At 45.5% G+C, this 72,089-nt stretch overlaps 1 protein-coding gene across 1 annotated transcript; it reads right to left on the bottom strand.

Annotated features, from left to right (window-relative positions):
• Positions 1-50,257: 50,257 nt before the first annotated feature.
• Positions 50,258-58,251, bottom strand: fgf5 (fibroblast growth factor 5). Its single transcript, XM_078550695.1, has 3 exons — positions 57,303-58,251; positions 55,990-56,093; positions 50,258-52,000 (listed from the first exon to the last, which is right to left on the bottom strand). Exons 1-3 carry the CDS (start codon positions 57,574-57,576, stop codon positions 51,659-51,661), a joined length of 720 nt encoding a protein of 239 aa, XP_078406821.1. The 5' UTR covers positions 57,577-58,251; the 3' UTR covers positions 50,258-51,658.
• Positions 58,252-72,089: the final 13,838 nt, after the last annotated feature.

Genomic DNA, 72,089 nt, shown 5'->3' with positions numbered 1-72,089 from the left:
CAGTTATCCCACCTCCTTTTCCTTTCCTCCTTTCCTTCTCAAATGCCAAATACCTTTGAATATTCAAGTCGCAGCCTTGGTGACTTTGCAACCACATTTCCTTAATGGCTATCATATCATACTTATTTATTTCTATTTGTGCTATCAACTCATCCATTTTGTTACAGATGCTGCATGTATTCAGATAAAGAGCCTTTAATTCTGTCCTTTTACCATTTTTGCCAACTGTGACCTTATTTGCTGGTGCACACTAACTAATGTTTGTATGCTCTGTCCCTTCCCGTCACACTCTGATTATCATTCCATTGCATTCTTTAAGACATGTTACCAATTTCTTAGACACACACCGCTTACCAGTTAGCATGTTACAATTCTCCCTGGCTTCCAACGATGCATTACTGGGGAAGGCAGAAAAGGAGCATAAATTAAAGGGGTCATAGTAAGACTCTTTCAATTGAAAGTTTAATACATAAAAAGCTGACATGGTCAATTGTGAATAATCTATGCTAAACAATCTGAATTCGTCTAGCTAGATGCTACAAAATTATCTCTGAATGCCTCTGTGAAATCAAAATAATGGCTGTGATCAGGAAGTTAGTCACAAATAAGAATATTTCTTCATCAGTTATAAAAGTGTAAAGAATATATTTTGGAGTGGCAGGAGAATCAGGGCTAGAAGTCAACAAATGGCAATTCAATGATAAATGTTATCTTGTGGCAATAAGCACAAAACATATTGATTAGCTACAGAAGGAGTGGGACATTCAGTTTGCAGTTACAAATGTAAGAGATTAGTTCTGTAAATGGATATAGATTTTTGTGGGGCTCATTCTGTCTTAATTATTGCCAATCATCTGCATCAGAGCATCAGATCTCCTTCTGAGAAAAGATGCAAGACAGCATTTGTTCTGTGCCTATCTTTTACTTAGATTTGTAACCGAACTTTAAGCAAATGGAGCCAGATATTTGAAGACAACAGTCCAGTTGTTTAACCCACAGCACATACCAGTGTTGTGAATTATATCTTCCTATCGGTAGTAAGTCAAGAACCTCCCTAATTTTAAAATTATATAATTTAATAATTCTGAGTTGACATCCCTATTCAATCCATAAAACAACACTTCCCTCTTTTAAGCGACCAGTTAAAAAACCTGTGTACTTTGGAAAAAGAATTAATCTGTCCCTGCCTGAACTATTTAAAGCAAAATGTCATTCATATAATTTGTAAGTGTTGATTTATCTCAAGAGCTGCAGCTTCTCTTATCTTTAGGATGCAGGATCAGCACAATAGAGATGAATATTTGACTCTGTTTTGTCATTTTCTGATAATTCTACAGCATTTGCTCTTTATTGAATTATGTTAATAAATCTATTACATCGTTTATATATAAGGGTAAACAAGCAAGGATAAAATAATCCAAATGAAAATCCCAAAGGACTAAGAAAGTGCTCTGCTCCTATAGTTTACACATTATCTCTTTTTGCCAGATTCAATGTATGTATTAAAAATGAAAGGGCCAATTTTAACCTGCCTGGTCCATCAGGAAACCAGACCCAAATTTTCCTTTCCGTTCCTGCTTGCTGCCATTTTAACAGCTGGATTTTTGATAGAGTCGGGGTGCATGCTGCAGGTCACTGGGAGGCCCTCACCAATATTTAAATGTTGGGGTCTGATTACACATTCAGGACTCCAGCATAATCTTGTTTGTAGCAGTCAGTGAACGCTGGTTGTAAGCAGGAGCTGTACAAGAGAGGCTCAAGAACATTAATATCTCACATTTTTCTTGGTTTCCTTATATGCCAGGAGAGGTCACTACCATGAGATTTGGTCCCCTGCATCCGACTGATCAACTGCAGACACCCTACTCCAACCCAGCACTTTTTTTTAATTCATTCACGGGATGTGGGCTTCGCTGGCTGGGCCAGCATTTATTGCCCATCCCTAGTTGCCCTTGAGAAGGTGGTGGTAAGCTGCCTTCTTGAACTGCTGCAGTCTATGTGATGTAGGCACACCCACAGTGATGTTAGGGAGGAAGTTCCAGGAATTTGACCCAGCGACAGTGAAAGAATATCGATATTTTTCCAAGTCAGGATGGTGACTGGCTTGGAGAGGATTTTCCAGGTGCTGGTGCTCCCATGTGTCTGCTGCCCTTTTCCATCTAGATGACATTGGTCGTGGGTTTGGAAGGTGCTATTGAATGAGGCTTGGCGAACTCCAACAGTGCATTTTGTAGATGGTACACACTGCTGCCACTGTGCAATGGTGGTGGAGAGAGTGAATGTTTGTGGAAGGGGCGCCAATCAAGCGGACTACTTTGTCCTGGATGGTGTCAAGCTTCTTGAGTGTTGTTGGAGCTGCACTCATCCAAGCAAATGCAGAGTATTCCATCACACTCCTAACTTGTGCTTTGTAGGTGGTAGACAGGCTTTGGCGAGTCAGGAGGTGAGATCCTCACCACAGGATTCGTGGCCTCTGACCTGCTCTTGTAGCCACAGTATTTATATGGCTAGTTCAGTTCAGTTTCTGGTCAATGGTAACCCCCCAGGATGTTGATATTGGGGGATTCAGCGATACTAATGCTGTTGAATGTCAAGGGGAGGGGTTAGATGCTCTCTTGTTGGAGATGGTCAGCGCCTGCACTTGTGTGGCGTGAATGTTACTTGCTACTTGTCAGCACAAGCTTGGATATTGTCCAGGTCCTGCTGCATTTGGATATGGACTGCTTCAGAAAGGTGTTGAACATTGTGCAATGATCAGTGAACATCCCCACTCCTGATCTTATGAAGGAAGGAAGGTCACTGATGAAGCAGCTGAAGATGGTTGGGCCTAGGACACTACTCCTAGGAACTCCTGCAGTGATAGCCTGGTGATTGACCTCCAACAACCACAACCATCTTTCTTTGTGCTAGGCATGACTCCAACCACAGAGAGTTTCCCCCCAGATTCCCATTGACTCCAGTTTTGCTTGGACTCCTTGATGCCACTCTCGGTCAAATGCTGCCTTGATGTCAAGGGCAGTCACTCTTACCTCACCTCTGGTGTTCAGCTCTTTGGTCCATGTTTGAATGAAGGATGTGATGAGGTCAGGAGCTGAGTGGCCATGGTAGAACCCAAACTGAGCGTCAGTGAGCAGGTTATTGCTAAGCAAGTGCCGCTTGACAGCACTGTTGTTGACCCCTCCCATCACTTTACTGATGATTAAGAGTAATCTGAAGGGGTGGTAATTATCCGGGTTGGGTTTGTCCTGCTTTTTGTGCACAGGACATACCTGTGCAATTTTCCACATAGCCGGGTAGATGCCAGTGTTGTAGCTGTACTGGAACAGCTTGACTGGGGACGCGGCAAGTCCTGGAGCACAAGTCTTCAGTACTATTGCTGGAATATTGTCAAGGCCAAGGCCTAAAGCCTTTGCAGTATCCAGTGCCTTCAGCCATTTCTTGACATCACGTGGAGTGAATCTAATTGGCTGAAGACTGGCGATGCCGAGGACCTCCAGAGGAGCCTGGGATGGATCATCCACTCGGCACTTCTGGCTGAAGATTGTTGCAAATGCTTCAGCCTTATCTTTTGCAGTGATATGCTTGCCCTGCACCTCCATCATTGAGGATGAGGATATTTGTGGAGCCTCCTTCTCCATTGAGTTGTTTAATTGTCCACCACCATTCATGACTGGATATGGTGGGACTGCAAATCTTAGGTCTGATCCGTTGGTTGTGGAATGACTTAGCTCTATCTATCACTTGCTGCTTATACTGTTTGGCATGCAGGTAATCCTGTGATGTAGCTTCACCATGTTGAAAGCTCATTTTTAGGTATGCCTGACGCTGCTCCTGACATGCCCTTCTATACTCTTCATTGAACCAGGGTTGATCCCCTAACTTGGTGGTAATGGTGTGTTGAGGGTATGCCGGGCCATGAGGTTACAGATTGTGGTTGAGTACAATTCTGCTGCTGCTGATAGCTCACAGTGCCTCACATTTGCTCAGAATTGAGTTGCTAGACCTATTCAAAATCTATCCCATTTAGCACGGTGGTGCTGCCACACAACATGATGGAGGGTATCCTCAATATGAAGATGGGACTTCATCTCCACAAGGGTTGTGTGGTGGTCACTGCTACCAATAGAGTCATGGACAGATGCATCTGCGGCAGGCAAGTTGGTGAGGATGAGGTCAAGTATGTTTTCCCCTTTTGTTGGTTCCATCATCATTTGCCGCGGACCCAGTCTAGCTGCTATGTCCTTTAGGACTCAGGCCAGTTCGGTCTGTAATGGTGCTACTGAGCCACTCTTGGTAATGGAAATTGAAGTCCCCCACCCAGAGTACATTCTGTGCCCCTGCCACCCTCAGTGCATCCTCCAAGTGGTGTTCAACATGGAGGAGTACTGATTCATCAGCTGAGGGAGGGTGGTACATGGTAATCAGCAGGAGGTTTCCTTGCCCATGTTTGACCTGATACCATGAGATTTCATGGGGTCTGGAGTCGATGTTAAGGACTCTCAGGGCAACACCCTCTCAACTGTATACCACTGTGCCACTACCTCTGCTGTATGATGGTGATGGTGGTCTCTGGGACATTATCTGTAAGGCATGATTCCGTGAGGATGACTTTGTCAGGCTATTGCTTGACTAGCCTGTGAGTCAGCTCTCCCAATTTTGGCACAAGCCCCCAGATGTTAGTAAGGAGGATTTTGCAGGTCAACAGGGCTGAGTTTGCCATTGTCGTTTCTGGTGCCTAGGTCGAGTCATTCCTTTTTTGTGACTTTGCAGCAGTTTGATACAACAGAGTGGCTTGCTAGGTCATTTCAGAGAGCATTTTAGGTGTCAACCACTTTGCTGTCTATTGTGTTGATACCACAAACGTAATAATGCAAAAGTGATCGTAAAAGATTGGGAAATCAATTGATCGATTTTATTTACTTCCTTATTGACCTACCTTATCTGGAACAAACAGATCATTTCTACTGTTTATGCCAGATTCTGTATCTGGTCAGAATTTGGATTTAATACAGCAATGGACTAATTAATTCACAAACAGAAATACTGAAATATTTTCAACAATTATTATAAGGGAATCCAGAATGAGTATAATATCTCTTATTTTGCTAGTGACAATTAGTTGTTTTTAATAAATGAAGATGAAGTGTCCAGATGCATTGGGTAGAACAAAGTTCGAAAGAATAAATGAAAAAGGTAAGACAAATCATGAAATAATGACTAGGTAATGTCAGACTTGACTTTTAAAAACAGGAACTAAAGAAAAGAAAGGAAAAAACTTACATGGCACCTTCCATATCTTTAAGACATCCCATAGCACTTCACAACTACAAAAGGAAGTGTTGGAAGAGAGAATGACTGAGAAATTCCCTAGCTTTGATGTCCTATTAAAGAATAATAGAGCTAGAGATTGTGCAATGAAGCTTGAGTCAGGATGCAGGCAAGAGAAACTGCACATAGAATTGTGTTTTTGCAGCATAACACAAAATGTTACAGTAGTATAGTATGGTGGAAGGTCTTGTGGTGCAGTGGTGTGCCCCTACCTCTGAGCCAGAAGGTTCTGGGTTCAAGTCCCACTTTGGGACTTGATGGCCACGGACGGTGCATTCATAATGTGGCCAAACAGTTGGTTATCGACCTGCAAGTCCTTCCAATATGCCTATGGCATGTGGTAGGAGAGGGAGAGCCTCCTGGTCAGCCAGAACCTGCAGAAAGCAATGACAAGAAACTGCAGTACTTGAGTCAAAGAATCTTAACAGGATGGGAAAGGAGTGTGTATCTATTCAGCAACCTGAGGAAATGAAAACTGTCTTAAACATAAGCATGGAAGAATAGCAGAAGAAACCCAAGGAGACTCTGCTGAATGACAGATTCAAGAAGCAAGTGAGCTCTGCAAAGAAAAGGAAAGCCTGTTGAAAGACCTTCATATACTACAAGGATCCTTCAGGGCAAAGTTTGCACCTCTGGAAAATTACAAAGAGAAGCAGAAAGAATTTAACATTGCTCTGAACAAACTGAAGAACCAGTTGGCAGAGAAGACGCAGCAATGTTCAAGGCTCCAGGAGGAAGTCAACAGATACAAAAAGGCGACAGAAGAGCTGAAGAATCAGCCGAGTGAAAAATGAGGCATTAGAAGGAAAAGTCATGGAACTTTCCAAAATGCAAGTGGGCAATGAAGCCATTGGTAGCTCAACCCCTGAACGGAACCAAGTTGAGATTTTGCCTGAGAGAAGTCTGGCCGACTGTGAAATCAAAATGAAGGACGAGGCTAAACTCTATGGTAGGCAGAGGAAGACAAGATGGAAGATGGTTCAGAAAAGACAATAAACTACCACCCACACTGCTACAGGTTCAACACCTTCAGAGATACTTATGAAGCGATGCCCTTGAACGAGATTAAGCCTGGTACTTCCCAATTTGGAAGGGAAGTTAAAGAGAATTCAAGAGAACCAAAATGCAACTCAAGATTTGTACAGTTGAGAGTGAGAATTTACTGTCGGTGAAGCAGTGTACGTATGAAAATTCGGTGGTGGATCGAGCTGGTTACATGGTGTAATAGTTTCTGTGACTGGACGCTTGTCATACCACGGAGGAGTGGAGGGCTGGATCACCTGCGAACACGTGGATCATTTGAGGAGAAGGGAGAAACCCCAACAAAATGATGTTCCATCTGCAACCATTGTAGAACCCATTGTCCCTGTTGAAATTGTTCAACCAAGTATAGACATACCAGGTGTCTCTGTCGGAGTAGATAACACTGAACTGCCTATGCCTAAAAAGGTACCTGATGTTGCTGCAGTTCCTGATAATGTGAATCTTGTAAGAGATTCGAATGTCGTGGAGCCATGATGTTCCACCCAGATCAGGAAACCACCTGAGAGACTGAACTTATAATTGTATGACCCGTGTATATATTTGTAATGTCATGAAGGTAGATGTTCTTGTAAATGAGAACTGTACAAAAAATTTAAAGGGGAAGGAATGTAGTAATTGTAGCTTTAAGGAATATAGTGACTATCTTTAAGGCTTATTGTTTTATACAGTATCATGTGACAATGTGAACAAATAAGTTCTAAGCAGGGGGAACCTTAGAATGGGAGTTCTTCTTCTAGTTGTGGTGCTTGGTGGAAGTATATAACTGCTGTTGCAACCTGTAAATAAAGTTTGATATTTCTAATGAGAAACCTGTCTGGAAAATGAAGTCCATAACATCTACTCACCAAGAGCTGCCGGCCAATCAGAGGCCAGCAGCTCCCCACTGCTGACAGTACCACCAGAAGCTGCTGCTGGTTGTGCTCAAGGTACTTCATCAGAGATCGTTGTTGGATCCCTGGACTCAGGCACGTGAGGGTGGGATGGGGTCACAGGGAAGGAGGTGGTGGGAGAGGGGAGGCAGTAGGGTTGAATGCAAGGCCATTTTGGCCCTGAATTCCTATGCCTCAGGCTTTCAGCACCACCTCCCACTACACCCTTCCCGATGCCAGGTCCCTCAATTGGCACAAAGTGCCTGATAATGAGGGACCCCTCCCCCACATCCACTCCAGTAGGCTGCTGGCAAATCTGACCAGGCAGCCTCTGGGAGGCATGGGATAGCTGTGGGACTCCAATTTAATCCTGAAGCCACCACTAAATTCTGACGGGTTTAGGGGTGATTGGAGATCTTCTCAACCTCTTAGTAATAATTTGAAATTGAATGCTCCCTAGTAACTGACACACCAGGAAAAGGAAATGGTGGCCGGGATTTTACCTTGAAAAATCACTTGGAGGCAGAGGCAGAGGATGCAGGGCATAAAATCACATGAGATGGCATTGGTTTGGGCCCCTGATGTCGTCAGGTCGAAGTTCAGTTTCATGAGAGGCGGATGGCAAGGCACGTTAGAACTCGGTTTGCAATTTCAAAACCAGCAATTAACAGGTGATTAAGATGATTGAGGAGGCGATAGGAAGCAATTTTACAAACTCCTCAGAAATTTTGCCAGTAGTTTACTGGTGGCATGGGGTGGGGGCTGCAGTTGGAACCTCAGCAGTTTTTAAAGAGTGGCAACAGGGCGGCAGCTGTTAGTGTTGCAGCGCTCAGCAGCCATTTCCTGAGGCATTTTTCTTTCTTTGAAAAGGAATAGAACAACCTTTTGTTTTGGGGCTGGGGTCCCCTTGAGCACTTATTCCTCCTGGCTAGGGGCTTATTGGAGAGGGGCCTGAGAGGGCAACGGGCTGGGTAGCATTTCAGCATCCCACTGCAATGGTGTCCCTGTTATAGCTGCAGCACCCTTGTAGTATAGGCATCATACATACCAGAGGAGATCCCTTCAGTAAGGAGGAGAAACTAAGGGGGAGGGAGGAGCGGGCAAAGTGAGCCAGACAGCAGCAACCTCCTGACCCCCTGTAGGGACAGTCTGGGGATGGGGAAGTGGCAGAAGGCTGCAAAGGGGACAATACGCAGGGATTGTTGCAAAGACAAGGGCACCGCGTGGCCAGGATGTACAGACAATGAATGAGCTGCCTCCAGATGTTGGAGTGGCAGCATCGCCAAAGCCTGCACCTGTGCCGAGAAGCAGTGACTGATCATGATAACCAAGGAGGTGAGCTTCGATTTCTTTGATGGTCATCTGAAGCCTGTAGCTCTCAAGGTCAGTTTGGCCTTGAATTACTATGCCTCAGGCTCACACTGGGGCCCTGCTGAGATGTGTACAGCAACTCCTAATCAGCTGCGCATTGCTGCATCAGGGCACTGATAGATGCCCTCTCCTGGAAGGCCAACTCAGTGCATCATGTTCAGAACCAATATGGACAACAAGCCGAGAGCCATGGCTAGATTCCCCCAGATTCAAGATGTCATTGCGTGCCATCCTCACGTAGACCAGCCGGTGGCCTTCATTAACTGGAAGGGATTTCATTTCTTCAATGCCCAATTCATCTGTGACCACCATCAGCGGATCATGCAGGTGTATGCTCATTGTCCTGGGAGCAGTAATGACCACAACATACTCCCAGATGCCACCACTTTTCTTCTCTCCCATACATCTACAAAGATGGATTCTTGCTGCCAAAGAATATGTGCTGCTGACACTGGTGAGGAACTCAAGGACTGAGGCAGAGGAATGCTATAATGGGAGCCATGCTGTGACCTGAGCCACCATCGAGCAGGCCATCAGTCTCCAAAAAATGAGATTCAGGTGCTGGATTGAATGGATGGGACACTTCATTATGTCCTGGTAAGAGTCTCCCGGATAGTAGTGGTCTGCTGCGATTCACATAAATGGCACTACAAAGCGGGGAGGCCTTGCCTGCTGTGGACATGTTTGAAACATCCTCAGACAAAGAGGAAACTGTTGAGGAGATGCAACATTCTGACGGACATCAGGGACTGTTTGGAGGGTGCCAAGATATCAACACAAGGTGTGTGCGGGGTCACAAGTTGATCTGTGCAATGGCTTCAGGATGGTGAGGGCTGAAGAGGGAGGCTGGGGGTGGGGTCGGTGGCAGAGGGGGGGCGGTATTTATATTCATGTGTTTTGCCTGATCTTTACTACTTCAGCCATCTACCCAAATGAAGGTCTACACTCCAAGCACACAAAAGCCACTCACCTCTGCTGTAATTCCAGACCTCTTTGTCCACCAGCAGCTATTGTTTTCGCAATACGCAAATGCTGAGCGCATCCACCGAAGAACGTTTTACCGTTGGCTGCAAATGCGGCTTTTCACACCGTAACATCCCAATCCTGCCTCATTAATCATGCATTCCTGGGAGACATGCCGTTTCGATGGCAGACAGGCTCTTATTTGCCCGCCACAGCATCACCTCACCGATTCCTCAGGCTGGGTGCCTTATTTAAGGTGGAGCCGGGAACACACCTCTCAGTACTTTCAGCCTAGGGCCGCTGCACAGAAGACATGGCCCCGAATGGCAAGAAGACTGCAGCCCCTTGGTTCAATGGTGCGTCCCTGGAACACCTTTGGATGCCACAGAGGCCCACCGTGATTTCCTCTACCCCTGCTCTGGCTGGAGGCGGTCCAGCAATCTTACCATTCTGGTTTGGTAGGCGATGGTGGTGGTGATCAGTGCCAATGCTGCACAGAAGAGGTTGGCCATCCAGTGCAGGAAGAGGATGAATAATCTCATCCGTGCCGCCAGGTTAAGGCAACCATCTCACCACTCTCAACTCACACACTCACAAGGCCATCACACGTTCACTGGCATCTCACTCACTGCCATCTCAAGGGACATTACCATTCACTCTCTCACACACACCCTCACATTTCCATCTTGCCTCATCTCCTCCTCAGCCCTCACCACCTTGAAGCCACTTGCACAGATCAACTTGTGCCCCCGCACACACCCTGGAATACCCCCCCTTCCCCAGTATAGCCCTCACCCTGCAGCCTTCTCCCTTGCCTGAGGCCACTTCTCCTCCTTCCTCTAGCAAGCCCTGGCCCTACAGCCATTGACAAGCCACCCCCGCCTTATGGCTGGTCTGGCAGGTAGAGTCTTGCCGTGATTCCCCCTAAAAGTGTTGAGGTGCTGTCTACGAAGCCTGGTGCTGATGATGGCAAGTGCTGCCTGAAGCAGGGTAGGCAAACAAACCTTGAAGACTCAAACGGAGTGCAACTTGCCGGGTGCTTTGCTTATGTACAGTTGTGAAACCACGCCAATGTGCTCGGATGATCTAGCGTGGGGGGGATGATACCGCCAAGCTGGGTTTATAATGATATGCAGACGTATTACAATGAAGTTCCCGACATCCGACAGCAGCCCACCATTGACAGGCAGAGCAAACGATTGCAAACTGGTTTCAGAACGTCATGAAACCGATTTTTGGCCTTTTCACCATATTGTCTGCTCACGCCACCAAACATGCCCGCTGCCAACGGGCGCGGAAAATTCCGCCCAGTGTTAAGCTTTGCAGTGTTATGAATAACGAATGGGATATTTTCCTGTCAAATCAACAATATTGCACAATGATGTTAAACTAAAATTTGTACTCTCTGGTTTGTTTAATAGTTGCAGTGAAATCACTCTATAGGGTGCGCACAAACTAATGTTGCATATATTGTTGCTACTCTTAATATTAACGACTCATGCTACATATATATCGGACAATATTTGTAACCAAATGCCAACAATGGGAGTTATCATTTTACTAGGACATTTCTTTGATTGTTTGGTGAATTGATTGGTGAATCTTGAAAGCAAAAAAATAGCATGCACGATTAAGGGGGAAGGCTAAAGGTCGAGGAGGGGACAAGTGGCTAAGAAACAGGAGAAGCGGCAGGGCCCATGATTTGTCTCACTGGTCCTGCATCAGCCTGGGGATCAGCATTGACCTGGCCTTCCACACTCCTCCAAGTGTCAGCAGCCTCAGCTGTCACAGCCTTCGACAGCCGGTCAGGCATGCCTGTGGTGCTCTCACCAATGGTCTTCCGAGCGCATATCCTCCAAGGTGACAGCAACTGTGCAGGTGGAAGGTGGTCGGTAAACATGTGATTTTGCATCCTCTGAGATCCCCTTCTCCTCAGAGGTGGATGACTGTCCCCCAGAGACGGCAACTCTCTGTTCCTGTGATTGACCTGCAAGAGAGAAGAGAATAATCAGTGTTTCTCAGTCCTCTAGATAAGAGCCCACAAAATTGGTTACATCTCTAATAGATATCTTTACATTGAATGGCACAGCCATCCCTCATGCTGGCCTGAAGCTTCCCCTGTGCCCATTCCTGAGGTGACTTACCCTCCCCTGTTTGCACTCCAGCCTCACCATCCACAATGGAGCAGCTGCCCTGGTAACCTGCCAACTGCAGAACCTCTTCCTCCATTGGGATCAGGAATGTGATGAGCATAATGCTTCCAAAGCTCCACGCCCTTTCCCTGGTTTTGTAACATCACAAGAATGTTAGTGGCAGCACCAGTGCAACCACAACACCAAATCACTTTGTGCTGTTGCTGAAGAGTTTGTGGCCAATGGCATGCATGTGGCACTGGGCCATTCTGGACTGACCTTGCGAGGGTTTGCAGTTCCAAGTTCACATTTCCTTACAGTGCTTCAGTTCATTTCTTTCCCAGGAGATGGTGCAGCCTCCACCATAGTCACCAACATGCTGGGCTCCCTATCTTGCGCATCCGCACCATTATGCTTACCATCACACTTACATTGACGGGCAAAGCGGATGATTGCATATTGGTTTCTTGAGGTTGTGGCTTAGAAGCAGGGACACTACCCACTGCACCACAAGGCCACCTGTATAATTTATTCAAAAAGTGCAAAATAAATAATTATCATTTCCAGCATACCTTTATTCTCTATAACTACACTCCCTCCTTCATTCTTGAACTGTCCCACCATCTCTTTCATTATTCATGTTTTATGTGCTCATAAAGCCCTTATTATTTCCTTTTATTTATTTGCTAGCTTTCTGCCTTACACTTGAATCAAATCAAGGCCAAACTGTCGATTGTCAAAGCGAGTTTAACATTAGTGTTGAAATGAAATTTCTTCGGAGATAAATCATACTTGATGTGTAAATACACATTTTATAAATATGGACTTTGGATATGCTCTCATGAAATCACAGATAACTTGAACAAAACACTTACTGCCAGTGCTTCAAGGCAATAGGACATTGGGCTGTAACTTCCAATTAGCTGCGCTTCACTAGGAGTCTGTCGATGTAGGCCCCAGGTAGCTCCAGCGATCACAGGCCCCAGCGAAGTGCAGCTCCGGTAGATTCAATGAGGCCACGCCCCCTTATTTACGGCACTTGTCGCCGTAAAACAGGTATGTTTAAAGGGCCAGTGAAATTGACAAGCAAGGGAGAAGGTAAGTGTCTAAGGAAAGTAGATAGGGTTTGGGGGTGGAGAGGGGGGATTGGTTAGAGGTCCGGGGCGGGGGTTGGAGGTCCAGGGGGGTGGGTGGGGTTAGTCGGAGGTCCGTGAGGGTATGGAGTATGTCGGAAGTCTGGGGGTTGGGGTGTGGTCAGTCAGAGGTCCGGAATAAGGGGTGGGGTTGGGGAGGGGTCCAAGGTTGTGGGAGGGGAGGTTAGTCAGATGTCCAGGGGGATGGGGGTTGGGGGCGTCCAAGGTTCGGTGTTCAGAGATGTGCGGGGGGTTGGAGAGGGTCCGAGGTCAGGGGACTGGCGTTGTTGCAGGTCGGTGGGGGGGGCAGTGGGAGGGGTGGGGCCAGTTGGAGTTCAAGGAGGGTTGGGGGTGTAGGGAATGGGGGGATCAGAGGTTGGGGGGTGGGGGGAGTGGGAGGTTGGCGTACTGGGGGGTGGGAAATGTGGAGGTTGGGGGGATCGGGGGTGGGGATTGGGCAGGTTGGGGGCATGGGGGTTTCGAGGTGTGGGGGGGAGTCCCGTGGGATCGGCCTGGATCTCTACAATAGTTACCTAGACGTTACAAGAGGCTTTAATTCTTCTAACTTTTTCTGAGTAACTATTGATGTAACCCTGGCAGAACCAGCCAAAGTTTGCAATTTAACTGCATTCTCAGATGGTTCCCAGTGCAGCGCAATAGTCCACAGGAAGTGGGCACTTCTGGGCAATTGCCTTACAAACCCTTACCTGGGCACCTCCGGGAGGGATTCCCAAGTGGACCTTTGGGGCACGCCCCAAATCCGACGCTGGGGAGCTTGGAGGCTACGGCCCATTGTTTCATAAACATTAAACTGTGCACTAAGCATGGGAGTTCGTAGCAAGTATTATTGACCATGATCAGAGAACATCATCAGCACTGATTTAGCAATACTATGAGAAGGAGCTAAAAGAGAAATATGTTGTTGTTCAGCTAATAATGATAAAAAGAAAGCCAATCTATATTTTCTGTATTTTACTTAGTCAAGTTAAAAACAACACAGAATATATGAACTAATCGAGAATAGAGTAATGACATCAGTAGAAAGGAAAGGTGAAAATTGATAGAAGGATGTACTGGAAAGGCTGGCTATGCCCAGGGTAGATAAGTAGCCTTGTCTGGATGGCTTGCATCCCAGTTTGTTAAAGGAAATGGGGATAGAGATGGCAGAAGGGCTTGCCTTAATCTTCCCATCTTCCCTAGATATGGGGGAGGTGCCAAAGGATTGGAAAGTGGCAAATGTGACACCCTTATTCAAGGGAGGGTGTAAGGACACTTCTAGTAACTACAGGCTGGTCAGTTTATCATTAATGATGTATAAGGTTTTAGAAACAATGATCAAGGAAAGAATTAACAGGCATTTAGAGAAATTTGAGGTAATTAAGGAAAGCCAGCACATATTTTTAAAAGGTAGATCATGCTTCTTCTTGAGCTCTCTACCTGAAGGCACCTCTGACCCACAGTACCACAATCTCCACCACAGGTTGGGCAAGGAAGCAGGTCCTGGATCCACCCCAGCCAGAACAGGGATCAAATCCCATGCAGTTGGCATCAATCTGATCCACACCGGCCGTCCAGCCAACTGAGCCAACTGGCTCCCAAGGAGTCCAAGTAGCTGTGGAATATAAGTGCCAGTGAATACTACTCAAGGACCAAATCAATTGAGTGGAAAGTGAGAGATCATGTGGGTGGGATGTCCCATGCCCCACCCTTCCGCCCACCGCAGGGATCATCTGATCCAGCTGAAAGTCAATGGACTTTTGGCTGGGCTGCTGAATCCTCCGCAGTGGGCCCCGCCATGACGGGGCTGGAAAATCCTGGCCTACATACCAGAGGGTGAGTTGGAAAGACTGTGAGATTGCACATAATGCCACATATTGGCGGGGAGTAGTGCAAGTGCTTGTGGTTGTCTTCTGACCCCAACTGATGTTATTGCTGAACAAGCCAGATCCCATGGTGGAAACCAGCTGGATAGATCCTATTTTTTTTTTGTTTAGATACATGGAGAGTGGCTACTGAACAGAGTCACAGGAGTCAGCTGAGGAACTTTTAACAAAATAATAAAACATTTATTAAACAAGAAAAGATTAACTATATTACAATACTCCTTCACACTCTATAGCTTTACAGATATATTCAGATTCGTAAGCATAACACAAGTTACAAAAGCTATCTTATACTCTTCTGATCACAGTAAATACACAGCCCATGTAAACCAATAGGTGACCTGTGGCACACCACACTCTGAAACCAAATGACAGATGCCACCCTAAACAGATGCTATGGATCTCTCATCAACTCCCCCCAGACGCTTGTCACACCATGAGCCAACCAGTCTCACTGAACTCTATCTTTCACATGAGGGTTTCCAATCTCCACTTCCAAAGAACTCGCTTTGGAATCTTCTCCCAAACAACACTTTCACTCAGACGCATTCCACAAGGGTCCACCTCAAGGGTTTTGAACTGTCCTTCTGATGTTCCTCTCCCCTGAATTGCCACGTGCATTCAAACTTCCTTCCACATGTGCTTTCTCAAATGTTCAGTGTGCCAACAGAACAGCACTGCTTCACATGCCCATAGTAAAGAGTTACAGACCTTCAGCTGTCCCTTTGGATCTTCTGACTTCGTGCAAGCCAATATTGCTTTAAATCTGCATCCTGCCGCTTTCTCCCTTTAAGCTTGGAGACTTTCTCTGCTTCTCACTCTTAACATCACTTAACAGGATCTTTTCCAGGTTCCTGTCCTTGTCTTTTGACTGACATGTCCTCTTGGGGCCTTTCCTGTTCCACCTCCTCGGGGAGAATATTGTGCTCGTCGGGCGGGCGTGTGCCTGATCCGAACGAGTGTAAAATGACACGCGATGACGTCAGTTGAGCGTCCCGATATCATCAAGCACTCGCGTGATATTTCTGTTGGCGGATGCACTGCCGACTCCCGCGCGTCTATTAAGGCCATTAAAGTAATTATTAAGTTCAATTTTTCGCTGCCCGTCCTTACGGTTGGCAGGCAGGTGAAAAGGCCTTTGGATTTTTTTAGGAATCCATGGGTGGGATGAGGTTTCCAACAGCAAATAAAAATTAAATAAAAATGTTTAAATTTCATTCATAACATGCTCCTGCTCATGTGTCTGAGTCACATGAGGGGACATGTTTTTAACATTTTTAATCTTTCTTTTTTTATTTTCAAAAATCCTCATCTCCCTGAGGCAGCTCTTTGCCTCAGGGAGCTTTTCCTGCATCTACCCGTGCACATGCATGAACTTCCGCGCTCACCCTCCAACCCTCCCCCCCAACAGGCAGCACTGAGCGCTGCAGCGCGCATTTCATGCTGGGTGGGCCTTAATTGGTCCACCAGCGTGAAATCGTGGTCAGGCCCTGATCGTGGGTGGCAGTCGCTTTCGCATCTGCTCCTGTTCCTGCCTGCCGTGCCCGCCTGATGAGGGCAAAACTCTGCCCCTAGTTTTGGAGACTTTCTTCTTTGGTTTTTGGAACCTGCTACTTGCAATTCCCTCTCCTGTCGAGCTTCTCTGGAATCCTGACTTCAACTGAACTAATATTGCTTTTCTGGTTTTCTCTGTTTCTGTGGGTCCCTTACCCTGGACCCCTGTTACTAGGCAACAGCACAGTTATTTTCTAACTTGTTTGTTTTTAACTCCCCTTCAAGAGTCATAAAATCTCATTAAAATGCAGGCATCTTTTTAAAGTGAAACAATAACTTAAGTTTCCCCTTTTCTTAACACGCCGATACAGAAACACATATGAACCTTCATTCCTAACACCCACAAATATAAATATAACTTACCTAAACTATCTCTAGTTCCTAACATCTCTTCCCTTGGAAGAAAGAAAGCTTCACAACTATGAAGGTTTCTTTACAATGGTCTTACATCTACTTCACACAGACCTAACATCGTTAACATCAACAAAATAGCTTAGTACATATCTTACAAATAAATTTTTCATCTTGTTTCACAACTACACATCATATTGTACAGTTACAAATGTTCAAGCAAAATAAAGTCCACGGTTAGCAGAATTTGTACATCACAGCATTATCATAATACAACCCTTGTTGGCAGAATTTTACATTCCATGGAAGGGCACGCGCCTGACCAGATCTGGCATAAAATCACGCGAGATGACATTGGGCATGTGTCCCGACGTCATTGCGCACTCGCGCAATATTTCACTCGGCAGATGCGCTCAAAAGTCAGAAGCACGCCCGCCAACAATTAAGCGGGCAACTAAGCCCATTAACGGCACAATTGTCCGTGATTTTTTGTGGCCCGTTCAACCTTACAGTTGGCCAATCAGCGAATCAGCCAGGTGGCCTTTATATTTTTCATGAAATCTCACCTAAGGGTGGGATAAAATCTCCGTTAGGAAATAAAATAAAAAGAACTAGCTGGGGACTGCATTTTTATACCATTCCACTCTTTTCCAGGTTTTGAATGGTCTTTTGCAAACTTTCCACTCACCTAGATGCCAACTGCTGTATTTTGTGTATGAACACCAGCAAGTACTTGTAAATCAATGGCCTGAATTTCATGCTTGGTGTGCGCTTGAAGTCGGTGGGCCCAGAAGCAGATGTAGAATCCACTCCTGGGCAAGATTGCTTTTTCAATGCGATTTCATGCTGTGTGGCCAATTAAGGGCCACCCAGTGTGAAATGCATCTTTCCTCTGGTTGGAAGGTTTGAGCGGGAGTGGGAGCCTGTCGGGCGCCGGGTCCAATGACGACCTGGTGGGGAGCTTCAAAAGCAGCAGACGCAGCTCCCTGAATGCTGCCAGGGGAAACAGAGGGAGCTGTCGAGTTCAAGGAAGAAAAATTTGTGTGGAATAGCAAAGGCATCTGCACCTGCTGGATATGCCAGATGGGGGGGGCAAATCCGATGGGCACTTGTCCCTCTGGTTCTCAGATGAGTGCTTGGGAATCCTTGTGGAGGAAGTCAGTGCCAGGCAGGACATCTTGATACCCAGGGATGGCAAGAGGAGGCCACAGCACCTCACCAAGAAGGCATGGGCAGAGGTGGCAGACCAGGTCAGCGGCCATGATGTTGAGTGGCGCACATGGGTGTAGTGCCGTAAAAGGTTCAATGATCTGCTGTGCTTGGCAAGGGTGAGTGCCACCTTGGCATGGATCTGTGTGGAGAAGTGTTAACGGCTGGCCTTGGTGCTCAGGGGTGTAATTTCTGAGTGCCAACTGTCACTGACATCAGCGCCGGCCAAGGAGGTGAGCTCTGGGTGTTTGGACTGATTGCTTTGTGGGTTGAGGACCACCACTCGGATGTGTCCTGCAAGGTGTTCCTCAGGTGGGGTTGGCCAGGCTGTAAATGGCAAATGGCACTGCAGGTAGATAGTGGACAAATCCATGCTCCTTTGTCCTTTCAGGAGAAGAGATGCCATAACACCATCAAGAGGTTGAGGACGGGTGGAGGCACACCCCCCCACACCCACCCCCCCGCCCCCACCCCCCCACCCCCCCAACCCCCAACTTCCCAAACCGATTGTTCTGACAGGGTACAAGATGGATGTCCTGGAGACAGAATGTCGACGTCCAGCTCAGTCCACCGGTCTTAGAGAGGCAGGGGTCTCTGATGAAGGTAAGAGTGTAGTGCTATAGTGATTGAAGGTATAGCTTTTCCTACTGCCTATTAGGGATCACGTGGAAGTTCTTGACAAATGAGCCCTAAGCGCGGGTAATCCGGGGTGGGGGGGAGGGGAGGGGTGATGGAGATTTCTAGTCGTGGACCTAGTTCAAGCATGTAGCTTCTGAAAGAGCTCCTTGTAATAAAGTTATCTGTTTCAAGTAGAAACCTGCCTGGTGTGTCATGAGAGTATAATTTTCATAATATTTTTCTGGTTTATTGTAAAGTAAGTTTATGGGGGTTGTGTTGTTCTGTCTGCATGTGTGATTATATTGTGTAGCCAAGCAGACTGCAAGTTGAAGTTACCAAAATAATTGAGGTGCAGAAGTGTCTTTAATATGCTAATGAGTAAACATGGTTGGGGTCTTAGCATGTAAGGTGTGAACAGAATTTGCATTTTTAGATAGATGAAGGGGGTGTAACTGGGAGCCAGATTAATTAGGGATTTTAGGAGTTACTATTGTAGTAATCTGTAGCAGTCACTGCTGGAGGTCCTCACAGCCCCTTGCAATCTCAGCATCCTGGCTTGGACCAGTGTCCCCAGGTTGACAGGGCAGCCATGCAGCGCACTCATCTCTGGCCATCTGAGGGGTGACCAGCACTGTCCAGGAAGTGTTATGGGGTAGGCATACAGGGCCAAGAAAGGTGCTAAGTACAGCCATGATAACCACGTCTCTCTGTCTTTCATGCTGCAGGAGGACCACGTCAGGATCATGGATCCTGGTGACCTAGTTGTATGCCCAATTGCCTACAGAGGCCATAGAAGGCGAAGGAGAGAGCGACTGAGGCACCTGGCTGCGCAAAGGCAGGAGCAGGAATCTCATGAAGAAGGGGCAGCAGTGGCTCCCGCACATGCTGCCCAGGAGCGACAGCGAGCCGTGGCTGGTCGTTGCCTAGCAACACACAAGGCCCATGGATGCCGCCTGCCATTCCTGCAGATGACTGAGAACCAGTGTCACTGGTGACTGTTCATGTCTAGGGAGCTGGTGGCTCACATCTGCCACTTACTGCATGACTTGGTGCCAAGGGGACATGGAGGGCATCCACTGCCAGTGGCTGTGAAAGTGACCGTGGTGCTCAATTTCTATTCTAGTGGCTCCTTTCAGGGCTCCACAGGTGACCTCTGTGGGATTTCACAATCCGCCACCCACAAATGTATCCGTGAGGTCACGGATGCCATCTTCTCCATGGCACACAACTTTGTGTATTTTGCCAGGGACCGGGACAGCCAGGATGCAAGGGCCATTGGATTTCCCAGATCTCGGGATTCCCACAGGTGCAGGGTGTGATTGACTGCACTCATGTGGCGCTCAGGTCTCCATCACTACACTCAGTGGAATTCATCAACCGCAAGGACTTCCACTCACTGAACGTGCAGCTGGTGTGCGACCACCAGAAATACATCCTGCAGGTATGCGCACAGTTTGCAGGGAGTGTGCATGATGCCTACATCCTGAGTCACTTGCAGATCTCTGCAGTCTTCCAGGGTCCACAGAAGCTGCAGGGTTGGCTCCTTGGGGCCAAGGGCTACCCGCAGAGGCCGAGGCTGATGATACCCGTGCAGTGGCCTCAGACTGCAGCAGAGCGACGCTATAATGACGCTCATGCAGCAGCTCACAACTTGTTGGAGCAGACCATTGGGTTGCTGAAGATGCGGCTCCAGTGACTGGACCAGTCTGGTGGAGCCCTGCAATACAGTCCGCAGAGGGTGTCACGCATCGTAGTCGTTTGCTGCGCCCTTTACAACTTGGCACTCCAATGAGGAGATGAGCTGGCTACGGAGGAGATGGAGGAGCTGGAGGTCTCCTCGGATGAGGAGGGCACCAATGGGAATGAGGGTGAGGGGGTCCTCAGTGGTGACAATGACGGAGATGAAGCTCTTGCACTGGTTAGACGAGGCAGACATGCTTGGGAGGCCCTCTTAGCTGCGAGATTTATGGAGGATGATGACAACATTCAGTGAGGTGTCCCTATAGATCCTCACATCACAGTTGTGAACGTTTGACTCCAGTCTGGCTTATCACAGCTCCCATACCCTCTGTGAGAACGCTCCTGTCATGGAGATGCAGTGGAGGCCCTAATAGTCACTCAATCTCAGGAGGATGATGACAACATGCAGTGAGGACACTCCATAGATCTTCATATAGCCTCTGAGAATGTCTAACTCCTGTCTGGCTGAGGGCAGCTCGCTTGTGCTCCATGATCAGGGCCATCTCAGAGATGCAGCCATGAAACTTTAGACGCATCTGATGCTGTGTCTGCCTTCAGCGCCTCAGCCCTTCAGGAGCTGGTGCACAGCATCACTGGTCTCAGATGCTGGTGTGATGGGGGCCAACCCCACCTTAAAGGTGCTGAGAGCACACAGAGAGTATGAGAGAACTCTGCGGCACCTGCCCACTACTTTCTGGCAGCGAAGACCAACATTGCCAAGGTGCAGGCATCAGTAATGTTTCCAGGGAGTGTGAGGCTGGACCATCATTGTGGTCTGAAGGCCGCACAGAGCACAGGGAAGAGGCCCTGGACTGAGACACCTGCCTTTTATCTTGTGCAGAAATGTTTCACATCTGAGTGACAAGAACACTGCTCATCAGAACAAGGAGCCACAGGCAGGATGACATTCTTAGGGGTTTATTGACAATAGTGAACAGTATGTACAAGTGATCAACAGGCATGCTCAGGCTGTGCAACAACTTTTACTTAACTTTCCTAACCCTGCCATGATGTCTCCCTGGATATCCACAGCAGAGGCGGAAGCAGCCTGCTGACTGTGACGCCCTGTCTATGATGATTTTGGCAGGCGTCCTCTGGAGGGCCGAGACTTGGAAGGCCCTGGCCTGCTTTCAAGGCCCTGCTGTGTGGCAGTGGCACCCTCCTCGGCCTGTGGAGCTGGAGCTGTGGAGGTCACAGGAACAGGGGATTTGGATGAGCAGGTCACTCCCAGAGTTACCTGGGTGGATGGCCCCAGAGTGTGCACCTGCTGATCCTCCTCCCTGTGGGTGCCTGAGGGCCCCTGGCTGACTCCTTGAGCGGAAGGGGTAGCTGGAGAGCGATCGAGTCGCCCAGCACCTCTCTCGTGTACACACTGTTGGAGGCCAGCTAAGGCATCAGCGATGGAGTTCAAGCCGCGCAGCAGCGCAGTAGTGACATCCTGGACCATGGTCTCCATGGTGGCTGCTATCCTGCCAGTGTTGACCTCGGTGCATTGCAATGCCGGTGCTATCAGCTCAGCCTGAAGATGGATGGACTCCTCCACCACCGTGCCTTGCAATCTGAGGAGTTCAGCGGATGTCCCTTCCTTAAGTTCCCTAGCTTGCCTTTGCAGCTCCAGCAACTGTGACATGACTGAGTCCAGAGGCTCTTCATCTGACTCGGACTCAGCAACGTTCTGGACTCCAGCAGTCCTCTGAGTGCCGGGGACCTGGGAAGTCCCTGCCTCCGCCAGCTGCGGATTAGAATGTGCGATGTGCTCACCAGATTGTGAACCTGAGGCTACTCTAAAGTTAGGTCCCACCGAGGTGTGTGTTTCTGCGCTGGTGGAGGATGTGGGTGAGCGCTATGACAGGTCTTCAGGGATGCTGCCTTCAGATTCCTCTTCAGAGGTTTCTTCCAGGCTTGATTGAAGGTCCTGGGTCATGGACTCTGTCAGCTGCTTCCCAGATGTGCCTGCGAAAGCAAGGGGAGATAATTAGTGCATGGCCGTGGACTGTGAAAGAGGACACATCACTCACAGCATGGTGGTCTGATGGATGTTGCACTGCTGAATCCTCACTTGGTAGATCAGCGCCGACCTCATCATCAGCACAGGACCGGTCCCAGTCATCACCAGCCAGCTGGATGGCTCTGTTTTCGAATTCTGTCAGAACCTTGATCTCCAGCATCCCTCCACCTGTCTGCAATCTTTCCCTCCCATTGTCTTCCAGTTTGTTCTGCATGGATTGAGTTGGGGAGAGTGTATCAGGATGCCTGCCGTGCCAGATGATAAGTATGCCTGGCCTGTGTGGGTGGTGAGCGGTCCCGTGGATGGGTTGAGGACAATGACGGTGTGTGTGAGAGAGTGAATGATGATGTCCCTTGCACTGGCAGTGAGTGAGGGCCTTGTGGATGTGTGATGTGAGTGTGAGTTGAGGGTGATGAAAAGAGTGACTTACTCTGGTGGAATGGAAGAGATCATTCATCCTTTTGTGGCACTGGGTGGCTGTCCTCCTCTGCAGGGCGTTTGTGCTGACCACCCCTGCCACCGCCTCCCAAGCTGGGTTGGTGACTTTGCTACCCATCCTGCGGCCAGAGCAGAGGTAGAGCACATCCCAGTGGGCCTCCATGGCATCCAGCAGTTGCTCTAGGGACCCGTCGATGCAGCGGGGGACTGCAGTTTTTTTTCCTTTGCTGTCCATTTCTCCTGGGCGGCGGTGGTGAGCTGGTGGCGATCTTTTAATGGCGAGTTTTCATGCCGTATCGTCCCGAGCCTGCCTCTGTATTTATTCACTCCTGCAAAACACACTGTTTTCATGGCAGGCGGGCAAATGAGAGGCTACCCACCATGGAAACTGTGTGTTTTGCGGGAGTGAATAAATACTGAGGCGGGCTTGGGATGATACGGCGTGAAAACCCACCATTTTCGTCGGCAGGTAGGACTCCATTTTACCCGCCTGCCACCGCACTTAGTGCAAATCTAGGAAAATTCCGCTCTTAATCTTTAATCACCTGCCCTATGTATATGTATATGTTGTGAATTAAAGTGTTCTTCGTAAATAGGAAATGTAAAAAAAACTAAAGTGGGAGGAAATGTACTTATTGAAAGTATAGCTATTCCTACTGCCTATTAGGGGTCACATGGTTGTTCTTGACAAATGAGACCTAAGCGTGAGTAATCCAAGGGGGTGGAGGGGGCTAGGTGGAGCTTTGTAGTCATGGACCTGGTTCAAGCATGTAGCTCCTGAAAGAGTTCTCTGTAATAAAGTTATCTGTTTCAAGTAGAAACCTGTCCGGTATGTCAAATCATTACAAGTGCACAGATGCGAGAGTGTCGGAGTGTGTAAACGTTGTTGTGTTGTCTCATCTGAAATGGAAACCTCAAACCTGGAGCCCCATTGTTCATTGAAAGATGATGGCACCATGATGCAGATCTCCATTGTCTCACCAGGACTGCTGGAGACCAGGACCATGCTGATACCGAGGCAGATGACGAGCCTCTGGAGTCTTCTATTAGGCAGAAGCTGTTGGATGTCCAGAGGGATGTGCAGGAAGATCCGGCGGAGATTCCTGAGGGTTTGAGTACCATGGTGTCTGTCATGGAGAAGTCCATGTGGAGCATGAGTACTGCATTGACCCGGAGCACCGAGCGCACTGCCTCCTCCATTGAGCGAGTCGTGACACTCATGGAGAGGCAGCTCCAGGAACAGAGTCAGGTGTCTCTGGGGTTGCATTTGAATGTGCAAGCTCTCACACAGATCATGACCTCAGGAGGTCACAGCCAGTGTGAGAGATGGATGAAACACTTCGTATCTCAGCTAGGTGCTCATCCATCAAAGGCGAGCAGGGAGATCCGGACCTACCTCACATTCGCAGATGAGCTTCGCACCGTCTCTGTGGACTTCTCCTCTGGATGGCGGCATCCGCTCCTCCGCCACTCTGCCAGTGACTGTGCCACATGATGAGGCTGCAGCATTTGCGGAATGCCCAGTTATGGTGCAAGACGCATCCTTAAAGGCAGTGGCCGCGCAGGCTCTGCCAGCCAGACGATTACTGTCAAGGCCATCAGAGCTGACACAACACCTGAGTCAGCCTCCAATGTTGCTGCCAGCGAGGGGGGGTGGGGGGTGGGGGTGCGGCACCAAGACGCAGCACTCACAAATGTTTGTTTAAATCACCGTGAGCACAAGAGGCACTTCTCATGGGTGATCTTCCATTTTGCCATTATTTTTTAAGTTGTTTAGTGGTGTGACAGTTAACACCTTATAATGTTATGTTCATTGTAAGTGCCAAGAGCATATAAATTTTGCTTTTGTGTTAATGGCCTGGGTATGCTTCACTTGTTTTATATGTGCAGGGCATGTTAGTATCTCATGCTGGACGTGAGGGGCTCTAAACTTTATTGCACAGGTACTGAGTGGACTTTGGGTTCAATGGAATGGGTCATTGCAAACATCTAGTAAGGAGGCACCACCCCTGGCATGAGGCTTGGCAGCCTAGCTGAAGGTACATTGAATCAAGGCCTCCCTGGCGTCCCTGCCTCCCGGAAGATTCCAGAGGTCTGCTTCCACACCCTCACCATCTTCTTCCCCGGGCTCCTCTTCTGATCCACCACTGGAGTCATCATCTGTGGCCTATGGAGCTGCCTCGAAATCCTCATCTTCCAGTGGGCGCCCCCTTGCCAGAGCCAGATTGTGGAGGGCACAGCATGCAACAACTATAAGAGATACATGCTCTGGAGGTTATTGCAGCGCTCCCCTGAACGGTCCAGGCATCGGAACCTCATCTTCAGCAGACCAATGGTCCTCTCTATCACCACTCTTGTGGAGACATGACTCCTATTATAACGCTGCTCAGCCTCTGTTCTTGGGTGCCAGAGAGCCGTCATAAGCCACCTTTTCAATGGATAGCCCTTGTCACCAAGCAGCCATCCATCCAGCTGAGCTGGAAAGACAAACAGCCTTGGCACCTGTGAGTGCCAGAGGATGTATGCATCATGGAAGTTTGCACAGATTTGCAGAGCCATGCATCTTGTGGTCACATACTACCTGCACCTTCATGGGGTGGAAGGCCTTCCTGTTGTCAAAGGCACCCGGCTCATCCGCTGGTGCCTTGATGGCCACATGTGTGCAGTCGATGGCACTCTGGATGAAGGAGAACCCAGCAATCACAGCGAAGCCTCTGGCTCACTCAGTCTGGCTGACCTCGTCTGTCCAGTAATGAATAAACGTCATGACCCGCCTGAACAGAGCATTAGTGACTAGCTTGGTGCAACTGAGGACACTCCATACAGATCTCCCACTGAGCCCTGGAAAGAGCCGGACACATAGAAGTTGAGGGCCACTGTGACCTTCAGAGCCACTTGCATGGGATGGCCACCCACACAGTTGGAGGTGATCTCCGACCCAATAATCTGACATATGGAGGTCACAGTCTCCCTGGAGAGGTGGAATCTCCTTCAGCACTGCACCTGACATGTAGGGGTAGCTGCGTCGCTGCCTATATACACTCTGGCAGCAGGATAGTGGTGTTTTCTGGAATCCCTTCCGCCTTGGACTCCCTGCTGGCTCTGCGCCCCTTGTGCCTGCACCTCTCCTCCCTGAGGTCACTCCCTTGGGTACTGCCTGCAGACACCTAGCCTCCTCTCCCTTCTGCCCCTCTCTTCCTCAGAAGAGGTCTACCAGTGGAGCAGACAATCCCCATTACTAGAGAAACAGAAGGCTGGTTACTGGAAGGGTCCACATGGTACAAATCCTCCAGGGGCCTTGGAGACACCAATGAGTCCTGAAATAAAGGCGAGCAATGCAAAGACTAAAGCTAAAAACAGAGATAAAGCTGTCAAGTTTCACTAAGCAACCAGCAGCAAACTATCTCTGAAACTCCTCACTACTCACAATGGCAATGCTCCAGACCCATTTTATCCTGCCCTTGATCGACAATTTGATAACAACATGCTGCCTACCTGCCCATTTTGCCTATGCGATGAGCGTTAAATCATGCGGGCAATGTAAAATCTTGGTCATTTGGCTTTTTCATGGCCTTAATTGTCCCCTTAATTGTCAATGGGCGCAGCTCCTACTCCCACGCACGCCCTCCGACCTCAATATTGCACGTGTGCGCGATGACGCGGGACGCACGTCCAATGTCATATCAGGCAATTTTACATGTGTTCGGGTTGGGCACGCACTCGACATCGGAACATAAAATCCAGGCCAGTGTCTCTGGTCACTGACCTTCTGAAGTTGATACCTTAGTAATATCACTTGGATCAGTTCTTTGCTCAACTGGACCACAATTTAACACGTAATTTTTACTCACAGGAACAACTTTGGAACTGTGACACTCCATACCACACATCTAGATGCAACATATGAAGTTCTTAGGGAAATAATTCTCTTGGAGGAATTTAAAGGTTCGCTTCCTCCAGTAGTTAGAACCCATGTTGAAGACCAAAGGGTTGCAAAAGCTAGACAGGCAGCAGATATGGCTGACAATTATGAACTGGTCCATAGATCCAAACCCTTTCTCCGTCATCCCCACAAATCCGAGAAGGATAGAAGATGGGAAGGTGAAAGGAAGGCAAATAGCCAGGGAAGAGAAGGGACAGTTGGGAGTTCCCATGAAATTTCTCCTCAGACCAGAAAGGAATGTGCTGAGGGTAGAAGTGACCTTCAAAGGCCTGAGTGTTTCCATTGTAACAAGTGGGACCTCTTCGGGCAGATTGCTAGAAGCTAGGCAGTAGACCTATTACAATAGTAGGAATGCCTAAGGAATCCTCAGGAAAGGTTGCATCAGAAAAGGAAGTGGTTGTTAAAACTGTAGCAGTAGTACATATGAAACATGTTCCCTCAGGACCGACAGGAATGGGGACATGGTTCAGGATAGTTCAGAGAATATTTCTTTGATTCCCTTATAACGATAATCCCAGATAAGCCCCCACTTTGTTATGATCCCAGTTGATGTTATGATTGGACAAGCCAGATCCCAGGTGAAATCGGGCTTGATAGATCCTAATTTTTATTTTATGTTTAAATACGTGGAGAGTGGCTACTAAACAGAATCACAGGAGTCAGCTGATGAACTCTTAACAAGAATAAAACATTTATTAAACAAGAAAAGAATAATTATATTACAATACTTCTTCAGCCAACTCGATATCCTTTTTTTATTCATTGGATGTGGGCATCACTGGCTAGGCCAGCATTTATTGCCCATCCTGAATTACCCTTGCTCAGAGAGTCAACCACATTGCTGTGGGTCTGGAGTCACATGGATACCAGACCAGGTAAGGACAGCAGATTTCCTTGCCTAAAGGGCATTAATGAACCAGATGGGTTTTTGTAACAATCAACAATGGTTTCATGGTCATTATTAGACTTTCAATTCCAGCATTTTTTAATTGAATTCAAATTCCACCATCTGCTGTGGTGGGATTCAAACCCAGGTCCCCAGATGATTACCCTGGGCCTTTAGATTACTAGTTCCAGTGATAATACCACTACACCACTGCCTCCCTCTATAGATTCAGATTCGTAAAGATAACACAAGTTACAAAAGCAATCTTATACTCTCATGATCACAGTAAGTACACAGTCCATGTAAACCAATAGGTGACCTGTGGCCAGGCACACAATATTCTGAAACCAAGTGACAGATGCCATCCCAAACAGATGTTATGGATCGCTCATCAACTCCCTCCAGACGCTTGTCACACTGTGAGCCAACTGGTCTTACTAAACTCCATCTTTCACATATGGGTTTCCAATCTCCACGCCTGAAGAACTCGCTTTGGAATCTTCTCCCAAGCAACACTTTCTCTCAGATGCATTCCACAAGGGTCCACCTCCAGGGTTTCAAACTTTCCTTCCGATGTTCCTCTCCCCGGGTCACCACATGCATTAAAACTTCCTTCTATGCCCTCTTTCTCAAATATTCAGCCGTGCCAACAGATCACCACTACTTCACATACCCATAGTAAAGAGTTACAGACCTTGGGCTGCCCCCTTGGATCATCTGGCTTCTCACAACCTATATTGCTTTAAATCTGCATCCTGCAGCTTTCTCCCTTTAAGATTGGAGCCTTTCTCTGCTCCTCACTCTTAACCTCACTTAACAGGGCCTTTTCCAGGTTCTTGTTCCTGTCCCTGTCCTTTGACTGAAGTGTCCTCTTGTGAACTTTCCTGTTCCACTCCCTGGTTTTGGGGTCTTTGTTCTTTGGTTTTGGAACCTGCTACTTGCAGTTCCCCTCTCCTATCCAACCCCTCTAGAATCCTGGCTTCAACTGAACTAAAATTGCTTTTATGATTTTCTCTGGCTCTGTGGATCCCTTTGTCTGGACCCCTGTTGCTAGGCAACAACACAGTTTTTTTTCTACCTTGTTTGTTTTAACTCCCCTTCAAGAGTCATAAAATCTCATTAAAATGCAGACACCTTTTAAAGTGAAACTATAACTTAAGTTTCCCTTTTTAAACACACTGGTACATATTAAACTTCATTGCTTACACCCACAAATAAAAATATAACTCACTTAAACTATCTCTAGTTCCTAACAGTTGTGTAAGATGTATCTTTGTTGAATCGACTATTTAAAATGAAATTTACCTTTTCATTTGAAGTATTATTTGGCAGTTAATTTATGTTTGATTTGTCTTAAAGCAAAAGTTGGAAAAAATGAAACCTTGTTGGTAATTTCTTCATTTTGGGGTCATTCAGTAAATTTGGTTATTTTGGTTTATGCCCCAAGGGTACCGTAACAAAATTCAGGGCTCAAGTCTGGGACTGAAGTGGGTTTGCTGGGACATTCCATCATTCACTCAGCCATGATTTCTCATTTGTTTTTGCTATATTTTATTGGAAAATCAACATGGGTACCTTTGAGTCTCAAGCCTTTGTTGAGGGAGAGGATCTGAATCTAAGAGACTTGAAATAGTTGTGAAAAAATGATTTACATGGGATGAATATAAGATTAGGAGCTAAGAGAGACAAGTTCCTTCAAGAATTGGCTAGGCAAGAATTGGCTGAGGCTCGAGGAAGAAAGGACCAGTTGCATTAGTGATCGAGTACAACTGGCCAGAATTGAAAAAGAAATAGAACTAAGAAAGATTGACTTAGAAAGAGAGAAATTAGCAAGAGAGGAAACAGATAAGGATAGAGGTAGGGAAATAGAGGAAAGCGATGGAGAGAGAAATGAAAAAAATCAAAATTGAGCATGAGTTCTGGTTATATGAATTTGAGTTGATGAGGAGAAGTGAGGCTGACTCAGAGAGAACTCCTCATAAGTTTTATTTTTGAATTTTTATTTTTTTCATTTAGTACCTAAATTTTGTGAGGGAGTAGAGATGTATTTCGTTTCTTTTGAGAAAATTACCACAAATGTGAATTAGCTGAAATAACAGTGGGCCTTGCTCCCACAAGATGCTTTGGTAGGGAAGGCTTTGGATGTGTACTCATTTCTTTGACCAGAGCACTTGCTGCCAGAGACTTACAGGCAGACATTTAGAAATTTGAGAATGAGAATGAGCCAGACCTATGTAGAATTTGCCAGGGAAAACAAAATGGTGTTTGATAGTGTGGTGGAAGCCAATGAAAGTGGAACAAAATTTCAATAACCTTAGGAAGATGATGTTGGTGGAGTAATTCAAAAATCGTGTCCCTTTAGTGTTAGTCTTGCCCTGAAGACCACCAAGTTTATAAAATAAGGGAAGCCTTGGTCACAACAGATGATTATGAGTTAATTTTTAAGATAATTAGTAACAAGCCCCACTTTGGAACCTTCCAGAGAAACTGGAATGAGCGGAAGGTCGATGATGAGGGAGGTGAGACCCTGCTGTTAAAGCTGGAGAAGGTAAATACCCAGGCCCTTCTCAGGTTAGTAGATGTGAATGTTTAAAGGACAAGTTTAGTCACAAGAAAGGGCACATGAAAGCGGAATGCTGGAAGTTAAAAAACAAGTCTGTCATGTTTCTCCAGGCAAAGGGTATTCGCTAGGTGACAATGTCCTGACCAGTAAAGTTCACAAGCAGGGAATCTCCCCTGCATTCATTGGGAGGATGAATCAGGTGATAGAAAGCTTGAGAAATTTTTTTCTTGAGAGAAAAGTGTCCCCATGTTCATCTGGTAAGACAGGAAAATTGATTATTAGCCTTAGAGATAACGGATCAGCATAATAACTAATGTTGGCAGATGACATGACGCTTTCTCCAAAAGGTTCGCTGAATAAAATGGTATTGATTTGGGGTATTAATGGAAATGTTTTACCCATTCTTTTGTATGAGGGTAATTTAAAATGTGGCTTTGTTACTGGTCCAAACAATTGGGTATTGTTCCAACTTTACCAGTTGAAGGTGTTGATTCCTTGTTAGGAAATAATTTGGCTGGGGAAAAGGTATCACTGTCCCCAATAGTTTTGGGAAAGCCCACTGATGCTGTTAAAACTGAAATGAGAAAAGCCAAGAACTTAAAAGAATCCAAGGCTGTCTGTAAACATGCTGCAAAACTAAATGTTTCGACCAAAGATGTACCCAGGGTCAGAAATTCAGCCTGCTAATTTTAAAGGGACATTGGAGCATCAAGCTGAAAAGGAAAAGTTAATGGCATTTGGAGATGAGTTAAAGCTGTCTGAATGAAAAATGTAAAAAAAGTACAAACAAGATGAGGCAAAGCGGATCGCAACTGTACTCAAAGCTAATGATGAAACAGAGGGAAAACATGTTTCGAAGAGAGTGGAAAAGCTGAATCCAGTGCTGACATTATAGAGCTGCAAGGAAAGATATGTGCTCTTGAAAATAAAATAAAACTTCAAAATGAAGAGGCAATTGCATTTGTTAGAACAGAACTAAACATAGCTCAAACATAGTGAGAGGATCGATGAAAAGCAAAAAGAAATTAAGAAAAATTGTGAACTAAAGAAAAAAGGAGCATCAAGCTTTCTTAGCTGAACATCAACGTAACCAGAATGAGTTCTTAAAGCAGTTAACCAAAGGAAGTTAGCAGCCCCCAATTCAATGATGCATCTCTGGGATGCCTTCTGAATGTCGTGGAGGCCCACCATGATGTCCACTACCCCTGAGCTGGTCGCAGGAGGCCCATCACTCTCCCCACTCAGGCTTGGGAAGCGGTGGCAGAGGTGGTCAGTGTCAATGCTGCATGCAAGAGTTTGGCCAGAAAAAGGATGAATGATTTCATCCGTGCTGCCAGGGAAAGTCAACCATCTCTTCACTCTAAACTCACACACTCACAAGCCAATCACACACTAATTGACATCTCATTCACTGCCAGCTCAAGGGACATCACCAATCACTCTCTCATCCGCATCCTCACCCTCTTCATCTGTCCTCATCTCCTCTGGAGATCGCCTCCTCATCCTGTCCATGGATCCATTCAGCACACACGCACACCTGACATCCTTCTCATTTGGCCTGGCCTGCACTTCGCTCACACTCTCTCCATCTGTCTTTATGTAGGGCAAGATTGCACATAATCAAAAGGAGAGGTCCCAGACTGGGGGCTGGAGTGCCAGATATGAAGGTCCTCACTCTGCTTGAGAGTCGTGCATTGGAGCTGGCTGGAGCAGATGTGGACCGTTCCTGTGGCGACGGTGAGGTCAGCGGCAAGCATCCACATGAGGGTCCTGCACCACATGATCCCTCTCTCAATATTACTCTGAGTCCACTGTTCTGTGTGTAACATGGCTGCCAAGAACTAATAATCTCCACTTTCTCTCCTAGGTACATCTGCCATGTCGCCCTCAGGTAACCCTGACCCCGTCTTCAGCACCGAGAGCACCTCGGATGAGGACTCTGAGGGCAGCACTGCCGAAGATCTGTCACAGCGCTCACCCACACCCTCCATCAGCGCAGTGACACACACCTCAGTGGGACCTAGATGTAGTGCAGCCTCAGGATCACAATTTGGTGAGCACAGCACAAAATCTGTTCCATAGCAGGTGGAGGCAGGAACAGCCGAGGTCACCGGCACTCGGAGGACCGCTGGAGGCGAGGAATCTGCTGAGTCCAAGTCAGATGATGAGCCTCTGGACTCGGTCCTCAATCACTTGGTGGAGCTGCAAAGACAATCACAGGAGCATCAGGAAAGGATGGCTAGTGTATTCCTCTTGCAAGGCATTGTGGAGGAGTCTGTCCACCTTCAGTCTGTGATGATAGTGACGGCATGCCGTGCACCGAGGTCAACACTGACAGGATGGTGGCCGCCATGGAGACCTTGGTCCAGGACATCGGTCCTGCACTGCTGCGCTAGCTGAACTCTATCGTTGACGGCATAGTTGGCCTCCAACAGTGTCAATGTGGTGGGGGTCAGGGCAGCTCGATCTCACTCCAGCTTCCCCTTCTCCTCAAGGAGTCAGCCAAAGGCTGTCGGGCACCCATAGGGAGGAGGACCAGCAGCTCGACACGTTGGGGCCATCCACCCAGGTGACTCTAGGAATGTCCAACTGATCCAAATCCCCTCTTCCTGTGACACCCACAGCTCCAGCTCCACAGACTGAGGAGGGTGCAGCTGGCTCACAGAAGGACACCCAGAGCAGGCTGGGGCCCTCCAGGTCTTGGCCCTCCTGAGGATGTATGCTGAAGTCATCACAGGCAGGGTGTCACAGTCAGCAGGCTGCCACCACCTCTGCTGTGGATGTCGGGGCAGCAAAAAGACATAGCAGCAGGGTTGGGAATGTTAAGAAAATGTAGTGAGGACATGGATGGGCACAGGTGTTAATCACTTGTACATAATATTCACAATTATAAATAAACTCCCAAGAATGTCTCCTTGCATATGGTTCCTTGTTGTGATGACTAGTGTTTATGTCACTTTTATGATGTGGCAAATGATGTATGCCAGGTGGATCAAATCCATGAGGGAAACTTGATCACAACGGTTTTGCACTTAGTATTTATTTTGAGGTGCATGCACTGAATTCAGAAGTATTAAGTCCATCAAGACTTTTAGACGTTTTTAATTTAAAAATAAATTTAAATATTTATTAACGAAAGAAAAGATTTCAGGCACGTACATAGGACTACAAGTTACTACTACAACAACTCCTAAACTTCCTAATTAACCTGACCCCAAGTTACACCCACTTTAAGGCAATGGCCCAAAAATAGATTTTTAGATTTTAAACCGAACGAGCAAATTAACACAATACCTTGGACAATGGCATTTCAAATAACTTTTCTCCAGCTCCAGTTTCTATAGACAGCAGGCTTATGCACAAACACCGGAGGCTTCATTAAGGCTACTTAACACACTTCTGTTAGATCTCACAATGTCTTCCCTGAAACATAGCCTCATTCTCCTTTATATATGTTCCTCTCCTTTTTAACATGTAAACTTAATTGTTTCATATGTCTTTGAAACTGTGGGCAGAATTTTCCCAAATTTGTACTAAGTGCAGTAGTGGGCAGGTAAAACGGCATGGGTTTCCATGCCGTATCGTCCCGAGTCCACGTCATTATTTATGCACTCCCAGGAAACACGCCGTTTCCATGGTGGGTGGGCTCCTCATTTGCTTGCCCGCCTTCACACCACTGTTGCATCACACCAGGCACTATGTTTAAAGGCCAGCCGCAAGCACAGTGCTCATTGCTTCCAGCTCACCACTGCTGCCCAGGAGACATGGCCCTCAAAGGCAAGAACACTGCAGTACCCCCGGGTTTAATGATGGGTCCCTCAAGCAACTTCTGGATGCCATGGAGGCCCACTGGGATGTCCTGTACCCCTGCTCTGGCTGCAGGGTGGGCAGTAATGTGACCTATCCGGCTTGGGGGTGGTGGCCAGTGCCAACGTCCTTCAGAAGAGGACAGCTACCCAGTGCCACAAGAGGATGAATGATCTCCTCCATTCCTCCAGTGTAAGTCACTCTTTTCATCACTCTCAATGCACACACTCATAAATCCAGCACACACCCACAGGGTCCTCACTCACTGCCAGTTCAAGGGACATCACCATTCACTCTTTCACCTTAACCGTCATTGTCATCATCCCATCCATGGGACCACTCAGCGCCCGCATAGGCCAGGCACATTTATCATCTGGCCCAGCAGGCGTCCTTCTTACACTTTCTCCATCTCTATCCATGCAGGACAGGCTAGCACACAACAACAGAGAGAGGTCGCAGACCAGTGGCAGAATGCCTGAAATCAAGGTCCTCACGGACTTTGAAAACAGAGCCATCCAGCTGGCAGGTGAGGATCTGGACCGGTCCTGTGCTGATGGTGAGGCCGGTGTTGCTCTACCAAGTGACGGTCGAGCAATGCAACATCCATTAGACAACCATGCTGTGAGTGATGTGTCCTCTTTCACAGGCCACTGCCATGCAATAATTATCTCCCTTGCTTTTGCAGGTACATCTGCCAAACAGCCGACAGAGTCCATGATCCAGAGCCTCCAATCAGTCCCGAAGAAAACTCTAAAGAGGAATCTGGAGGCATCCTCCCTGAAGTCCCGTCAGAGCACTCACACCTTCCACCAGCACAGAGACACACACCTCGGTGGGACCTAGCTTTAGAGTAGCCTCTGGATCGCAATCTGGTGAGCACATCGCACTGTCTGGCCCACTGCAGACGGAGGCAGGGACTACCCAGCTGTCCGGCACTTGGAGGACTGCTGGAGGCCAGAAATTTTCTAAGCCCAAGTCAGATGAGGAGCCTCTGGACTCAGTCATGTCACAGTTGCTGGAGCTGCAAAGGCAAACTTGGGATCATCAGGAAGGGATGTCTGCTGCACTCCCCAGATTGCAAGGCACGATGGAAGAATCCGTTCATCTTCAGGCCGAGGTGATAGCACCAGCATTGCAATACACTGAGGCCAACACTGGTAGGATGGCGGCCGCCATGGAGACCTTGGTCCAGGACATTGCTCTTGCACTGCTGCACGGGTTCAACTCCATCACTGATGCCATAGTTGGCGTCCAACAGTGTGTATGTGAGAGGGTGCTGGGCAGCTCGATCGCACTCCAGCTACCCCTGCTTGTCAAGGAGTCAGCCTAGGGCCCCTGGGCACCCATAGGGAGGAGGATCAGCATGTGCACACTCCGTGCCCATCCATCCAGGCAACTTCGAGATTGTCTGGCCCATCCAACTCCCTTCTTCCTGTGACTTCAGCAGCTCCAGCTCGACAGGCCAAGGAGGGTGCCACTGCCGCACAGCAGGGCCCCGTAAGCAGGCTGGGGCCCTCCAAGTCTCGGGTCTCCAGAGGACAGCTGCCAAAATCATCACAGACAGAGCGTTGCAGTCAGCAGCCTTCCTCCACCTCCGCTGTGGATGTCCGGGGAGCACCAAGATGTAGCGGCAGGTTTAGGACAGTTAAGGATAATTAACTCTTTTGGGGGCAAAAAATTAAACTAAATTAACAAAATGAGGGACAAAATAAACACAGCCCCTAAATTAGGAAACTGCAAAACCAAAGACAAAATTTAAAGGATACTTACAAACATCAAACCAAAATGTGATTAAAGGGGTCATTAAAGCACCCCAGTCCCCGCGGTGCCCACCGGGCATGGAAGGCTTCGGCGGTGCCGGCAGACACCGCGTGCTCCCTCTCCAGGGACACCCAGCCGCGAACGTAGCCATGGAAAAGGGGCAGACAATCGGGTCGGAGGACCCCCTCGATGGCCCGCTGCCTGGACCTGTTAATGGCTAACTTGGCCAGGCCCAGGAGCAGGTTCACGAGGAGGTCCTCCTCTCTCCCGGCCCCCCTCCGCACCGGGTGCCTGTAGATCAGGAGCGTGGAACTGAAGTGCAAACAAAACATCAATAAAAGGCTCTTTTAATAACTGAAAAGGAATTGCAGCCTACAACACCCTATGGTTCACGGACTCCATAAGACCGCAAAAGGGGGAGGTATGTTGGGACTCCATGAACCGACACATCCTTCGGTTATACGAGACTGCTGTGTGCAACACCCTCCACCCCAGGTCCCCAATGGAAAGCGGGAGGACACCTCCGTAAAGGGTCCCCCAACGGGGACCTCCGCCGCCGGACGGCAGCAAGGCATGCCAGGGTGTCTGGGCGGCGGGCAAGGGCAAGGAAGTGAAGGGTGTGCAGCAGCAGCCCATACAGGAAACCCCTCCGCACCGTGCTAAAGGACACGGAGGGCATTTCCATGAGGCGGCTCAGGTTGTGGGGCACCGGCTCCCGAGGGAGGGTTCGGGGCTTGGGGCCAATGTGGAATTCTGTCCAAACAAGGGTACGCTCAGATGGAAGACCACCGCGCACCTGCGCCACCTCAAGGCCCAGTATGAAGCCGGGATAATTAGATTGCACAGCCTGGACACGGGTGTTAATCATGCTGTTCACTGTTGTCAATAAATTCCTAAGATTGTCTCCCTGCCTGTGGCTCCTTGTTCTGAAGAGCAGTGTTCTTGTCACTCAGATGTGAAATTTTTCTGCAAAAGATAAAGGCAGGTGTCTCAGTCCAGGGCCTCTTCCCTGTGCTCTGTGTGGCCTTCAGACCAAAGTGATGATCCAGCCTCACACTCCCTGGAGACATTACTGATGCCTGAACCTCAGCAGTGCTTGTCATTGCTGCCAGAATGTCATGGGCAGGCACCACAGAGTTTGTCATTTTCTCTGGGTGTTCTCAGCACCTTTAAGGTGCGGCTGGCCCCCACTTTTTCAGCATCTGTGACCACTGATGCTGTGCTCCAGCTCCCGAAGGACTGCTGAAGGCAGACAAAGCATCAGATGCTTTTAAAGTTTCATGGCTGCATCTCTATGATATGACCCTGATCACAGAGCGCAAGCGAGCTGCCATCGGCCAGACAGGAACCAGACATTCTCAGGGGCTGTGTGAAGATTTATGGAGTGTCCTCAATGTATGTCGCTATCATCCTCGAGCAAGCGAGTGACTATTAGGGCCTTCATCGCCTCCTCGTGTACCTGCTCCTTGGCCTGGCCAATTTGCCATTAACAGGTCCAGGCAGCCATCGAGGGAGTCCTCCAACCTGACTGTCTGCCCCTCTTCCACGGCTACGTTCACTGCTGGGTGTCCCTGGAGAGGAAGCATTCTCACAAAACGTATTCGCACTGCCGTAAGCCAGACTGGACTCAAACATTCACAAATGCGATATGAGGAACTATGGGGTCACCTCACTGCAGGTCATCATCATCCTTCACAAATCTAGCAGCAATGAAGGCCTCCCTCCCGAGTGCGCCTGCCTCATCTAGCCAGTGTGAGGGCCTCATCCCCATCATCGCGCCTCCGAGGATCTCCTCAGCCTCATCCCCATCAGCATCCTCCTCATCGGAGGAGATGTGCAGCTCCTCCATCTCCTCCTCAGCCAGCTCCTCTCCACGTTGCAGCACAAGGTTGTAAAGGGCGCAGCAGATGACGATGATGCGTAACACCTTCTGCGGACTGTATTGCAGGGCTCCACCAGACCGGACCAGGCACCGGAACCTCATTTTCAGCATCCTGATGGTCTGCTCCACCAAGTTGCGAGCTACAGCATGAGCCTCATTATACCGTCGCTCTGCTGCAGTCTGAGGCTGCTGCATGAGTATCATCAGCCACGGCCTCTGCGGGTAGCCTTTGTCCCCAGGGAGCCAACCCTGCAGCCTCAGTGGATCCTGGAAGACTCCAGGGATCTGTGACTGACTGAGGATGCAGGCGTCATGCACAGTCCCTGGAAACCATGCGCACACCTGCAGGATGTGTTTCTGGTGGTCGCACATCAGCTGCGCATTCAGCAAATGGAAGTCCTTATGGTTGATGTAGTCCACCGTGTGTTGCAACGGAGATCTGAGTGCCACATGAGTGCAGTCAATGGCACCCTGCACCTGTGGAAAATCCAAGATCTCTGGGCGAATCCAACTGCTCTTGCATCCCGGCTGTCCTATCCTGGGCGAAATGCAGAAGGTTGTGTGCCCTTGCAAAGATGGCATCTGTGTGCTCATGGGTACATTTGTGGGTGGAGGCTTGAGATGATCCCACAGAGGTCACCTGTGGAGCCCTGAAAGAAGCAACTGGCGGTGGGGTGGGGGAGCAAACTCTCGAGCACTTGGTGGCACTTTGTTGCCTCTGCGTTGCTTGAGTGGGCAGATAAGCTAGGAACCTGACCCCAATCATATCAATGTGGCTGCAATTGAACTCTCAGTTGCAGAGGAATGGTCACTTTCTACAGGTTTCTCAAATGCTTGGCCACTTCCCTCGCCCACCCTACACTCCCACTCTGAATGCTTGTGTACTATATTCAATGGCAGGGCTGCCCTTGCCTTTTGCTCCCCCTCACTCTCACAAGTCGCCTCAGAGGCAGGGCTGCACCTGCCCCCCGCTCCCCCTCACCCTCACAAGTTGCCTCAGAGGCAGGACTGCACTTGGCACCCACTCCCCTTCACCCTCAAAAGTCATCTCCGAGGCAGAGTGGCACTTAACCCTGACCCCTCCCCCCCAGTGCCCCTGAAACCTGCAAAGCAACAGGCGCCCCTGGCGAGCTCTGCAGAACGTTGCTGTTCACTCACCTCCAGCTCACCCAAAGTGCAGACCGCCAAGTGCACATCATGCACATCTATGCAGTTGTGAAACACGTTGGCGTGCTTTCCAGCTGATGTGGATGGATGTTCCAGCAGGGGCACAAGAGACTGGTGGGATGGCCTGATAATGATATGCTGATGTATTACAATGAGGTTTCCGACGACCTATGGCCGGAAATGCGGCCAGCCATCAGTGGGCTGAGTGGGCAATCGCAACCTGCTTTCCTGGCATTGTGAAACCAATCACACCATATTGTCTGCTCACACCACCTATCATGCCCACTGCCCGTGAGCATAGAAAACTCCGCCCTGTATCTTCCTCATAATATAAAAACTTTCATGTTGCTACTATTTATTGTCAGTAACCCTTGGGGAAAATAAACATATTCCTTAGCCTTGCTTGTCTAGCTATTTGTAAACAAACTAAGATCCCTTTCATCTGTCTAAAAATGCAAATTTCCTTCACACCTTATATGTTAAGTCAGCATCTATGTTTACTCATTAGCATATCAAGCACCAAGCTTCTTTTGATTAGTTCAAGCTTGCAGTCTACTTGCCTCCAAATGTAATTAAATCACACACTCAGACACACCTAACTACACTTACCCCCATAAACCTACATTACAATAAAGCAGAAAAATAATGAAAATTATTATACCTTCATGACACCTCCCTCCTTTTGACAAAGTGAGCCATAATAATTTTAAAAGACAGCTTCATTTTCTTAACCCATCTTACACTACCTACTATACTTATCTATATACCCACACTGTTACATTACCAGATGCATGCATTAACATAATATATACACAAATCCTTGGGCCTGAATTTTTCCCACATCAGGCAGGCTCAGTGGGAGTGGGCGGGGGTGGTCCCAGAGTCGACTGCTGCCTGCGATCGCCTCCACACCGCCATATTACATGGGCGGGCCAATTAAGGCCCGCCCAGCGTAATAAGCAAGAGGTAGCAATGAGTGCTACCTATGCGGGCGGGGGGGGAAGAGGGAGAGTTGGGTTCAGCGCTCTTTCACGCATGCGCACAAAAGAGTGCTTCAATGCCTAAAAAAGATTGAAGTGCTTTTTTAAAAAATAAATAAATGAAATAAAAATTTAATGAAACATGTACCCATATGTGACTGTGTCACATGAGATGGGACATGTTTTCATTTTTTCAGAATTTAAAAAAATTTAAATCGTAAATGCTTTAGGAAACCTCATCCCGCTCGTGGATGAGGTTTCCTAAAAAATGTAAAGGCCACTTGGCCTTTTCGCCTGCCCACCAACCATAAGGTTGGACGGGCAGCGTAAATTTGAAATTAATTGGTTCCTTAATGGTCTTAATAAACCTTTTAATTATTGGCTGGCATGCAGCCGTCTCCGGCATGCGCCCGCCAAACAAAACATCACGAGACAGCATAATGACATTGGGACACATGCCCGACATCATTGCATGTCATTTTACATGTCGGCCTGTCGGGCCCACCCCCGCATGCTGACTGAAAAATCTTGGCCTTGGTATCAACAGAGGTCATTTCAATCTAGTGTCCAGGTTTTAAATGTCCAATTTCCCATTGAGCTTTAAACTCTTGACAATACATCTGCAATTAGATTTTCTCCTCCAGCCACATGTATAATCTGTAGATTAAATGGTTGCAGTAATAAACCCCATCTGAACAGCCTTGCACTTCGGTCTTGAAATCTGTCCAGAAATTTTAAAGGATTGTGATCTGTATAAACGATTGTTTCTGGTGAATTGTTTGCCACATAAATCTCGAAATGCTGCAATGCTAACACCAGACCCAGAATATCTTTTTTAATCGTTGAATATTTTCTCTGTTTTACATTCAACTTTCATGAAAAATACCATTTTTGTTTCTCAATTCCAGTTTCACTTTCTTGCAACAGTACATCCCTAATGCCTATATCACATGGATCAACAGCTGAATTAAATTTCTTGGCATAACTGGATACTGCCAAAACTGGTGTTGTAGTCAACATAGTTTTTAAACTGTCAAATGCCTTTTGACACTCCTGTGTCCATTGAAGCTTTTTGTTCTTTTTAAATAGTCCAGTCAATGGAGCAAAAGCACTGCTAAAATTTGGCACAAATTTCCAGTAAAACCCACTCATGCCCAGAAATCTCAAAACTTCTCATTTTATTGTAGACACAGAGAAATCCACAACAGCTTTGACTTTCACATCTTTCAGGGTCACCTTACCATGTCCAATGGTATGGCCTAGATATGTAACTTGCATTTTTGCTAATTCGCTTTTAGCCAAGTTCATCACCAAATTAGCTTCTTGTAGTCAATTAAATAATTCTTCCATGTGTTGTAAATGCTCCTCCCACTTATTATCACCTGTTCGTGCAATAATCCCTCTGAACAAGAAATATCACTATCCCATAACCTTAAGGATTGACTAGCCCCTGTATCTCTTAAAATTTTAATATCTTTAGCTGCTTTACCTTGTACACATGGAAAGTCTTCTACCCCACATACAAAATCTTTAAACATTTCTGCAACCTGCCCCTCAAAACTCCCTTGGGTAAATTGTGAACACATTCCCACTTATTTACCTATCATTCTTCCTGCTTTACCTGTACACAAACCATTGATTTTTCCTGTGCTTGAACCTCAGAACCCACAGCACCTTTCCTTCCAGAACTTTTCAGCATTCCAGTAATTGCAACAGACTTTCTCTGTAATTTCCAGCACATTGACTTTGTGTGCCCAACTTTATTACAATGAAAACACGTCAATTTTCGAGTGTCACTTCTACCCTCAGAATTTCCACCTACTCCTTCTCTCCCCTGACTACTGACCTTCCTATCGCCTTCCCACTTTCTATCCTTCTTGGATTTAAAAGGGTGATGGAAAAACAGTTTAGATCTATGAACTAACTCATAATCATCAGCTGTCTCTGCTGCTTGTCTTACTGTTTTAACTTTCAGTTCCTCCACGAGTTCTCACTACTGAAGGAATTGGATCTTTAAATTCTTCCAAAAGAATTACTTCTCTAAGAGCTGCATATATTGTCTCTACCTTTAATGCCCATATCCACCGGTGAAAATTACTTTGTTTTATTCTCTCAAACTCAATATAAGTTTGCCCAGGCTGTTTCCTTATATTCTTAAATTTCTCCTACATGCCTCAGGAAGCAACTCAAATGCACTCAAAATAGCCTTTTTTACTACATCATAATCCACCAACATTTCTTCTGACAGTGAAGCATATACCTCATGAGCTCTACCGACTAATCTAGTCTGTAAAAACAATGTCCAGTTTTCTTGTGGCCTTTTCATCTCTTTAGCTATCTTCTCAAATGAAATAAAGAACAGCTCCACATCTCTTTCTTCAAACTTTGGAAGAGCTTACACAAACTTGAACATCTCCCCACAGGGCTTTTGGTTGAAGACTTTTTCATCATCAGAGGTCTCTTTTCTAAGGTCTAGCTTTTTAAATTGTGTCACGACTCACTGGGGATAGTGCACTGTAATATCCAGCCTCACTGTTTCCCAAGCCACGACAAATATGAAAAGCACAGGAGTAATCCAGAGTACAGGATTAGATGGGTTGTTTTTGATTGATGTCTTTCAAATTCCTTGCAGTTTGTTGTTGATGACATGAGGGGTCTCCCAGCACTTTCAGTCTGTGGTTCGCTGGTTGAAAAACTTGCTTTTCCATGTCTCTACTGGTGATTTTTCCCTTTTTCCTCTTGACAGGGGTTTTCAGAGAAAGCAGATTACAGAATTGTGAGGAATAGCTACAGTGCCAGAATTACTAGAATCTTACAATCATAGGAGAGAGAGAGGTTTTAGGTCTTCCCTCTTTGCAGGCTAGGACTCCCTGCACTGTTAACATACAACACTCTGGTCACCTGATCAGCAACCTGTTTAAATTCTGTCATTAGGCAGTTCCTCTTTGTCCAGGACTCCTTTCCGGCACCATCCTGTCCTTTTATGGCACACTGTGTTCCAGGATAGCAACATTTTAAATATTCCTCATCCTCATCCTATTCCAGCAAACATGTCTTTCAACTGCAGCCATGGTAGTTTTTAAAGCTACAATCCAATTTTAAAGCCACAGTCCAAGAAAAACAAAAATACACTCTTTACAGTTGGTACTCTGTGTCTTTTTCCTTCACCCTCTCCTCCATTCCATTGCTAACTGTTCCCCCTGGAGGTCAAGCTTTCACATTTCCATTTCTCTTTGAAATGCTCTCACTTTTTCCCTTTTTCTGCTGCCTCACTCAAGTTTTTTTTTTTGTTTCCATTGCTTGTTCAAATTCAAGCTTCGCCATTTGTAACTGAAGTCTCACTACATTCAGCTGTGACTTACAAGTGCCAGGTATCACTTTCAACTTCAAATGCTGTGCTATCACTTCAACTATATCTGCTTTCTTTGCCCTTACAGGTAACCTCAACTGCAACTTCTCTGCCAACTCTGTTAACTTACCCTTAGATACTTTTTGTAACCCAATCAGAGTTACATCTTTTACTTCCAAAAACATTTTAGCCATGGATACAGCAATTGTTGCAGCCTCACCACTTTAAAATCCCTCACACCAACTCCTGAATCCAAAGTACTTCTCATATTCGTAAGCTTAAGATTCACCTACTCCAAATCAGTCAAGGAATTTCAAATATTCCGGATGAGCCCCCAATTTGTTATGACGCGGTAGATGATATGTGCCAGGGTAGATCAAATCCACGAGGGAAAACAATCACAACTATCACAAAGGTTTTGCAATTTGTATTTATTTTGAGATGCGTGCATTGAATTCAGAAGTAATAAATCCACCAAGATTTTTAGAGGTTTTTTTAAAGAGCTAAATTAAAATGTTCATTAACAAAAGAAAATATTTCAGGCACATACATAGGACTACAAATTACTACTATAATAATTCCTAAAATTTCTAATTAATTACTACTATAATAATTCCTAAAATTTCTAATTAATCTGACTCCCAGTTACAGCCCCTTTAAAGCAATGGCCCAAAAATAGATTTTTAGATTTTAAACAGATCCAGCCAATTAACACAATACCTGGACAGTGGAATTCCAAATGACTTTTCTTCAGCTCCAGTTTCTATAGACAGCAGGCTTATGCACAAATACTGGAGGCTTCATTAAGGCTACTTCACACACTACTGTTAGATCTCCCAATGCCTTCCCTGACACATAGCCTCATTCTCCTTTATATATCCTTCTCTCCTTTTTAATATGTAAACAATATTAAAAACTTTCATGTTGCTACTATTTGTCAGTAACCCTTGGGAAAATGAACACATTCCTTAGCCTTGCTTGTCTGGCTATTTGTAAACAAACTAAAATCCCTTTCATCTATCTAAAAATACAAATCCCCTTCACACCTTACATGCTAAACCAGCATCCATGTTTACGTGTTAGCATATCAAACATCTAGTTTCTTTTGATTAGATCAAGATTACAGTCTACTTGCATCCAAATTTGATTAAATCACACATCCAGACAGACCTGACTATACTTACCCCCATAAACCTACTTTATGATAAACCAGAAAAATACTATGAAAATTATTATCATGACAATCACTCAGATGTGAAACCTTGGTTCCTGCACACGATAAAGGCAGGTGTCTCAGTCCAGGGCCTCTTCCCTGTGCCGTGTGTAACCTTCAGAGCAAAATGATGGTCTTGGCTCACACTCACTGGACACATTAGTGATGCCTGCACCTCGATGGTGCTTGTCATTGTTGCCAGAATGTCATGGGCAGGCATCACAGAGTTCCATCATTCTCTCTGCGTGCTCTCAGCACCTTTGAGGTGGCGCTGGGCCCCCATCTCTTCAGCATCTGTGCCCAGAGATGGTGTGCTTCTGAAGGGGACAGATGCTGAAAGCTGATAAAGGAGCAGGTGCATTTAAAATTTCATGGCTGCGTCTCCATGATATGACCCTGATCACAGAGCACAAGTGAGCTGCCCTCAGCCAGTCAGGAGTCAGACATTCAAAGAAGCAATGTGAAGGCCTATGGAGTGTCCTCACTGCATGACATCATCATCCTCCTGGAATCTAGCACCTATTCGGGCCTCCACTGCGACTCCATGACAGGAGCCTGGGGACTGAGGCTATGTAATTGCAATCAACCACACAGGAGTCAAAGATGCAACGTTAGGATATCAGGACTGTCTTCATTGCATCTCGTCATCATTCTCCACGAATCTTGCAGCTATGAGGACCTCTCGAGCATGCCTGCCTTGTCTGGCCAGTGCAATGGCCTCACCGCTGGCACCCTGCCCATCGAAGTCCTCTTCACTGTCATCCCCTTCGATATCCTCCTTATTGGAGGAGACATGCAGCTCTTCCATCTCCTCCTCAGTGAAGCCAAGCTTCCCTTGTAGGTTTGCTCAGCCTTGTAAATACCAAATATCATATCATAACAAAATTGGGGACTCTGCAGGATTTTTAAAATTCCTTGCTTGGCTTGGAGTTGGTGAACCTTAAGACTATGAGTAGGAGAAGGACATTGAACTCAGGAGTTGGTGTTGAAGGATTGTAAAGTGGTTGGACTGCAAAAATGGCTTTAAAAATTGCTATGACTTTTCTGTGAGTAGAAGATGTAATTCTGATTGGCTTACAAAAAGTAACTAAGGCACAGGTAACAGAATTAGCAGATGTTGAACCAAGCAATACAGTTGTAATTGGCAGCTGTGCAGAGTATACAAGGGTATATCCCACTTCATTATCAGGAACCTCCACAAAGGATAAAAGATTCTGACTTAAGGAGGGTGGTTTAGGATTCCTCCCGGTAATCGGACGATTGGCCGTCAGAAGTAAGGGAAAGAATCCTCAACTCTTGGATTGGCCATCTTGGATTATCCAGCAATGATCCTAGGCCTCAGGTGGATATTGTACCAACAGCAGCAGCCAGCTCCCTGGTGGCGCTATTATTCAATAGAGCTGTTAGCTTCTGATTCACTGGCAGATTTCTGTGGTTGGGACTTCCACCCCCAGGGTATTTGATCCCGGGAGAAGGGCCGCTGCTGGCCTCTCAAGTTTTTGAATGGAACAAGATGCATGGATATTCCCTAAAAGTGGTGAGGTGGAGCTCTCATCAGTTCTCCAGCCAAGTCCGAAACTCCCGTCATCTCCACAAGATTCTAAACCTCGAGTACAGTGTACAGTTTTGCTCTTAATGAGGGCAATATTTGCTTTGGAAGCAGTTCAAAGAATGCTCACTTGGCTGATTCCTGGGCTGAAGGTGCTGTCTTATTAGCAAAGGCTGAGCAGCTTGGGCCCGTACTCATTGGAGTTTAGAAAAATAAAGAGTGATCTTTTTGAAGCATATAAGATTCTTACTGGGCTTGACAGGGTAGATGTGAAGAGGATGTTTCTCCTTGTGGGGAAATCTAGAACTAGGAGGCACAGTCTAAAAATAACAGATCTCACATTTAAGATGGCGATCAGAAGGAATTTCTTCTCTCAGAGGGCTGTAAGTCTTTGGAATTCTCTTATACAGAAAGCATTGGAGGCTGGGTCAATGAATATGTTGAAGGCTGTGTTAGGTAGATTTTTAATCGACAAGGGGGTCAAGGGTTATGGTGGGCAGGAAGGATACTGGAGTTAAGACCACAATTAATCAGCCATGATCTTTTTGAATAGTGGAGCAGACTTGATGGGTCGAATGGTCTACTCCTGCTCTGGGGGTTCATGTGCGTAGATCTTTGAAGGTATGCAGGACATTTTGGGAGAGCAGTTAGCAAAGTATATGGGGTCTCGGAATTTTATAAATAGAGGTCCTGTGTATAAAAGCAGGGAAGTTATGCTGAATCTGTATAACAAGCTGAAGCCGGGTGTTTGTTATGTCAGCCAGCTACCTTTCCCTCCTCCAAATTCAACACAACCATTAGCAAGTTAGTGGAATGTCCATGGTCAGCACTGCTTGCAACTATGAGGGTAATCGCATGTCATCAAAACTCCTGCTGTGAGAAATGGGTACAGGGGCAAGCAACCAAAAAAGTAGCTCTAATGCCTAAATTTCAAAGACTAATTTTAAAAGTCAAAATGCAATTGTCAACTATATGGCAATCTAGCCTTAACGTGTGAAATTCTTCGAGGAACATCTGCAGGTCTCCCAGTGCCAGGTGTGTGTCAGTTGTGGCTAAGCTGGCAGCATTCTAGCTTCTGAATTGCAAAGTTCTGGGTTCAAATCTCACTCTAAGGCTGGAGCACAAAATTCAAGGCTGACACTCCAGTACGGTATTGAGGGAGCACTGCACTGTCAGAGGCGATGCCTTTCAGGTGAGACATTACACTAAGGCCCATCTGCCTGCTCAGGTCCCAATGCATTATTTGAATTCAGCAAAGGAGGACCAAGAAATTTAAGGAAAAGGAGAATAAAACATGAATGTAAACTAGCAAGAAACATAAAAAAACAGACTCCAAAAGCTTCTATAGGTATGTAAAAAAAAGATTAGCAAAAGCAAATGTGGGTCCATTACAACAGAGGCAGGAGAATTTATAATTGGGAAATGGTAGCGAAGTTAATTAATTACTTTGTGTCTCCTTCATGGGGGAAGATATAAAAAGCTTCCCAGAAATAGTAGTGAACCAAGGCACATGCGGGAATGAGGAACTGAAAGAAATTAGTATTAGTAAAAAAGTTGTACTGGGGAAATTAATGAGACTGAAAGTTGGTAAATCCCCAGGACCCAAAGTTCTGCATGCCAGAGTGCTGAAAGAGGTGGCTATAGAGATAACGGATGCATTGGTGCTAATCTTTCAAAATTCTATAGATTTTGGAATGTTGCCTGCAGATCGGAAGGTTCCAAATGTAACCCCACTGTTTAAGAAAGTGGGGAGAGAGAAATGTGGGACTACAGACCTGTTAGCCTGGCATAGTAGGGAAAATACTAAAATCTGTCATATAGCACATGATAACTGGGCACTTAGAAAATAATGATCAGGTAGGGCAGAGTCAATATGGATTTATGAAAGGAAATGATGCTTGAGAAACCTGTTAGAGCTTTTTGAGGATGTTACTTGCAGAATAGATAAGGGGGCACTAGTGGATGTGGTGTATTTCAATTTTCAGAAGGCTTTTGATCAGGTCCCACACAGAGGGTTAGTAAGTAAAATTACAGCACATGGGATAGGGGTAATATACTGGTATGGATTGAGGATTGGTTGACAGACAGAAAACAGAGAATAGGAATAAACAGGTCATCCTCAAGTTGCAGGCTATGATTAGTGGGATACCACAAGGATCAGTGCTTGGGCCCCAGCTATTCACAATCTATATCAATGATTTGGATGTGGGGACCAAGTTTACAAGTTTGCAGATGACACAAAGCTAGGTGGGAATGCGTGTTGTGAGGATAATGTAAGGGGACTTCAAAGGGATTTATGCAGGTTTAGTGAGTGGACAAGAACATGGCAGATAGAATACAATATGGTTAAGTGTGAGGTTATCTACTTTGACTAGAGGTGCAGAGTGTATCTTAAATGGGGAGATTGGGAAGTTGATGTCGAAAGGGACCTGGGTGTCTTTGTTCATAAGTTACTGAAAGCTAACATGCAGATGCAGTGAACAATTAGGAAGGTAAATGGTATGTTGACCTTTATTGTGAGAGAATTTGAGTACAGGAGTAAAGGTATCTTGCTTCAATTGTATAGAAGCTTAGAGTCTGCAATATTGTGTACAGTTTTGATCCCTTTACCTAAGGGAGGATATACTTGCCGTAGAGGGAGTGCACTGAAGGTTCACCAGGCTAATTTCTGGGATGCCAGGCTTGTCATATGAGGACTGGGCCTGTATTTTCAAGAGTTTAGAAAAATGAGAGGCGATCTCATTGAAACTTACAAAATTCTTAAGGGGCTAGACAGGATAGATGCAGAAAGGATTTCCCCTGGCTGGGTGGTTTAGAACCAGGGGACTTAGTTACAGAAGTAGGAGCAGGCCATTTAGGACTGAGATGAGGAGGAGTTTTTTTCACTCAGAGGTGAATCTTTGGAAGTCTCTACTCCAGAGAACTGTGGAAGCTCAGCCATTGAATATGCTGAAGACAGAGATCGATAGATTTATAGATACCAATGACATCAAGGGGTATGGGGATAGTATGAGAAAATAGCATTGAGGTCAATGATCAGCCATGAGCTAGCTGAATGGTTGAGCAGGCTCGAGGGGCTGAATGGCCTACTCCTGCTACAATGTTCCTAGTGCCTGTTTTAAACAGACACTGAGCATATTAAGAACTGCACTGAGAAAAGCCAGGGCATCTGAAGTGTGAGCAATTTGTATTTTTCCCTGTGATGTTATAATTTGCCGCCAAATATTTAAAAAATGTATTTTCCACCTTCAGAATTAAAAGCTCAGCAGTAATTGCACTGAAATTGTTTTTCCTTAAATTTCTGCTGAGCTTGGCTGGAAAAAGCATAGAACATGTAAATTAACCATTCTCTGATAGTCTGTAGATTGGAGGATGGGTGTTGCAGCCGTATCTTTGAACAGTGCGTCTATTGACACAGCTATGTCAGGCAATGATTTGCACTGTATCAATTGATAAATTGTAGAGTGGCGGGACATATGGCAGGACTTTCAGCAAACAGGCTATTTAAAAAGAGTCTCGGAACTCATGACTGAAACCGCAGCAACATCTTCTGGTAAAAGGCAGGGTGTTTTCACCAGCAAAATGCAGCAGGCGGGGGATAGTTACATGATATAAATAGTTAATTCTCCAGCAACATGCAAACAGTGGAAAATAGTTAGCTACAAATATGTGTATAAAATCAATGGTGGTTACGAAAGGGCAATATGGGCTCCAGGCCTGGGGAATTCTGTCCCAACACTCGCTACAAGCGCGATTTCCCATTGTTGTGCTATTTTGTCCAAACTGGTTTCATGTTAAGCTATGATAACCAAAGAAACTTTAATTCAATTGGTTTTGGTTGGATAAAACTAAGTTGAAAGAGACAAAAACATTGCATATTACCTTACTGCTACCAAGTTTCTCACCAATGGAATGTAATTCCTAAAATGCTACTATTGGATTAATGCACTTGCTAATAGCATCACATTTCCAAAATCTACATACAGCAGGTCAAACCGCCGTGCAGCTCCATTTTCTATTAGGTTGGCTAAGCTCTTCCTCGAAAATTAATAGCAGGTAATAATTGTACAAAAAGGCTTTAACCATTACTGAATTTCCTAGTTTGCCGTGTGTGGAGGGTTTTATTAAATTTCGCTAATTCTATTGCTCATCGGGATATATGAACTCATTAACTAACCTAATCAGTGACACAGTAACTTGCACTTGAAGAGCGGGGGCAGCCAGACTTCCCATTTCCTATTATATGCCTACAGAGAAAAAAGTCGTGTAAGGACTGTGATTATCAAACGCACACGTCCGTTCAATGTGATAGGTCACTGGGGCGGTGTTCCTATTCGGCGCAGGTTGGAATGCTATTGGACTTCCTCGATGTTTTTCCTCTGTTCCAGGCATTTCGGTAGGAATGCAAACCATCACAGAATCACTGAAAATGCAATGCACACTGCAAAAAAGAACTGACTCCTTTACAATCGGCTTTCAAAGACAGATACATTGCATTAAATGAAAATAAAATGATTGAGAAATTTATTAATAAATGCTCATTAATCACTTTCTGCGGCATTGGTACTTATGTTTTCCATAAGATCAAAAAGGTCATGAGAAAATATACAAGCTGCTTTAACATATGTTAACGGTCAACCAGACGACTTTCAACGAGACAACCTTTGTAAATAGACGATCACCATAGAACATCAACAATCAAATGTCATGAATGTAAACAAACATAATAGCAATACATGCGCTGCATTTGAATAATATTATTGCTGAATATTGTTTCAAAAGGTTTAAAGCATTTAAATAAAGAATGCATGCATAATAAATGACTGTTGCCTGAATGCTTGTTATCTGCAAATACAGCAGGCTCTGATACCCAGGTACAATTCAAGCGTGTACGCTCTCAGAACAAGTTGTTCTTGTGCACAATAAGGTACTTGTTTTAACGCAATGGCTATCACAGGAATCGTTACCTTCCCGACATGAGTCCCAGGAGGGATTTTTGCTAACAGAGCGTTTCTGATGACAGTGTGCAATAATGGACCATGACGTCGATGTCTGCCACCTGATACACCTATAAGACAGGAGCTGGCTCCCAAAAGCATGTGTGGGTTTTTTTTTCCCTCTGTAAAGCGGTCCTTTCCCTGCGGGTCTGTTAAGAAGTGGAATGCTAGGATCATGGCAGGGATATTTTAAACATCCGAACTCTGAAGTGATAGTTTGATTGACGGTCTGTAATCCATCCTTCCACCTGTTCAGCCAGAGAAAGGCCGGCTCAGGGGTCGTGCACCGCCGGAATATGACCACTCCACCAACAAACTGTTGCATGTGCTTTCCATGCAGAAATAAATGTACGTTGTCGCATACCTATCTTAGAATGGGGGAATTGAACAATTCCTTGTTTGTTCTTAGAAAAACAATGGCACTTCTTTGGAAAAGGGATACTTCCCGTTCAAAGTAAAGAGGGATGCAACATTTTTCAAAACACACTCAACATTTCTGCCTGGGTCAAAACGTTGTTTGCTTCTTTTACCAAACGTGATTTTTTATGTTAAATAAGCACATTTCTCCCTCAGAACTACAGGTAATAAATTCAATTTTCCAGTGAAAATGAATGCATATTTAAGAGCGCATATTTTGCAATAAAGGATCGCTTGAAATCAAGACAATATATAGTCTCCCAGCAGACGTTCTGATGTTTGTATTGTACCCGTACAGTTTCTCACTTCCATTGCTGATACAGCATCCATTTCAAATACCGTCAGACTTCTGGCCTACACTGCCAGTGCTGCCCACAGGGTATGGGTATGTGGGTGGCTTGTATCTTTGGGGAAGCAGACACTCTCGTCCCGCTGAGATCCCCAGCTGCTTTCCAGCAAAGCCACTGTCCCCCGAACCAAATAAGAGTTAATTCCATTCGCCACTATCCAAATCGAAACTTTGGCCGATATCTGACAACGCTTGTGTTCTTCCTGCGGACGCTCGATGAAGGTGGCGGCTTGGGTGCCGTTTTTTTCTCTGCGACTTTTCTGGTAATTTTGAAGGTCTTTTCTTTCTCAGACTGTTTGAACCTTGGAAGGAAATGTGTAGAAATGTGCTGAGGTTTCACCCGCGGGCTGTTCCCCATTTTAACTTTACCGCGTTTATTTAAAGCCACATACCACTCTCGGTTATTGTTTTCGCTTTTGTAAGTGGCCGAGGCGTAAGTGTTGTAACTGTTCTCTTGATACCTCTCCTTGAAAATGCATTCATTTGTAAACTTGGTCTACAAGAGAAGCAAAAACAAAATTAATATTTTACTTTTACTCAGATATCAAGAAGATATAGTGATGACGCTTACATAAAATTATTTTGAAAGTACAGAAACAGGCCATTTGCCAACTGGTCCATGTCGCTATTTATTTCTTCGTACGGGCCTCCTCGAACCTTTCTTCAATCCAGTCCTATGAGTTTTCCATTCCCCCTCGTGTTTATCTCGGTTTGCCATAAATGCATTTTTACGCACAGTATAGGCGAGGGCGACCTTCGAATAGCCTTTGGGTCTTTGAAATAAGATCAGGAAGGGCTGAAAGGACCTGGAAATTTAACTCGGCTTTTCTTTTCACAGATGCTGACTGACCTGCTGAGTATTTCTAGATTTTCTGTTTCACAATTCCAGCATCTCCAGTATTTTGCTTTTCTTTTGGTCATTGATTTGTTTCATATTTTTAGAATTCAAATATGTCCTCTGGGTTGAGGTACATCTCACTCAAGGGTCTATGATATAGGTCTAGGTGACCTGCTAGAGTTGGGTCCTTTGGAGAAATGGAGCGTGCAGTTAGCAGTCGGTGACAGGCGACACGGTATATACAGATACTACCAAACTGTGTGGGCACAGAGCAGGGGGACAATAGGGGCCAAGGTCACTCACACAACCAAGGGAAGCAATCAGTCCATTCACTGCACACTTCCCATTTGCTTTGCCACATACGAAGCATCGCATTAAAAAAATCCCTACGTTTTGGGTCGGTAGTCTCCGAATACCACAGAATATCTACACGTTTCAGCTCAAGAGTGGATTCCAGTGTGCTGCTTTAGACCTGTAAACTGGCAAAATATTCACCTATCTCTTCGGATAGATCCGTTTCTGTAGAAAACGTTCTCTGGTAGAAAACTATCAGAAAGTTTGAATATGGCTAACAGGAGATGCCACGTCCCGTCCCAGTCCCGCAAATCGTTAGTAAATCAATCAACATCGCTTACGAAGAGAAAATGTAATCAACTATTTGAAAACACACAGATTTCGGGCTAGAAATCTTCTAGCTTCAGGAAGAAAGCTTCCTACATTATCGCTCGCCTATCATTTCCAGCATAGGCGGATGGGAAGTGGTTACCAAGAAAAGTTGCAGAAAACAGCCTGCTAATGTCCCATGAAAGAATACTCTATGTAACAATGTGTTAATGAATGTCTTAAATGGCCAAAACTGTTTTTTTTAATCTTTCTTTTCAAAGGCAGGAAGTTGAAATCCATACATACTTCATTGTATATTCTAGTGTATGTATACTCAGTGTATTATATATTCTAGTGAATCGTACATCCAGTGTATTGTATATCCAGTGTATTGTATATCTAGTGTAGTGTATGTCCCATTGTATTGCATATCCAGTGTATTGTATATTCTAGTGTATTGCATATCTGGTGTATTATATATCCAGTGTACTGTATTCCTAGTGCATTGTACATCCAGTATATTGTACATCCGGTGTATTGTATATCCGGTGCATTGCAAATCTGGTGTACTATATATCCAGTGCATTGTATATCTAGTGTCCTGTACATCCGGTGCATTGTATATCCAGTGCACTGTATATTCCAGTGTATTGTAAATCCTGTGTATTGTATAGCCAGTGTTTTTTTTAACGCCCTAACAGTGTATTGAGGAAGTAGTATTGCGGTACATTGGGCAAACTAATCGATTCCACATCAACTTCATAAATGCGGTTTGCTCCAAGAACATTTGGTTATTTTGGAATCGGGCGGATCAGTAAATAGTGTACTGAGATATAAGAACTTCAAACCGGAAGCTGATGGCGGGAAATTAATAACTGACATTCGGTAGGTAAATTGCGTCTTTAGTTTTTCATAAACAACCAGTGCAATTATGACAACTTCACTCAGGCGTGTTCAATAGGTGTAATTCTTTTAAAGTCATGTTTAGCATGGAGTGCGTTTTGGTCGGATGTTGCAATATTGAGCATTGCACTGTTATAAATCTGAGGATGATCTTAGAAAGCCAGCTCTGTCGCAGTGACAGTGCCTCTTTTGTAATCTTAGAACATTTCGACAATTATTAGAAACTGCATTTATCTAACCTCCTCCTGCACCTGTCTCAGCCTTCCCTTGAAGCTCTCAAAATTAGGAATGAAATTCCAGCAAGCCAGATACAAATAGTAATAATGACTATTTTCTGCTAATGGCATTGACTTGTAAACATGCCAAAATTCGTTTTCGGAATTTAGATGACATTCGGCAAACCGCTTGTTTTCGCCATTGTGGGTCAAAATTAGAGAGAGGCGCTTTCTTAAATTCCATACCAAACCATTGTTGTATGGCATGTTCGATTTCCACGCTCAGTGCAGTCAAATTAGCGATTAACGTGGAAGAAAAATTGCAATATTTCAAAACATGTCAAATCCTCCTGAGGAATTAAAGGGAAATCTTTTCTGTGCAGCGGTTGATAATTGCTACTACGCAGAAAATGCTGGGATACACTATCCTTCGAACTCACTGATTTAATTACTTTGCCATCTGTATTTTGGGGGAAGAAAAACGAGACTGATGTCAGGCGACTCGTCAAGATAAGAGAAAGAATGACTGGAGCAGTGCTACAACTTAATATGCGAACCGATTTGGCAGGATTGCAGAATTATTTGTACCATTGGCTTTTATCTCACTGATTGAGTTCTATCAAAGCGCCACACTGACGGGCGCTAGATTCTCTCTGTACTCCCAAAACTTATTAAGCAATCACAGAACTTCACCCAACCATGACTAGTACGCAGTCACATGCCATTTAGCATAATTGCATTAAATTTAGTCGTACCAATAGAAGACAATTGATGTCAAACGTCAATTTATATGCTTGGTATTCCAAATAACATCCAATGATTCCATTTTATTTAGCGTCGTTAATTTTGTTCAAACCCTCATTCGCAAATACGTTGGATTATCGTCTAGTTTTTTTCTCAAAAAGATCCAGAGTGATGTAAAAGCAAAATTCGACCATAATTTAAATTTGAAGCTTAATCGCCGGCGTGGCATTCGCTAATTTCAACCTGAACATAACATTTAACAGCTAGTAAAATATGTGAAACAAATATTATTGATGCAACCTAAAGGCAATCCATTGAATCCGTGTGCTCGTAATGCTATTTTAGCTCGTAAAAGAATCAGAAATGTTTTATTTTACTGAAATAATTGTAGCTTCTGCGATGTGAAGCCTTTTAGATACTCGCATTTTGAAAGACAGTAGTGGAGTGGAGAGTGGAGGGGGGTGGCAAGGCTATTCCACAATTTGGATACATTTTTCTTTAACCGTGCATCGATGTTATTTTTTGCAGCGCGGTTTTCAAACCCCATATCTTGTTTTTGCCCTTAGGTCATCGGATAATTAATAGTGATTTTCTGTAAGGAGATGGTTTTGAAAAATTGCGTGGCCCTGTGTCCCGTTCACGTATTGGTTTTGATTTGTTGAAGACAATATAGATGTGATCTCAGTGCCAAAATGTAAAATTGCAGAGGAGGGCTTGCCGTTTTTTAAACACAGGGTAGCTGTAAAAATATATGCTTTTTTGGCGGGTGGGGCGGGGTGCTTGACTGTATTTTAGCGTCAAGTGGTATTGGAACAGGTCTCGGTTATTTACCAAAGATATGCTTAGTGCAGAGCAAGATCATTATAGGAGGTGGTTTGCTAGTCGTCTTCAGAAAAATTCTGAATGTAATTCTTAGAACTGGGCGCTTTTTAGACGATTGATGATGGTACTGCGCAGAACTGTGAGACAAATGGATGTAAGAGTAGAGGCCGCGTTCAGCACGCCCAGTAAGTGCATGTCATAAAAGATAAAGGTCATTTTAAACCATTCATTTGAATGAACGGCTGGGCGCATCCAACAGGCTTTGATATATATACACCTTGACATTCAACATTTCTGCTTTTCCTTTTGCGCTGTACAATCTTTTGAAAAATAGCGCCACCGGCATCAAATTATACTCACAGTTGCGTAGAGTTTCCCCTTCTTATTCATCGCTAAAAATCGGTTGCTAAAAATTCCCCGAATTCCCACTATCCCCTGAGACACGGCGAATATCTCCAAAATACCTGCAAGTGAAATTTCACAATAAGATGTTTGTTGCCGGATTTCTAAAATATGTTCGCTGGCTACTGCCCGCACGGACTGCATATACAACATTCCTTCTCTTAAAGCTCTTTCTGTAACTTTAAAGAGTGGGAGGTCCCATGGCGTTAGTAGGCCTGTAAATATTTAAGGTTGGAAACATGTGAAAATCATTTGCTTATTATACAATGCGTCGTGGTTTCATTTGTTCTGTATTATTTTGCCATGGATTATCATTCCATGTTATTGACATGCTGAAATTAGAGATTGTGGAATCTGACAGATATTGTCCTAAACCAAAGTTAATTTTTTTTAAAAAATCTTTCAGATGACTAATGGCGGCGCCAATAGAAAACTTACTTATCAGTAACGACTAGTCTAAGTTTTCTGTTTTTCAAACTTTTTCGAAAGTCATAAATTCAGATTAGTCTTCAGTCATTCCCCGATAATAAGTAATTGCCAATCCGTGTATTGCTGTAGCAAGCGAGGGCCGAAACAACCACTCCGTTTACTAACCCAATAACTCCAAGCACTCAGTTCCCTACAGCCTGCACCTGTTACCGACATACTTAGCAGTTTAACATGACCACACAATGAAACATAGGCCAGACAACCTGACCCCGGAAACACTAATCACAAAATCGATCTTTGCAGCAAAAATAACTTTGCAAACAAACGCCATTTCCAGTTATGTGGAAATTGGCTTAACAGTGATGACATGCTTACACTACACCGCAGGACATTATGGATTCACTCTATCAGTGTTCTGTATGATTAGTTGATCATGCAAAATTTAAAAACGATTCAGAATCATGTCAACATTTAGTATATCGACTTCAAAGCCAATATACATAAAACCTCAATGTAACATATATAGTTTGGTTAATACCCAGCTCGTTATTACTTTAGTTAGAACAAACGTTAGATAGGTGGGTCCCTATTATGACAACTTAAAATGCGCAGTTCTTTGCTAGTTGAAGCAATGCACTTATAACAAAACAAACATGCAAATATATTATCTAACCGATAGCAGTTAGAATGTGCCATTGGATACACTGCACGCAAGCTTACGTTCTGGAGTTATTTGCACATATAAAATGCCAGTCAGAGACTATATTGTGGTATTTATGGTTGTGTGTTTATTTAATATGGTCTGTCATTGAAATTTGAACTTATTTAGAATAAACACTTACTGAATAGATTGGCTTCATGCGAGCCACTGACTTTGCCATCAGGCTGAATCTGCAAATGAAAACCAATTCCAACTCTACAATAAAGTCTTCCAGTGCGGGGCCCAGACCTATTCCATTGGTACATGTTCCTGAGTGATCTACGGCTCTGCATGGCTGTGGAGCTCTCGTTTGTTGTACCCCGAAGTAGTTCTGCGGACGCTACCTGCTCGCTCTGCCCAGAAGAGCAGCGGACAGTGTGATTCAGGAAGAGGAGGACGAGGCAGTGAAGGCGCATTCTTCCAGCGGATCTCTCCGGAGTGCTCGCTGCTAGGACAATGCCCGCATTTTGCTGATCCTTTGCTCCATGCACCAGCGACCGTTTGTGGTATGTTCGCCAGGGATATCCATGAAAAAGGCACTGCGGGCACGGGGATATTTATAACACAAATGATCTCATTGCGAGATGCATGCCTGTGATCTGAACGACACGCTCTCATCCTGTAGTCGCCAGGAGAATGGGCATGGTCGTCTCCAATATATAAAATGGAAAGAGAATTGGTTAGGAGAGAGTGCTATTAACACCACAAAAAAATGCCAGGACGCCATCTGCGCAGACTTCACGCACGACGAGGCTAATTTTAATAGTAGGGGGAAGTCTACAAATAATTCATAACAAACAGAAATGGGTCCCACAGGGGACAACCAAATGAGTCATTTCATGTCTAAACTCAAGGCTGCCGTAAACTAATGGTTCTTAACCAAGAACCAAAATGATCTCTAATGACCCGGTTTCTCTCTAGAGATTTCAAATAGACGTATAAATGGTCGCAGAGTGCAGTATGAAATAAAAGGACAACTTTACTCAATGGATCAATGCCGTCAAGTTATCCACAGGCAGGTTGGTGCCACCGAGCTAAAATGGGAATTATTAACAGCGGCGAATAGTTTAAACGTAGCAAAACTGGCCAAGAGGTTGCACATCAACTGTTAGCGTTTGGTGACGAGTAAAATGTAAGCTTCAATGATCTGGCGTTAGATAAACCAGGTCATTTAATAGTCCATTCATGACGATGTAACATACATAAATTCAATCGAAAGTTTACAGCAAACGATATAATGGACAGATTTCAGCGCCGTCGGATTTAAGTATGGCGAGGAAAAAATCAATCTGAATATCAACACAGCCAGAATCACATTTAACAGCACCAGCATGTTGCACTGCAGATTGACGGTGCAATTTAGTTTAACTGGACAATAAGGTTCCAGGGAGATTCAAAACAGCTGTGTACGTGTGCATACGGCCAATGGGTTAGATTCACTCAGGCTGGTTAACAGGAAAGAAACTGGTGTGCACATCTATTTCCATTCCTGATGCACATTCAGATTTCCAGCACCCGCAGTATTTTGCTTTTATCCATGATGTGCACATCTACGGCCTTTGGTGCATGAGTGCCGAATTGTGTTTGAAAAATAAAATTTAAACCCCTGGCAGCAAATTAGAATTGGGGTTGAGACTCAGTAATGCATCGTTTTGAACTAAAACAAAACTAACGTAAACCGCCTTCCCTAGATGCTATTATTGTGTGGAAGAGAGAGAAGGGAATATGAGGACGTCTGCGCACGAAATAACGAAATATGTGGGGATGTACGCGTGCAAAAGAAAGCAAATAATTTGAGTTCGTGTGCAAGAACGTGCGAAGTATGTGCAACGGTGAGTGCATGAAAGACATGCGATGCTTTACACGTTTAAATTATCATTTAGGAATAGTCCTTACTTTTAAAATAGCAATTCGTATTACTTTCAAGCCACACTTTACCTATTTGCTAAAGTTAAATATTTTAGCATCCTTTGGCCACAAAACGATGTACTTATGAATCTGGTGAGGAATACTCCAATGTACACAGGGCACGAATCAATAGTCCACAAGGACACCGAATGTGAAAAGCTCTCTCTGCCTTTTTTATTGAATGTTTTTGACCTACTGGTAAATGTTTGGACCTATCAATTTTAATAATATGACCACTCTTCAGAACTGTAACTTGAGGATTGTGCTTACATCAGACACGGTTTAACATTTGAACTGAAAAAGAAGCAAAAATGATTAATGACAAGAATTCACCGTCAAGTAACCCGAGAAAGCAAGATTTCCAGAGTGTAGTTCATTTTCATCTAACTTCACCTCCCATGTTCTCCGCCTAATTGTGTCTTTCAAACTCTCAATTAAAAGTCACCCCTAATTATTTTTTCATGAGCAAACATAATGAATTGACTTGGAAAAAGTAAGTGTACTAATGTCACGCTCCATTTGTTCTGGATTTTAATCTGATATGTGTGCGTGTTTATTTTAAAGAAAACGCCAAAGATGTCATTTCAGACTAGGAAGAAAGCTGTTTTACACCTTTACATTGAAGCATATTAGCATAGGTTCAAATAACAGCTTGAGAATTCAGGTGCATACTGGATACCGAAAGATTTTCTTTGGAGGTCCTTAATGCATTTAACAGAGCAACTGTCTTTATTTACCTGCTGTTTATGTAAAAGGCATCACCATTGCAGCAATGTTAATGAAAGGAAAGTTAAGGCAACTTTTGAGAAACTTTTTATTGAATGGATTGTATTTGGATGAGCCAGATGGTAGCCTGTCTTTGAAAGGATTTTGTTTGCCAAATATTTTTCTGTAGTTTGTAATTATGGTTTAAATTGTTATTTTACTTTTGTCACAGTACAGTCCAGTGCTCTAAAGGGGCACTGCTTGATACAGTGAGCTACAACACTGTTACTACTGGGACCCGGATGCCAATCCAAGCCAGAATGATGGCATAAAATCCTTTGTCTTCTGTAAAGGTTTTGCCTGAAATTAGTTTGAGTAGTCTCAACCTAATACCATTGGTGCAGCCAAATGCAGAGAGCTAGCCACTATTTGGCATAGATTGACAATCTTATTCAAAGTGACCATAAAGGTATTGGAATGGAAAGTGGGGCGAAAATACCACAGAGGTACAGAAGATTGAATTAGGATTACACCCAATACATTATTGGGACAGAGTACAGGCAGTCAAATGTTACGAAATGTATCTGGTTTGAGAGCAGTGTGAGTTAGCAACACAAATAGCCCATTCATAAGCAACCAATTTCTGCAGGAATAATTCTGAAATTTTGTTGGATTTGGAGGGTCAATTCATATGGTACCTTTAAAATTTGACCTGGAACTCAATGCAGAATATCATAACATTTGCATGGCAATATCATAACATAAGCACAAAACAGCTACATTAATGTAGGAGAAAACCAGTGTAATTTGCTTTCTTCAAATTAGAACATTTGATATAAAAATCATCATAACCTAAAGACTAGGACATGTCTAAGTGGACATGGAAGCAAAGAATCTTGTAGCACAAAGTAGGCCATTTGGCCCATCATGCGTGAGCCACCAATGTAGCCTCGTGATGTGATGTAACAGTTGCAACATCTTGGAAATAATTAATTGGGCAGAATGTTATGGTGGCAGGAAGGGTTATGTCACTGGGACTGAAAACAGGAGCTGACCTTGCTTTGGCCATCAGGGCAAAATTTTACCATTTCATCAGTGGCAACTTAATTGGTTGCAGGTGGAGTAGTCATCCTATTAAGGATGGCGGCTCATCCCCAAGAACTGTGGCCCAATCACCTCAGCAGCACCTTCCCTACTGGTGGCCATTGCTGGGACTGCACCAAGAGAATGAAAGCATGCCGATGACTCTGTGGCCTCAAAGTCAGGTAAGTGGGATCTGGGCCATGGGATCAGACAAGTAGGCCCTAGTGAGCGGTGGGTGTATTGCTGAAGGCAGGTGGCACTGTTGCCATGGAGGAGCACGACCGTTACTGCTGCTAAGGGAGGTCTGTTGTGGAGCATGGAGTGCTGAAAAAGTAGTCTCCCAGAGGCTGCTGGAAAGCCACCTGGGTTTAGCTGGAAGTCTACCCACATGATGGAGGGTGATTTTGGCACTTTCAAAATGTCAGCAGAAACAAGGAGAGGTCTTTAACTGGCTACTTAAGTGTCTCAATTGGGCTCTCAGCTGGTGGCTTGTCTGCCAACTTTCCCAATGCTGGCAAAATGGCATGGTGGTGGGAAGGCGGTGGGCACGCACCCAGCATGACTATGGCAATTTACCAGCCCATCATCTCCCAACCCACCACCAGTTACCCCAGAAAATTCCAGCCATTATTTTAAAATAGGGACTTCTTTACATGGGGCCTTTGGTAAAGAAAACTCTTTGTAGTCAATCAATGCCTTAGTTATGAAACCTGCTTCTGTATGCCTGATTTAACTTTTAAGAGACAAAAGAATGGGAAGAATTTTGAAAGAATGGTTAACTTCTTCTTTGATGAAATGTTCCAATTAATCCATTTTAAATGAGATGTGACTGAGATGAAATGTGCAAGAGGATTTGTAGATATTTATGATATACTTATTACAATCAAGTCTTTGAGTGCAATCACTGTTGCTTCGTTAGTTTGAGGATCCTAGAGTTTTTGAATACAATCAACAGAAGAAAGAACTAGCATTAATATGGCTACTTTTACAATCTCGGGACAATCAAAGGCTCCTTGCATCCAATTAAACACATACAACATGTAGTTGAGGTGAGCACTTGCAACGTATAGTGTGAGATGAGAGTGACTGCCCTTGACATCAAGGCAGCATTTGGCCGAGTAAAGCATCAAGGAGCCCTCGCAAAACTGGAATCATGGGAATCAGGGAGAAAATGCTCCACTAGTTGGAATCATACCTAGCACAAAGGAAGATGTTTGGGGAGTTGTTGGAGGTCAATCATCTCAGTTCCAGGACATCACTGCAGGAATTCCTCAGGGTAATGCCCTGGGTCCAACCATCTTCAGTTGCTTCATAAATGACCTTCCTTCCATCATAAGAAGTAGGGATGTTTGCTGATGATTGCACAATGTTCAGCACCATTCACGACTCAGATACTGAAGCAGTCCATGTCCAAATGCAACAAGACCCAGACAATGTCCAGGCTTGGATCTTACAATATTACAATATCCAGTATCATTCACACCACACAAGTGCCAGGCAATGACCATCTCCAACAGGAGAGAATCTAACCATCTCTTCTTGACATTCAATGGTATTACCATCGCTGAATCTCCCACTATCAGCATCCTGGAGGTTACCATTGACCAGAAACTGAACCCGACTAGCCATATAAATACTGTGGCTACAAGGGCAGGTCAGAGGCTAGCAATCCTGTGGTGAGTAACTCACCTCTTGACTTCCCAAAGCCTTTCCATCTACAAGGCACAAGTCAGGAGTGTAATGGAATACTCTCCACTTGCCTGGATGAGTACAGCTCCAATAACACTAAAGAAGCTTGACAAGCAGCGCATTTGATTGGCATCCCATCCACAAACATTCACTTCCTCCATCACTGATGCAAAGCGGCAGCAGTGTGTACCATCTACAAGATGCACTGCAAGAACTCATTAAGGCTCCTTAGACAGCACCTTCCAAACCCACAACCATCTAGAAGGACAAGGGAAGCAGGCACATGGGAACACCACCACCTGGAAGTTCTCCTCCAAGCCACTGACCATCCTGACTTGGAAATATATCGCTGTTCCTTCACTGTCACTGGGTCAAAATCCTGGATCCCCCTCCCTAACAGCACTGTGGGTGTATCTACACCACATTGACTGCAGTGGTTCAAGAAGGCAGCTCACCACCACCTTCTCTAGGGCAATTATGGATGGGCAATAAATGCTAACCTAGCCAGTGATGCCCACATCCCATGAATGAATAAAAAAAATGTCAATGGCCGGAATTTTCCAGCCCCTCATGCCAATGGGATCTTCTGGTCCTGCTGATGTGAATGGAGATTTCAATGGCTTGCCGGCACCCCTGTGGGGGATCCCACCATGGAGGGTCTGGAAAACTCTGGCCAATGATACACTGTAGAACTAGTTGGGATAGAGTTCAAATGACTTGTGGCAAAACTCATTCAATATCTTAGGCTGTAAATTACATTCAACCAATTAGAAGAGAAATTTGTGTATGCAAGTACTGAAGACTAGTGCTCCAGAACTTGCTGCATGCCTAGCCAAGATATTCCAGTACAGCTACAATGCTGGCATCTACCCAGCTCTGTGGAAAATTGCCCAGGTATGTCCTACACACAAAGATCAGGACAAATCCAACCCAGACAATTACCGCCCCATCAATCTACCCTCCATCATCAATAAAGTATTGGAAGGGGTCATCAACCATGCTGTTAAGTGGCACTTGCTTAGAAATAACCTGCTCACTGACAGTCAGTTTGGGTTCCACCAGGGCCACTCAGCTCTTGACCTCTTACAGCCTTGGTTCAAACATGGACAAAAGAGCTGAACTTCAGAGGTGAGGTGAGAGTGACTGCCCTTGACATGAAGGCAGAATTTCACTGGAGTCAATGGGAATGAGGGGGGAAACTCTCCGCTGGTTGGAGTCATACCTAGCACAAAGGAAGGTGGTTGTGGTTGTTATAGGTCAATCATCTCAGTTCCAGGACATCACTGCAGGAGTTCCTCAGTGTAGTGTCCAAGGCCCAACCATCTTCAGCTGCTTCATCAATGACTTTCCTTCCATCATAAGGTCAGAAGTGGGGATGTTTCCTGTTGATTGCACAATGTTCAGCACCACTCACTGAAAGTATTTAAAGAGGAGGTAGATAGATTTTTGAAATATTGGGGAGTTGAGGGCTATGAGGAGCTGGCACGAAAGAGGAGTTGGTGTCTGGGGCAGATTATCCATGATCTTATTGAATGGCGGGGCAGGCTTGAGGGGCTGAATGGCCTACTCCTGCTCCTATTTATTATGTTCTTATTCACGATTCCTCAGATACTGAAGCAGTCCATGTCCAAATGCAGCAAGTCCTGAACAATATGCAGGCTTGGGCTGACAAGTGGGAAGTTACATTCATGCCACACAAGTGCCAGGCAATGACCAAATCCAACAAAGGAGAATATAACCATTGTCCCTTGATATTCAATGCCTTTACTATTGCTGAATGCCCCACGACTAACATCCTGGGGGTTACCATTGACCAGAACTGAACTAGACTAGCCATATAAATACTATGGCTACAAGAGCAGGTCAGAGGCTAGGAATCTTGCGGTAAGTTACCTCCTGACTCCTCAAAGCCTATCCACCATCTACAAGGCACAAGTCAGGAGAGTGATGGAATATTTGCCTGGATAAGTGCAGCTCCAACAACAATCAAGAAACTCCTTATCATCCAGGACAAAGCAGCCCTCTTGATTGTGACCACATCCACAAACATTTACTCCCTCCACCACCGATGAACATTGGCAGCAGTGTGTACCATCTACAAGATGCACTGCAGGAACTCATCAAGCCTCCTTAGACAGCACCTTCCAAACCCACGGCTGCTGCCATCTAGAAGGACGAGGGCAGCAGACGCATGATAACACCACCACCTGGGAACTCCCCTCCAAGCCACTCACTGTCCTGACTTGGAAATGTAACGTCATTCCTTCACTGTCGCTGGGTCAAAACCCTGGAACTCCCTCCTTAACCACAATGTGGAGTGTGCCTACACCACGTGGTCTGCAGCGGCTCAAGAAGCCAGCTCACCACCACCTTCTCAATAAATGCTCACCTAGTTGGTGATGCCTATATCTCATGAATGAATAAGAAAATAAGCTTTCAAGCGAGTACTTTATAAATCTAGCTGCTTATTGCGCTGATCAGATACATCACATGCATCAAATTTAGGTAGTATAAGACCATTTCCCTAAGGGATCTCACTCCAATTGGTTTCAGTGCATTGCAGAGTCAAATTGGGCCTTACTCCAGATTTATCCCGGTACTTTTGCATTGCTTTGCAGCCCAAAGCACCTTGCAAAAGTGACAAAATAATTTCACTGCAGATCTCCATCTTCTGCCAGTACAGTATTTATTTTCAGCTCCTTGAAACTGGATGGCAAAGCTATCAACACTCAATGTGTAACAGCATTTTTACCCCCTTATCTAACCCAGTCCTGCCACAGTGCTGTAGCTGTTCTGATTAAGTAAAAGGTGATAACAGAACTGCAGAGATCAGCGGCTATTTCCATTCGAAGCAATGTTAGATGTCACACTGCCCCATTCCACAATGCATTACTTTCTACAAATGCTGTGAACACTTCTATCTATTCAAAAAGAAGAATCTATTCATAATTTCTTTTCAGAAAATGTGATTTTTTTTTACTCTTATGAACTTGCAAGTAAGTCCAGAAAATTATAGTTTGACAAAACCATTTGTATGTATTTCTTTTTCGATTGAAAATGTCTGTTTGTCTGCTCTTCTAGTCTTCCAAGCATTTTGCAATTATTTGTGCACATGTTCTCTGTTTACAACTTGAAAGCTGTTTCCCTATTTGTGTTTCCAAAACATTTTACATTGCCGAGTATTTTACAGTCAGTTGCCTAAAGCTATTGACAGTCTAAGTAAACTGCACCTGTTGCCTGATTATTGACATGCACCTGTCAATCGAAATATTGACTGGCAACAAGATGCTGTCAATACATAAATCTCAAAGGATTTCTTATCGGTAATTTGAATGATCAGACACCTGCTTGGTGATAATGACATACGAATGGCCTAGTATTGACTTTAGAAGTAAAATGTCCACAGGCAAACCCTAGGGTCATTGCATTGACAAATGCTGAAAGAACATCTGTTAATAGATGACAGACTGCCCATATTTATAAAAATCTAATGAGTCAGACCTGCTAAATGACATTTCTCAATTGCTTTAACTTATTCCAACACCGCATTGGTTTGTGTAGAATCCTTCAGACTGAAAAATGGAAAACTAGTTTATGCTAGAAAAAAGATTTTTGTCACACCCTTCAGTGTTGGTATTTCACACTTATGAAAATAAAAATGGTATAACCATGGATTTGAAAATATTCAGTGGAATAAATCACAGAATGTTGTTTCTGCATCATTTTGAACTATTAATGTGGAAAAATAATGGTTGTGTGTGGGTTAATTTAGCAGCAATTCAACTGAAGAGTTCAAATAACAGAATAAATCCTCAGAGAAGAACTTGAATATTCTGTGTTCATTTTCTGAACTTCATTATTGGAGTGCTACATTGAATACACTTACTGGTGTGTTCTTATATACTAAAAATCTCAGATCTTGCTTTAATGTATAAAAACCTGTGAATTTTTATTTTGAGTTATTCTCACCAATTGCAAAACCAATTTTTTGATGTGGAAGTTTCATAACATTGCTTGAAGACTAAATGAGTGAACTATGATGTGAGGCAAACAATATTAACATTATATGACAAGTTCTGAAGGTATACTGGGCCTTATGATAGGTCAGGCTATTTTCTGGATGCATTCCTGCAGAATGTTGGAGGGAAATTTACGAATAGGTACTTTGAGCATGCAGTATTGCACCAATAGCAGAGTTCCTTTTGTTAGTTCATGGAATGTGAGCTGCTCTGGCAAGGCCAGCATTTATTGCCCATCCCTAATTGCCCTTGAAAAAGCGGTGGTGAGCTGCCTTCTTGAACCATAGCAGCCCATGTGATGTATGTATACTGACAGTGCTGTTAGGGAGTGCTAGGATTTTGACCCAATAACAGAGGGAATGATAAGACTTCTACATTTCCAATTCAGGACAGCACCTTCCAAACCTGTGATCTCTACCATCCAGAAGAACAAGGGCAGCAGGTGTATGTGAACACTACACCTGCAAGTTCCCTTCCAAGCCACCGTGAAAAGAAAGAAAAACAACAAGATGGAAAGCAACACTAACATCTATAGAAAAAGGAGTTGTTGGGAAAAATTCTCCCCCCGTTGGGGGGGTGGGGGAAGTGCAGGAACAGGTGTGGGAAGGCGCGCCTCCAATCGGCGTCCCCAATTGAGGCTGCGCCACCATTTTAAGTGGGAGGGACAATTAAGGCCCGCTCAACATGACATCCGCCAGGAAGCGCTGTGCAATCCCTATGTGGGCCAGGGGGGATTCCTTCAACCGGTAGTGTGCTCTTTTGCGCATGCTGCCTCAGGGAGATCAGCTCGGAATTAAAATTTTTAAGACAAATGTTTAAAAAATTTCCCTGACATGTCCCCCTCATGTGACACTTTCACATGAGTTAGGACATGTCCATCACTTTTACTCAAACCTTTACTAAATATTTATAAACCTGCATGAAACCTCATCCCGCCGTGGATGAGGTCTCGTGCTTTTTCTGAAGCTCGCCAGAACTCCTGGCCTGCCCGCCAACCCTAAGGTTGGACGGGTAGCCCTGTCAATTACATAAATTGATTTATTAATGGCCTCAATTGGCCATTGGCAGGTTGGCGGGAAGACAGCTGACTCGGCTGTGCTCCCGCCGACCTGAAAATGGAAATGACGCAGGGTGACATTGGGAGTTCCGCCCAAAGTCATCCCGCGTCATTTTACGTGTTAGCGAGCGGGCCCCGACCGGAAGATCCTCCCCGTTGCTTCTGTTTTGGTTTTAAGGGCAGAATTTTCCTGTTGTCATGCAGGGGTGGGCCCCGCACATCATTCGTCGGGCGAGCGTCCCTAAGTCACAGTGCGCCATCACGATATTTGGCTGGGTGGGCGCGTGATGATGTCCGACGCGCACCCACCATTAATTAACGAGCCACTAAAGGCCCTTAAGTGTTCAATCGACACCAATTTTTCTATGTCCGTGCAATCTTCATGTCGGCGCATGGGTGCAACGGACAGGTGGGTAGGACATTTTTGTATAAACCTCATCCACAGGCGGGATAAGAGGGCTCACTGGGGTCGTGAATGTGCCCTGTCAAGTATTTATTTTTGAAAGTTATTGAAACTCACCTGCTTGATCTGCAGTACTTCAGAACGCATTACAGCTGCTTTGTCTGGACTCTTAACCTTCAGGTCAGCCCTCTGCAGTGAGGAATCTTTTCTGGGCCTGCAAATTTCAGGAAGCCTTCCCTTAGCCTGGGAATGGGAGCTGAACTCTCCACTGGAGGCACCTCCTCTGAGGACGAAGGGAGGGCTAGAAGGGGGAGGAGGCCAGGAGTGTACATTCAGCCTCCAGGGGAGCCACCTTTGGGAGGACAAGTGCAGGCACAAGAGGCACGGGGCCAACTGGAAGTCCAAGGAGGAAGGAGCCGCAGAAGACGCCACTATCCTGCTGCCAGGGTATACAGGCAGCGAAGCAGCTACTTCAATATGTCTGAGGTGCCGAAGGAGGCTCCATCTCTCAAGGGTCACAGTCAAATATATCTATCAGATGATTGGGCCTGAGATCTCCCCTAACTGTGGGTGGACACCCCATGCCAGTGGCTCTAAAGGTCACAACTGCCCTTGACTTCTATGCCTCTGGCTCCTTCCAGGGCTCGGTGGGTGATCTTTGCGGTGTCTCCCAATCAGCTGGCCACACCTGTGTCAAACAGGTTACAGACGCTCTGTTCAGCCGTGCATTGACTTTCATCCACTACCGTTGGGACCAGATAAGCCAGACAGAGCGAGCCAGAGGCTTCGCGGCCATTGCTGGCTTCCCCCGCGTCCAGGGTGCAATAGACTGTACACACGTGGCCATCAAGGCGCCAGCAGGTGAGCCCAGTGCCTTCGTCAATAGGAAGGGCTTCCACTCCATGAACGTGCAGATAGTGTGTGATCACAGGATGCAGATTCTACAAGTCTGTGCAAGGTACCCAGGCAGCTCCCACGATGCCTACATCCTCAGAAACTCCCAGGTGCCGGGGCTCTTCAGTGCTCCAGCCCGGCTTGATGGCTGGCTGCTGGGTGACAAGGGCTATCCCCTCAGAAGGTGGCTCATGACGCCTCTCCACCATCCAAGAACAGAAGCTGAGCAGCGGTACAATAGGAGCCACGCCTCCACAAGGGCTGTGGTGGAGAGAGCCATCAGTCTTCTCAAGATGCGCTTCTGATGCCTGGGCCACTCAGGGGGCGCACTCCAGTACCCCCCAGGTTGTGTCTCGATGATAGTAGTTGCATGCTGCGCTCTGCACAACCTTGCGCTGGAAAGGGGGGGGACGCTGTGGACGATGAAGATGTAGACGCAACGGCTGTGGCTGCACACGATGAGTCCAGCAGTGAGTCCGAGGATGAGCATGCACAGGGAAATGCTGAGGGGGTAGACGCTGACCCGGGCATACTCAGGGAGGCAGGGACACCTGGGAGGCTTTAATCAAATGAACCTTCAGCTAGCACACCCCAGATGGTCCACCAGGACAAGCCTGGGCTGTCAGCTCGACAGTCCTCACCTAAGTACAAAATCTGCCAGGTTAGCAACAGTAACTAAGGGCATTGTTAATAAAGCTGAATGTCCAAAAAAGCACTCATTACAGTTTTGGAAACCACCCACATGCAGAAGAAAAGAGGCACTCTCAGCCATGGTGACATATCTGAATTTAATGTGTGAAGCAAAGCAACTTATTACAAAAAAAGACAAGAGTGACTGGACGTCCTCTACACCTCCATCCCCCACCAGGATGGTCTGAGGGCTCTCCGCTTCTTCCTTGAACAGAGGCCCGAACAATTCCCATCCACCACCACTTCCCTCCGTCTGGCTGAACTTGTTCTCTCACTGAACAATTTCTCCTTAAACTCGTCTCACTTCCTCCAAATATAAGGTGCAGCAATGGGTACCGGCATGTGCCCCAGTTATGCCTGTCTCTTTATGGGGTATGTGGAACATTCCTTGTTCCAGTCCTACTCAGGCCCCCCTCCCACAACTCTTTCTTCAGTACATTGATGACTGCTTCGGTGCTGCTTCGTGCTCTCACCTGGACCTGGAAAAATTTATTAATTTTGCTTCCAATCTCCACCCCCCCATCACTTTCACGTGGTCCATCACTGACACTTCCCTTCCCTTCCTTTACCTCTCTGTCTCCATTTCCGGTGATAGACTGTCCACCAATATTCATTACAAGCTTACCGACTCCCACAGCTACCTCGACTACAACCCCTCACACCCTACTTCCTGTAAGGACTCCATCCCATTTTCTCAGTTCCTTCGCCCCTGTCGCATTTGTTCTGATGATGCCACTTTTCAAAATAGTGCTTCTGACATGTCTTCCTTGTTCCTTCTTCCTTAACCGAGGTTTCCCACCCACAGTGGTTGACAGGGCCCTCAAACGTGTTCAACCCATCTCCCGCGCCTCTGCCCTCACACCTTCCTCTCTCTCCCAGAACCATGATAGGGTCGCACTTGTCCACACTTATCACTCCACCAACCTCCGCATTCAAAGGATCATCCTCCGCCATTTCCGCCAACTCCAGCATGATGCCACCACCAAACACATCTTCCCTTCACCCCCCCCCCCCCGCCCCCCCCCCCCCCCCCCCCCCCCCCTGTTGGCATTCCGTAGGGACCGTTCCCTCCGGGACACCCTGGTCCACTTCTCCATCACCCCCAATACCTCAATCCCCTCCCATAGCACCTTCCCATTCAATGACAGAAGGGCAGCACCTGCCCTTTTACTTCCGCCCTCCTCACCGTCCAAGGGCCCAAACACTCCTTTCAAGTGAACCAGCGCTTCACTTGCACTTCCCTCAATTTGGTCTACTGTATTCACTGCTCCCAATGTGGTCTTCTCTACATTGGAGAGACCAAACGCAGACTGGGTGACCGCTTTGTGGAACACCTTCGGTCTGTCTGCAAGCATGACCCAGACCTCCCTGTCGCTTGCCATTTCAACACACCACCCTCTCTCATGCCCACATGTCTGTCCTTGGCCTGCTGCAATGTTCCAGTGAAGCCCAACACAAACTGGAGGAACAACACCTCATCTTCCAACTAGGCACTTTACAGCCTTCCGGACTGAATATTGAGTTCAACAACATCAGACCATCTTCACCCCTTATTGATCCCCTTTTTTCAAATGTTTATTTTTTAATTTTATATATATATATTTTTTCCCACCTATTATTTTTATTTAAAAAATTTTTTATTTCCATTCATTGTTTTATCCCCACCTTTTAGCCTATTTTCGATCTTTTTTCCCACCACCGTCCCCTCCCCCCACCCCACCCCCATTAGGGTTCATCCTGCTTTCTACTCTTAATGTCACCATTAGCACCTCCTTTAGCCAGTATCACTACCATCAACACCCCTTCGACCTTTTCCTTATGACATCTTTTGCAATCTCTCCTTTGCCTCCACCTATCAGTGGCCTTCTATCCAGCTTCACCTGCCCCACCCCCCTTAAACAATATATATTTCACCACATTTTTACTTCTCTTTAGTTCTGAAGAAGAGTCATACAGACTCAAAATGTTCACTCTGTCTTTCTCTCCACAGATGCTGTCAGACCTGCTGAGTTTTTCCAGCAATTTTTGTTTTTGGAAGAGTCCAGTTGGGTAAAATGACTTATTTTTTGTCACAGATTCTAGGCAATGGAATGATGAGCGAAATGGTCTTTTTTGCTCTTTGCTTTCTTATATTCTCATGTAAGCCACCTGATCTAAGTCTCATGCTTCTTTGGTAAAACATGTAACTATTAGAATTAATAAACAACAAGATGAGCAATTATTGTCTGAACACACAATGTAGTTATTAAAGCAAATAAAAATCCATTGATCCATCACTCGGTGTCATTTATGCAATGTGCCACCTGTGCACCCTATGTGTTAATATTGCTCATTGTCTCACTTAGGAAAGAGTGCAATATTCAAATTGATAATAAGGTCTCGATGGTGCTTGAAATAATTTGTGTTTGTATTCCTAAGGCTCAACAGCAGTGTAAGTATGATGCACTACAAGCTATTGGGCTGGATTTTTGAGTCAGTGGC

The sequence above is a fragment of the Cetorhinus maximus genome, chromosome 1 (genome assembly GCF_964194155.1).
Source record: "Cetorhinus maximus chromosome 1, sCetMax3.hap1.1, whole genome shotgun sequence".
NCBI lineage: Eukaryota > Metazoa > Chordata > Chondrichthyes > Lamniformes > Cetorhinidae > Cetorhinus > Cetorhinus maximus.
Note: the sequence above shows the minus strand (reverse complement) of the source record. Positions and strands in the feature narration are given on the sequence as shown.

Bases quoted from the DNA above. Each gene is read 5' to 3' on its own strand.
- fgf5 (XM_078550695.1), bottom strand. From the start codon at position 57,576: ATGCGCCTTCACTGCCTCGTCCTCCTCTTCCTGAATCACACTGTCCGC. The intron at 56,094-57,302 runs GTAAGTGTTTAT...TTTCACTTGCAG, and splicing joins GCATGAAGCCAATCTATTCA to GTATTTTGGAGATATTCGCC. The intron at 52,001-55,989 runs GTGAGTATAATT...CTTCTCTTGTAG, and splicing joins AGGGGAAACTCTACGCAACT to ACCAAGTTTACAAATGAATG.